This window comes from Euphorbia lathyris, chromosome 5, assembly GCF_963576675.1.
Source record: "Euphorbia lathyris chromosome 5, ddEupLath1.1, whole genome shotgun sequence".
Lineage (NCBI taxonomy): Eukaryota > Viridiplantae > Streptophyta > Magnoliopsida > Malpighiales > Euphorbiaceae > Euphorbia > Euphorbia lathyris.
The window spans coordinates 52,898,398-52,970,486 of record NC_088914.1 but is presented as its reverse complement, the minus strand read 5'-3'; positions in this window follow the sequence as shown (position 1 = coordinate 52,970,486).

Below are 72,089 nucleotides of genomic sequence, written 5' to 3'. Positions count from 1 at the left end.
CAGGTGGATCTTCAAGAGGAAGACATACATGGATGGAAAGGTTAGTACCTACAAAGCTAGGTTGGTAGCGAAAGGATATCGTCAAAAGCAAGGAGTTGACTATAACGAGACTTTCTCTCCTGTAGCCATGTTCAAATCCATCAGAATATTGCTTGCAATTGCCGCTCATTTTGATTATGAAATTTGGCAAATGGATGTGAAAACAGCTTTCCTAAATGGAAACCTGCTTGAGGATGTATACATGATGCAACCTGAAGGTTTCACATCGAAGGATGCGACTAAGGTTTGCAAACTTCAAAGGTCCATTTATGGACTCAAGCAAGCATCTAGAAGCTGGAACAAACGTTTTGATGAAACCATAAAACAATTTGGTTTTGAACAAAACTTTGAAGAGGCTTGTGTTTACAAGAAGAGCTCAGTCGTTTTCTTAGTACTATATGTCGACGATATACTACTCATGGGAAACGATGTTGCAATGTTGCAAACGGTAAAAGTTTGGTTATCTAGTAATTTCTCCATGAAAGACTTGGGAGAAGCAGCTTACGTCTTGGGATTAAGATCTATCGGGATAGATCGAAGAGACTGCTCGGACTATCCCAGTCTACATATATTGACAAAGTCCTAAAGCATTTTGACATGCATGAATAAAAAAGGGGTAACTTACCAATGGTCCATGGTGTCAAGTTATCAAATGATCAATGTCCTAAAACGGACGATGATAAGAAACACATGGCTGTAATTCCTTACTCCAGTGCGGTTGGTTCGATCATGTATGTCATGCTTTGCACTAGACCTGATGTGGCGTTCGCATTGAGTATGACGAGCCGCTATCAAGGGAATCCAGGATTTGATCACTGGATTGCTGTCAAGAACATACTTAAGTACCTTAGAAGGACTAAAGATATGTTCCTCGTATATGGACATGGAGAATTGAAAATTGAAGGATATTCAGATGCTAGCCATCTGACTGATGAAAATGATTACAGATCCCAATCAGGATACCAGTTTATCTTGAATGGAGGTTCAGTTAGTTGAAAAAGTTCCAAGCAAGGAAGCATTGCTTTCTCGTCAACTGAATCAGAGTACATCGCAGTTGCAGAAGCGGCAAAAGAGGCAGTTTGGATTAGGAAGTTCATAACAGAACGAGGAGTGGTACCCGACATTGTAAATCCCATTACTTTGTACTGTGATAACAATGGAGTCATTGCACAAGCAAAGGAACCACGGTCTCATAATGCATCCAAGCATTACCTCAAGCGATATCATCTCATTAGGGAGATTATATCCAGGGGAGATGTGAGAATAGAAAAGGTGCCTACTGAGGACAATGTTGCAGATCCCTTGACCAAGCCATTACCACAAAGAGCTCATGATAGACATCTTGGTTCTTCTGGTATTAGTTACAAGAACAATTGGCTTTAGTCCAAGTGGGAGAATGTTGGAGTTTAGTGTCTTAAAGACAATTGTTTTAGGATATAAATATTAATGAATAAATTGTTTATTTAGTCATTTGTTTAATCAGATATATAGCATTAATATGTAACTATATATAAGGCACAAATCTTTCATAAAGAAAGTAATCCTAAGTTTGTTTAATAATTATAAAGTGTTCATACAAGCATGAAGTGAGACTGTACTTTATAACAAGATCAATAAACTTAAAATCAACCCAAGTCAAGTGATATGTTATAGGGGTTGGCATATCACTGTTGAGACTTGCATGTAACAGTGTTTTCTGTTGAGACAGAAAGCTGATCTCACAAGCTTTAGATATAGAGATATTTAGACAGTTACATAGATTCGGTGAAGGAGTTCATTAGGATTGGGACTCGACTTGAGATAACAGTATGGATTAATTTATCTAAATGTGTCAACTTTTCATCTCATTGGTATTAGTAGGTATAACTAATCCTCAAACTTAAACATTCATTAATTAGTGATTCTGGATCATAGAGTGTGATACTTAGATTCTGTGCGAGCACGATCCATTACAGTGGGAGCCTGGGGTGTGTAAGAGCAGGGTTGGGTATCACACAAAGTGGTTGCAGAATAGTTAATGTCAGATTAAGCATTCATCGCTCCTGATAAATGGGAGATATATCCAAATGGCCGCTTGTGGTGAATTAACTGAAATCCTTGCAAGGTGATAGAGTTAAAAGTAGAAATAGAAATTTCACTTAACTTGTCTTTCAGAGTGAATTCAACCTATACAAGTAAAACAGACTCTTCGTTATATGTAACCTTGACATGTTCCATGGTTATAAAGAATTGACCAACAGGATATAGTTGATGAAGGATCGTATTGCTCTGGGGGAATATCATAGGTTCTGCTAGTAACAGCTCGCGATGGTATTCCGTATATATGTGTTGAAATAATCGTGATGATTTAATTTCAAAGGATATATACGGCTAGTAGCAATAAAGGACCTAATGGGTCGCATATGGGACATGGAACCAGAGGACGAAAATGTAATTAGCCAAACACTACACATGGGCCGAAATTTATATAGTAATTAGGGATAAATTAATTTGATTAATAGTTATAATTGGATTATAGTTATAAATTAAATTAATGGATTTTGTGATAATGTTAATTAGAGATTTTAATGGGAATGAAACTCTAATTAATTATCCCTAACAATAATTAGATTATTAATTTGATTAATAATATTATCTAGATATAATTAGTTATTATTTAGATAATAATAAAGTGTTTATTTAATTATCTAATTAGCAATCCTAATCCGAATGAGACTCTGATTATTTAATTATCTAACACAACTGGGATTAGGGTTTAGAGAAGTCTATAAATAGACTCCCTAACCCCAGAATTTCGACACACACAAAAGAAGAGGAAGAGGAAGAGGAAGGGGAAGAGGAAGAGGAAAAGGAATCGTTCCGTCTTCGCCTCGGCTAATTTACATTCTTTCTAACTCTCTCTTTGATCTCATATCGATTCCGTTAGAGACAATCATTGCGATTGTTTATTATTAAGGTTGATTACTAATCGGTTATTGTTTTCTGTGTTGAACAAACCATTCGTGGATCTCGGATTTGATAAAAGAAGTTGTGGGCACTTCGTTTGCAACTGTAGATAGAACTTCAGAAAATGTATTTCCTTCTATCCCTCCTTATATGAAATAACGGTTAACAGATCTTGGAAAAAGGAAATAGATAAAATAGATAAAATTATATTATTCCGCTATGCCTAGGCTTGTCTATTTTCCTACAGAGGCGGGGTCTAAGGGAATGTAAAATAAACATATTAAAGACCTCATTCTCCGTTTTATACATAAGTTCGTCTGCTACACTATCACTAGTAAAAGTGACAGTGATAAGGTAGCATATGCCGAGCTATTATTACTTTATTGCTTATAGGAGGGCCTCACTGCTAATTTTCCAAGGATTATTTTCTACATCATGAATGAGGTGGCTAAAAAACAACGATCGAGCTTGGGTTTCCATCACTTTGTGACTTTGTCAAACACTTTGGTTTCGCAGAAAGGCTTAAAACCGTTGTTCGTACTGAACCTATTATAATGGATTTTCCTTTTATGCAGAGAGCTTATATCCTCTCAAAGGAGTGGATCCTATACACGGAATAAGGAGACCTCATAGGAATCAACAGGCGACGATCCAAGATAAGGGGAAAAAGAACATCTGCCGACACATCGAGCTCCACAGCTCTATAACCCCAAAACTCACTTAGCATGGATGCCTTTATGGCACATTTTGAGGGTTTGGAGGCCTCCAATGTAAGGATCGAGGCATCAATGCTCGAATTAAGGAGCAAAATGCCTGGATTGAAATGGGAATGGCCCAATCCCTCTCCCTCCACCAACGAAATAGTGAAGGCATCATAAGTCTCACACATGACTTGTAAGGTATGAGGGTGGAGGCGGTCGAGCAATGCCTAAGGTTGGACAAGTTCATCAACTATTATGTCCAACAATACAGATAGGATTGGCATGATTGAGGGAGTATTTCTATTCTTCTCGTTTTCACTTATTTTCCACTTTACTTTCATGCATTTTTGGAAGTAAATACATGTTTAAAGTGCGAGGAGGGGTAAGGATATAACATATCTATAAATTTCTAAATTTTATTGCTTTCTAGTGTAATTTTATAGCCTTTTAGTATAGTTTCCTACTTTCTAACATAATCTTTTACTATTTTATTGCTTTTCTAGTTGTTGTATCGCAAAAACTCACATTTCCATGCTTTCGAATTTCAGTTTTGGCCTATAAACTTGTCAATGGATCAAAGTGACCTTAAGTCGATTCTTTAAACCATTTGCAATTGATAATAGGGCAAAATTTCATTTATTGACAGTCTATCATCCTAACAAATGCTTAGTGAGTAAAGGTTGAAACTTAGGAACTTTGAACATGAACTTAAGGCTTTGAGAAGTAAAACCAATATACATCATCAACATTGATCGCTTTGTAAGTAAAAATTCAAACACGAAACAAAAAGCCATGTCTAATAAGGATTTGAACCACTCACAAGGGCATAAAAAGCAGAATGAGATATGCTCAACACTTCTTTTTGAGAGTCCTACAAGCATTTTAGTCAAAATTATCTCATTCCGCACCTAATAATCAAAACCACAAACGTCTAGTTTAGACTTGAAAGGATATCAGACATGAGGTTTTAGCCCTTTGAGTTACTCAAACATATTCTTTGACTTGACCAAAGACCCTTTTACATAGCGATAGTAAACCCTTTTGAAGCCAATCATCCATTCCATTTCTTTGTTTTAAGGGTAAATTACACCCATGGCCATTGAACTTTACCTATTTTCACATTATGGCCACTGAACTTCATTTTTTCCTGGTATAGCCATTAAACTTTACACTTTATTACACCGGTGGTCACTGTGACCGTTGACCACCATTTGTGACCGTTCACTCACTCTTTTAACATATTATATCTTTCCTCCTTTCTCTCTCAAAGATTTTATACCAATTTTACCATTCTCTTCTTTCTTCTCCTTCTCCATCTTCATAGATCATTTCTCTCTCTAAAAAAAGTACATCTCTCTAACTATCATTTCTCTTTAACACCATCAACAAGTAATTCAAAACAACCAAAGCAACAATAATTACAAAGAGAATTAATATTTTGTTAATGTCCTGAGATTTTTTGGTAATGTTCTGAGATTTGTCCATGGAAGGGGTAGAAAAAATTTCCCATGGGATTTGCTAATGAAACCCTTTTCGAGTCACCTCCAGCATGAAGCAAAAGTATATGCTTCTTGGCCAGAAATCTAACCACTGGTAGGATAGAATCTTCATTTATAGATCCTGCACGTGGCATACAAGATCCAGAAGTGTCGTTTTCTACGTTTGCCATTTTCAGCAATGATACTACCTCTGAGCCAAGATCGAGTCCAAGAGTCTAATAATGGAGAGCGAGAGCATAAATGTCACAGGGAAATTAAGGCAGGTGGATGCTGATGCCGGGAAAGGAAGAGAAAGAAGAATGAAGGAGTTAGAGAGATAAAATAGTTTTAGAGAGAATTGATCATGGAGATGGAGGAGAAGAAAAAGGAGAAGGATAAAATTGATATTTTAGGCTCTAGAATGAGAGAAGGAGAGAGAGAACCGGTAAAAAGGGAGAGTCAAAGGTAAAAAACGTCGGTCAACAGTGACAGTGGCCACCAGTGTAACAAAGTGTAAAATTCAATGGTCATCCCGGGAAGAATTGAAGTTCAGTGGCCAAAATGTGAAAATCGATATAATTCAGTGGCTATGGGTGTAATTTAACCTTTGTTTTAACCACAATACAAAACTTAACCCTCGTAAATACCCTTCACACCCATGGAAACACGGTACTTGTGTACACTGTTGAAACACATTTCCACAATGATTTTGATTTGACAAAATTATTTAAGTTATATTTAAATTCCCATGATAAATTATTCTAACACATTAAATTTAAATGCTTTCATTTATTTCTTAGTAATGTGTTTGTTCAATGTTGAGTAATTTAATTTATAAGAACTAAAGACATTAAAAGATCGAGGCCCAAAAGCCCACAAGAGAAGATTAAAGCCACACGACCCAACAGGAAGAAACCAAGCCCAGCAGCGAGAAGGATCGAGAAGCCTTCTCAATTGCTTCATGCCGAAGCTGCTGAGTTGAACGGATAGAAGACAGGTCAGCAGTTCACCTAAGTAACTTCGAGAAAAAGTCGTTCCACTTCAGGAAAGTTTCATAAGACACAGGAAGCTGTCAGGAGACTTTACCAAAAGAAGAGGGACAATCTGACGCCTACCGACCAGACGTACCTGGCAACTGAAGAAGGTAGAAGATGCAATGCTATCAATGGCCGAAGGCATTAAGCACTGACCGAGTGAAAGTGACTGTGTTCCATTTCCCTCCAACGGTTATTTCAAAATTTGAAATAACCAGTGCCTCAGATGTCACTATAAATAGGCCTCTCAAATGCTTCATTCGATGCAGATCTTCACCAAGTCGAAATGCTGACCAAATAGCAACTTAAAGTTTCTGTCTTGAAAAGCAAAGAAAATCTTACACTCATTCATACTCTTTGTGTAAAAGCCTATAGTGTTAAATCATCTAAAATGTTCTTCAATTTGTTAGAATAAACACTTTATCAATTCTAGAATTTAGAAGGAGATACTGAGTTGCTCGGTTATAGCACTCAGTAGTAGAGATAGTGTTGAGTAGAAGAATAGAGGAAGGTACTCTTGTATACTCAAGCAACTATTGTAAGAGGTTTGTGCTCTACCTAAAAGAGCTCAGTAGTGGATTCAAAAAGCTCGAAAGGACTCCGAGGACTGGACGTAGGCAAAGAGGCCGAACCAGGATAAGACTGCTGAGTATTATTTTCCTAACCCTTACTCCTTATTTACTTGCTTTGTGTTGTGCCTAGTAAACTGTAAAACGCATTTACTGAGTTGCATGATCTGAGTATTGAGTTCAAGAATAGTTTTAACAGCTATCTCCTGGCTCTCGATAGAAGCAGTTTTAATTATCAGTTAACTAAACTTGCCTCTGATCTTATTCAGCACCACTGTGCTAAAAGACTTAGTGAAAGTCTTAAACGAAAAGAAGTCAGCCTTAACGTGAATTTTTTTAAATAGTTTCTAACCCCCCTTGGAACTAACTTTGTCATGTTACACGGGACCAACATACACAAAATAGTTGTAGCGTGTAAAAATCTCAGAAACCGCCTCAAGTGACTCATACAAAATCACAGCAAATTTGTTGTCATCTATCATAGCTCGGGGAGCTACACACCATAGGTCGACAAGCTACTCACCAAAAATGAAAAATATTCCTTCTCAAAACAAGGCAACTTGATGAGCTACATGAGTAGTTCGACGAGCTAGGCATCCAAAGTCAGAAATACGGCAAAAGCTAAAAAGAAAAATAGAGAAAAAATCAAAAGAAAAAAAAAACAGAAAATAGCTTATGCACGAAAAAGAAAATCAAGTGCATTTCTGACAAAAAAGAGGAAAAATCTCACTCTACCCATCATCCATTATTCATCACTCAAATAGCACACTACTCTAAATTGTGCACAAGGATACATGTGGCTCCATAAAACACACATTATTCCCTCATCCATACCCCACTTAAACCCACATTACAACCCTTGTAAAAGACATTATTGATTGGGTCTATAATTAGATTAGCAAGTGGTGGAGATTAAGCAATTAAGCACTCATAAGCATCACATATTACATTGCTTGTAACGAATGCAAAAACACTTTACCATGAGCGAAAAGAATTGGAAAAGGCTATACAAAAACAAAAAATAAAGACTTGAGAGATCAGCTTGTGAGATTCTAGCATTGGTTCAAGCTCTTAATGAAGGATTTGTTATATGATGTTAATACTTTTGAGAAAATCATAGCCTTTAACCACGTTCTAAGTTTTTAATAATTATTTCACTTTGCATGAGTATGGATGGTAAAATGTCAAGTGAAATTAGTCCTATCATTTAACTACATTGGTTAAATGTTTGAGATTTGATTTTTTTCTTGATCTGGAGACTTGCTTAAGGACAAGCAAGGTTCAAAGTGTGAGGAGGTTGTTATCGCCATATTTCATAGAGTCTAAAGAATAGTTTTAGCCCTATTTATATGTTTTTCTAGCCTAAAAACGCTAGTTTATAGTGCCTTCTGCCTCACATGGCTTGATAAGTGTTTTGGGTCATTTCAATTACAATCGGGCATTAATCAAATCAAAAAGGACAAAAACAACACAGTAGCTCGGTGAGCTACATGAGTAACTCGACGACCTGCTTCACTACTGTTAAGCCCAAAATATACCTAAAATATCATCAATAATTACATCAATATTTCTACGAATTTATGCTATTTATAACTGTTTAGAAAGCTTTTACTCTCGAATATGTTTCTTTCATGCAAGGTACATAAATATTTGGTAAAATCCAAATAGGAGTAAAAAGAGCTCAAAAATAGAAGAAAAACCCTACAAAAGGAGTCGAAGACGACGAAAATTAATAACGCCAAGTCGAGGACACGAACGAGAGCGAAGAAGTGAAAAATGCTCCGTGCCGCGACCGCGGCCCCCAAATTCACGGTCGCAACACGCGTCCCTCAGCCTCTCCTTCCCTTCGTCTGAAGTACAATTGATGCTCCCCCATTCTCGGTACGAGCAGGAGATTTTAGAAGCCTAGTTACACACTTTCGTTTTCGACGAAACGCGATCGTTCGGGTGGATAAAGACGTCCTTTCGCAGCAGACACGATCCTTCACAATGGACACGACACTTCAATCACGACTCTTCAACATCTATAAATAAAGAGTTGATTTGAGAGTTGAATGAATAATGAGAGATGTAGAAGAGAAGATTAGTGCAGAGTTATGCAGAAACTCTGACTCAGAAATGAGTCAGAGATTAGAAGTTCATTTCTGTTAAAAGCAATATGATGTACACACATTGTTTATTCAATAATAACAAGTTCAGTAGCATTTAGACATTGTTCCAGTTTAGTTTACATTTTGGTAGTGGACCGACCCAGTCTCTATTACGAAGATTCAGCGAGAAGATTGAGTAGATGATTCGCCCCTGAGCCTGACAAACTCTAACGAAACCCAAGGAAAGGATTGACAACCCGTTCACTTGCACGCCGTCGAAGAATTCAATGCTCCATGTTCTCTGTAAACTTGTATCAATTTATATTTCATCTAATAAAGTCCGTTCTATTCGATAGATTTTTATGCAACACTTATGGTAACCAATCCACTAAAGTGACTGCTGGTGTTTTCATTAAAACGTAGTTTAATTCAAAATCTTTACAAGGAAACTTTGTTGAACACTTAGGCAAATTATTATCTCGGTAGAGTTTTAATTTGGTTAAGGGCAATTATCCCGGATAAGGGTTTTGTCGCGTCCAAAGCCAATTAATTAGAGGTTCCGTCATTTATTTCATCTTTATAATTCGTACAAAGTTTAAAGTTGTTTTCTTTGCTTAAAGCAAACAAATATACTTGTTTACTTTTTTAAAGTACTAAAACGTTCATGTTTTGCAAATTCATTTTTAATCAGATACTTTCTAACGTCTTCACATTCTAAGCTAATTCTCATTCTAGCAATTTCAAAACCAAAACCGATTAAAACGATTTTCCCATATTATAAACCTAAAAGTAAATTTAACCGATTCAAAATAAGTTTTTGTTGAAAAATGTTCCCTGTGGGATCGATATCTTTTATTACTACAAGCGTATACCGTGCACTTGCGGAAATCGCTCAACAAGTTTTTGGCGCCGTTGCCGGGGAACGCCAAATTTTTGACAAAAATTTATGTTTTTCGTGTTATTTCGAACCTTGGTTTATAATATATTTATGTATTTATTTATTTTATAGTTTTTATTATTCATTGAGGATGGTCACTAGGACTAAATCCTCGTTGTTATTTAACGTTTGCAATTAAATGTTTGCAGATAAAAAATTCAAGTTTTTTCAAAGATAACCTGGAGATTTGATTATCAATGAAAATCACCGAAGGAGTCTACAGAAAAGAAATTCAGTATACAGATACATCCGAGAGGAAAGCAAATTTGCGAAATAGGATGTCAGACGTGACATATGACTTTTCCGGAAAAATTTACCTTTTCCCCAAACACATTTACCTCTTTTCTATACACTTAGTCCTTCACCAAAACATCATATCTCTTTGTTAAGAAGATATAACTTCCTACACTAAGCCCAAATAATTTCCTTTTTATCTTTTCCTTAAAACACCTACATTTATCTCTCTAAGAAACAGCCGATCAACTCTTCTCAGACAGATGAGCAAGTAGGATGAAATTATCTTATCCGCCGGGAAGGAATTGTATACTTTTAATATAGTTTTGAAAGTTTCGGTTCATGTGCGTAGTTCCAGTTCGTGCACAAAACTAGAAGTTCGGGCATTCAACCGCAATCAATAGATCCTTAAATTGAGAAAACGTAAAAAAAAAAACACATCTTGTTCCAGGTCAGTTAAATGGATAGGACCATTATTTGAAACCGGTCTAAGTAATCGATTATGTCCATGATTTTGATTCTCCTTGAGAATTCTTAAGGATTATCACATTTTCTTTAGTTTTTAGTTTTTCATATTTTTAATTCTTACATGTTATTTTAGTTCAGTTTATACATTAGTCTTTAGTTTAGTAATAATGGTGAGATTAGAAATAAAAATTTTGTGATCATTGAACGATATTGAATTAAAAGTTACACAAAATTTAAGTTTCATAATTAAAATCTCTACTGTGACTTTTGTTTGATGTTTTGAAAATTTCTGAACTTACTGAGAATGTGAATTCTCAGTAGAGAATTCAAGATTTTCAAAATTTCAAGGGAAAGGAAGAGAAAAAAAATTTTCTGAACTTACCGAGAATCGAAATTCTCTGCCGAGAATTTAAAATTCTCGGTAACTTCAGCGAAGCAAAAAAAAAAAAAAAAATTTTTTCGCAACCGCGGATCGCGTCGCGACACCTATTCATCTCTATCAGACAAAATCTGATTTCTTCTCAGTTATCACACATTTAAAAAAAAAAGAGACAAAGTTATAGAAACTTTTTCTTCTTTTTAAAACCATGACTTCCGAGCATCAATCTTCCAAGAAGATTACTGCTGCACGCAATAAGCGTCCTGATTTATCAGAATGCTATGGCGCACCGTTTTTCATTTAACACATAATGAAGAACGCAGATTTTATAAAACCATTTGTTGTATATAATTTGTATTCGGTTTGTTTTTGTGTTTGTTCTTTCTGTAACTAGTATTTATGTCTTCTATTTGTTATAAAACTATCAAGTTTGATTCTTTGATTCTTTTTGCTTAAATATACATTAACCATATAGGTTATACGAATACATCCGAATCTCAGTTTAAATGAAATAGTATAATTTTTAACATGCATCTGTAATTATTTTTAATGAATCTGTATTCATTTCAGGAATGTTTCTTTACAATCTAACTTTTCATATATATTACATACTAATACGATAATTCTAACTATTGAACAAGTTCATGAACCTTCATTCTATATGATAATTCTGACTTTTGTTCTGTACATATGTTTTTCAATTTTGATAAACATATCCACTTTTGATTCTTTGGTTATTTTTTATTAGGATATGTTAAACTATGCAAATTATTTGACTGAATCTATATATATGTTGATATGGAACAATATAAACTTCACCATGATTTTGTCTATAATAATAACATGAATCTGCCAATAATTTTACTATGTATCAGTTTCAATGCTTCAGAATTAATATGCATAAGTGATTAATAAATTTGATTTGTTTAATTGTTCATTTGTTTGTTTTTGTATATAGGATCGTTTTTTTATTTTTTATTTTTCTCTTCTTTCTTGTATATATGTTCTTGTTTGATTTATCTACACATGTGTTATGCAATAAAACTTCATTTCATTTCATATATCAAATTTTTCATTCTGATTTATGTCTGTTCAGATTTTCCCCTGATAGCACCTGAATCTGTATGAATCATTTTAATGCTAATACGTTATTATCATTATTAACTATTGAACATAATAATAAATTTTCATTTTCATGCAATCATTGAGTTTAATTTTAATTATGAAATTATGAACTTATATCGTGTTGATTATTGCATATATCAGTATGAACTTATTAAAATAAAATATACAATTTTTCATATGAATCTGTATCAATTAGAATAAGGTTAATGTTTAGGGTTAAATGTTTCTTTATCTGAATGTTTAGTTAATTTGAATAAAGATCATGTTTAAGTTTTAAGCATGAATAAATATCTATATGAACTTACGTTCATTATCTTTTAGAAGATTAATTTACCTTATGTGAATTAATGAACATTGATTTTACGTTAACTCTGTTTAAGACATTTATTTGTTTCATTACTTCTTACTATGACACATTAATTTCTCTTAATTTTCACAATTAATAAGGATAAACCCTTGGTTTTCCTTGCATTTAATGTTTTTCAATTAAATTCTTAAGTGCAGGTACAGTTTATATTAAGTTCAGGAGACAATTAATCAATTAAATCACACAAACCTAGTCAAAATGCACCTAAACAGACGTCTATGACCAATTCTCGGCCGAGAATTATTAATTCTTGGCAATTACAGCAAAAAACTGGCCGAAATCAGAGTGACAAATTCTCTGAATTTCGCGTGTCGCGACCGCGGCTCGGCAATTCTCGGTCGCGACACGCGACCGTAGGCGGGATTTGGCTCCAATTTGAACAAATTTTTACATTTTTCTATTCTTAACCCCTAAATTCATACCTCTATTAGCCTATCCCTTATACACACATTCCATAAACTCTATTTCAAACACATTTTCTTTTTCACAACTCAAGTCCACACCATATCACCTTTACTTTTTACCAATTTTTACTTCTCCAAAATACATCTTTCCCAAACACAACATCCATAACCTAACCCTTTTTACACACAATGCCTAAACATCAGCAGGTTACTCACAAGGTTTCCTATACATCTAATAATTGTTTACATGTTAAATAAGGATCCATTCAATATTATTTCAGATGGGAACGGGTAGTGGTACAAGCACTTTTATGGGCATGGTGCATAGTGAAACAGACGTTATTGTATTTGTTACTCTTTCCTATTCTAAGAGAATGAGAGGATTACATTTAGGACTTCGGTTCCAATTTATGAAGATAGGGATGACGAGATGAGTATTTGGTTTGGATATCGTACCAAACAATTTATTGTTAAGCCATCAATTTTCCGACTAATCCGGTTTGGACATATTTTGCCTAGATTTAATAAATTTATGAAGATCAGGATTCGAAATCCGGTTTTGTTTATTGTGGATTACATCTTCAAGGATTTCGTAGTAGAAAGGCTTGGACTACTTTTTGATCATTTTTAACCATGCTTCCATTTCAACCAATAAGCACGTTGCTATGCGTACTTTGATTACGAGTCTTGTTTTGGATGCTACGAGTATATGGATTAGTTTTCAATCACTTACTCCTAATTATTGTTCGATATTGGATTTTGCCGCAATTTTACACATCCACGGTGGTTAGCCACTGTTGGCTAGTTTTGCAAGTTCGATGTTGGTACTCCAAGTTCACATGGTAATGATATTCAGAAGGATGATCATGCGCACACACATTTTGGTGGGCATGAGGATGAAAAGGATGAAGCAGGTGAGGAAGCGGAGCATGTTGATGCCTCCACACAAGCACAAGGACATGTTGGTGATGAGTACAGTGTTGATCAAGTTCATTTGCAAACAAATTTTGAACCATATGAATGCCCCAAACCGTCAAATGAATTTGCGGTTAGATGATATTGTTGAAACCAATCAAGAAATGAGTTCCAGAATTTCCGCGGTGGTTGCCAATATCCCTAATTTAAAGAGCGAACACACGTCCATGACGCCAGTTATTATAATTTTTCCGTCGTCACATCATTATGAACACACCATCTCCACCGGGTTCCCTTCACAAGAATAAGTTTTATCTTATCTTTTCTCCACTCATTTATCTCTTATGTTATGTTTTTTATTACAATTTCAATTTCTATTTCTGTTGGATAAAATCCATTTCCTATTTCTATATTTCGTACAATTTTTCGTATTTTATCAATTTTTGCACCAATGAGGACATGGTCCAATTTAAGTGTGGGAGGAGATATTGCATATATCATTTTATTTTTAGTACGAATAAATGCAACACTTGTTTTATGTAAATGCAACATATATTGCAACACAATTTATTCAACATTATTTTTCATAACTTTACATTTTTATATGTTTAAAATATTTTAACTTATGATTATTTTTAGGTTATCATTATCGTTAGAAAGAATATTTCTATACGTATACGGGTAATATTTTTCAAAACTTTTCACAAATCTCCGATACGATTTTAAGTATAAAAATTGTCTCGAGTGAATGTATTTTAAATAAAAAATTCTTTATTCAATCTCTATTTTTATATCATGAAATCATGATACAATAAATCTTATTTTAATTTTCAATTAGGTTTATAGGCATTAAATTGAACTAACAATTTTAGCTCGGTTTTATTTCGTCTTACATTAACACCAATTGAAGTTTTTAAGGAAACTTTAGCCATAATACATGTTGAATTTTAAGTCAATATAGGATGAATGTGCTATTTTTCTTTTTCCCAAGTTACAATTTTATAATTCATATTAATCAATCAATTAGTTAAATTCTTAACTTTTGGCCACGATTGAGACCAACCTTATCACAATCGAGGTATGAAAGGGAAGAAAATTAAGTACCGTTTACTTTTGGCCACGGTTGCGACCACCCTTATCACAATCGAGGTATGGAAGGAACGTTAAAAGCAAAAAAATAAAAATAAAAATTAAGCGTGTATAAGTTTAAAGTAACGACTGCGTCCACCCATGGCATGGTCGGTACCTCTTAAGCAAACACTAAGTAAAGTAAAAAATACGTATAAGGTTACGGTTGAAACCACCCTTATTTCGGGCGTAACCAAGCAAATAAATTACAATCAAGTACTTATTAATTTTAATATATCTCATATATTAGTTTAGGTTTGGGAAAGGAAATTTTGTGCTTTGAAATGCCTTGAGACGAAAGACTCAATAACATGCGTGCTTATTTCGTCCCGAATGCTTCAATTCAAAATTGGAAATACAAGACGAATGATATATCATATTTATACTAAGTTAGTTTGATATTTTGCGTATAAATTTGCCATGCGAAGTAAGTCTTTTCGGCTTAACTAATTTAAAAGGTAATGCCAAGATATATGTTTTATTTTCATAAAGAGATTAGTTAGAGAATAAATTCAGTGAAATTTTGCTCGGGACTAGCAAAAGATTAAGTGTGGAGATTTGTTAAGCCCAAAATATACCTAAAATATCATCAATAATTACATCAATATTGCTATGAATTTATGCTATTTATAACTGTTTAGAAAGCTTTTACTCTCGAATATGTTTCTTTCATGCAAGGTACATAAATATTTGGTAAAATCCAAATAGGAGTAAAAAGAGCTCAAAAATAGAAGAAAAACCCTACAAAAGGAGTCGAAGACGATGAAAATTAATAACGCTAAGTCGAGGACACGAACGAGAGCGAAGAAGTGAAAAATGCTCCGTGCCGCGACCGCGGCCCCCAAATTCACGGTCGCGACACGCGTCCCTCAGCCTCTCCTTCCCTTCGTCTGAAGTACAATTGATGCTCCCCCATTCTCGGTACGAGCAGGAGATTTTAGAAGCCTAGTTACACACTTTCGTTTTCGACGAAACGCGATCGTTCGGGTGGATAAAGACGTCCTTTCGCAGCAGACACGATCCTTCACAACAGACACGACACTTCAATCACGACTCTTCAACATCTATAAATAAAGAGTTGATTTGAGAGTTGAATGAATAATGAGAGATGTAGAAGAGAAGATTAGTGTAGAGTTATGCAGAAACTCTGACTCAGAAATGAGTCAGAGATTAGAAGTTCATTTCTATTAAAAGCAATATGATGTACACACATTGTTTATTCAATAATAACAAGTTCAGTAGCATTTAGACATTGTTCCAGTTTAGTTTATATTTTGGTAGTGGACCGACCCAGTCTCTATTACGAAGATTCAGCGAGAAGATTGAGTAGAGGATTCGCCCCTGAGCCTGACAAACTCTAACGAAACCCAAGGAAAGGATTGACAACCCGTTCACTTGCACGCCGTCGAATAATTCAATGCTCCATGTTCTCTGTAAACTTGTATCAATTTATATTTCATCTAATAAAGTTTGTTCTATTCGATAGATTTTTATGCAGCACTTATGGTAACCAATCCACTAAAGTGACTGCTGGTGTTTTCATTAAAACGTAGTTTAATTCAAAATCTTTACAAGGAAACTTTGTTGAACACTTAGGCAAATTATTATCTCGGTAGAGTTTTAATTTGGTTAAGGGCAATTATCCCGGATAAGGGTTTTGTCGCGTTCAAAGCCAATTAATTAGAGGTTCCGTCATTTATTTCATCTTTATAATTTGTACAAAGTTTAAAGTTGTTTTCTTTGCTTAAAGCAAACAAATATACTTGTTTACTTTTTTAAAGTACTAAAACGTTCCTGTTTTGCAAATTCATTTTTAATCAGATACTTTCTAACGTCTTCACATTCTAATCTAATTCTCATTCTAGCAATTTCAAAACCAAAACCGATTAAAACGATTTTCCCATATTATAAACCTAAAAGTAAATTTAACCGATTCAAAATAAGTTTTTGTTGAAAAATGTTCCCTGTGGGATCGATATCTTTTATTACTACAAGCGTATACCGTGCACTTGCGGAAATCGCTCAACAACTACCCCGATAAGGAGCATCTGTTAAGAGTCAAACAAGGATTTAGAGTCAACCTTGGAAAAAGCTTTGAAAAACTAGAGTAGCTCGATGAGCTACTCCAATTGCTCGGTGAGCTACGGCAAAATAAAGTCCGATCTTGATAACATCCAAATATTATCCTTGGGGCAAAATCATAAAAATCCATAAATAAAATGTCCTATTGGCATATAGTACAGTCGCGGTGCATCATCCACCAAGTTAGAGGAGTAGCGTATGACAAAAGTCACTTGCAAAGGAGACCTTGCCACGTAGATATGTCACTTGCAAAGGGGACCTTGCCACGTTGTCTAATATGATATCAAATGAGTGTTAATATAAAAACAATATCATCTTAAAATGAGTAACATGATAATGAATTTTTTAAATAATGTCATCTAATAATCTAAATAGTCACATAAGACTAATTTTCTTGACAACTTATTTGATAAAAACATCATGTGATATTCTATCCAATAACATGTATAAATAAATATATTGTCATCTCAGTATTTATATTTTGACAGAAAATAATAAATAAATTGTCATACGAATACGTTACAATGACAGATTTTAACATAACATATGTCATATCATATTTATAAAAATCAGTGTTTCACTCACTTCAGTTACGGTTTAGATAAAAGAGTTGTCATTCAAATATAAATAATGTGCAATAATTTTCACCTAGTCAGTGACTGACCAAGTGAATTTGGTCAGTCACCGTTAGATTGAAACTTATTAAAATCTTATGGTGGAAATTAAAATTATCGTAAGGTTTAGATTCACACCTCCTAGATCTAATGGTGACTGACCAAATTCACCTGGTCAGTCACTGACCAGGTGAAAACCACCGAAATAATGTGTCAGTTGCTATTAATAATTCTATCATCGTAATATAAGAAAGATGACAGAATGCAAATAAAAACACGTGTCATGTGAAGCAATTAGAGATGATAGAAAGCGACTGTTGTCTGAAGTACCATCAGACGATAGCGAACTCCGTAACAGTTTCAATTTCTTCGAAAGGACGAGTTTGAACCGTGGTTTGAAGCAATTATCGATGTAATGATTAGAGTTTTCAAGTAGGTACAATTATCTTCTAGGTAAATAGAGTCATGTCAATTCTTTTTTAGATAGATAAGTGTCGATTTTATTGTTAATTTTGTTTTGGTAATCGAATGAGGGCCTAAAACCCGAGAACAAAGCAAAAACAACACACAAACAATTAACCTATTCTAAGCGAGTGTCGACCTAGCCGATCCTCTCGGAGAATAGCCTAGAGGCCTACAGGAGGCACATCACACTCATGATGACCCATAGGAAACGATCCTGCGAAGTTCGCCATCTAGTCAGCAGCCTGATTCCCTTCTCGAAGCGAATGCTCCAATTTCAGCTCCTAGTCCCGATTTTTGTAATCCTGACACTGAATAAGAAGCCAAGCAAGCGGGTGGTGTCGGTCAGTTTCTTCCTTCATTATTGCCAAGACTGTCAGAGAGTCTAGCTCCATGTGTACCTTTTTATACCCTGTTTCCCAAGCTAATTCCAGACCAAAGAACAAACCCCATAATTCGGCTAAAACTGCCGTACACACACCAAGATTTACCAGAAAACCCCATCTCCAATGACCGTGCTCATCCCTAATTAACCCCCTGCGGATGCTAAGCCTGGATTTCCTTTACTTGCATCGTTAGTGTTTACTTTAACCTAAGTCGACTCCGGTAAATTCCATCGAACCCAAGCAATTTTCTGTCTGACAGCTTCACCTGTTCCGATCCGTTTCTGCGCTTATATCACTTCCCTGGTACGAGCAATCATGAATTTTGTTTAATCTCTTATCCCCTCCTCTTCGCCAAACACTTACCGACTTCTCCATTTCTAAAGCCACCATAGACACATTGTAAATAACAACGACCATGGGGTCCTGCACATTTCCTCATTGCTCTTAAGGTTCTGCCAGAGCCATTCGTTGCACGTGGAGCCTATAAACCATGCCTGTCGGGACCACGGTATTAATTTCTTCCACACTTCCGCTGCTCGTGGGCAATCACGCAGGACATGAATCTGATCTTCCGATTTATTACAATTGAAGCAAAGGCCACAATCAGTGAGATGTCTAGCTTCTCTGTTTGCGTTGCACATCAGGCCATTATGTATGACAATCCATAAAAAATAATAAACTCGCTCGGGAATCCCCAAACACTGTATCACCCCCCAAAGATCATCCGAGTAACACTCCGCTGCTTGCATTGCTATGGAGCTTACTCCGATTTTCTGGTCTCTAATTAGCATGAAACCCGTGGCTGTGGTATAGGTTCCTGTTCGTGATAGCCTCTAGCACCAATCATCTTCATTAATCGTTCTAGGGAGAAGGACAACTGAAGCAATTTCCGTCAAAGCATCCTCATGAAGAATTTCGCCAATAGTCTCTCATGGTGTGTTGCGACCACCTGCCAGGTATGTCGATTAATGCTTCATCCCTTAATTTGCTTTCTCTGCACCAAATATCTTCCCAAAAACGAGTTGTTCGCCCATCCTGAACTGCCTTGCCAATTCCCTCTGTCAGCGGGCTCGCTCCATGAACTATACTCCTCCAGGTTATCGATTGGGAATTCTTAGCCTTAAAGATTTCCATACCCGATCGATTAGCTCCATATTTCGCTGTCAAAATCCTGACCCATAGAGCCCCGAGTTGAGTTAGAATTCTCCATGAAAGCTTAGCAACCATAGCCAGATTAGCTTCTTTCGTGCTTCTGATTCCTAAGCCTCCTCTTTTTTTTAGGCAGACATACCTTATTCCAATTAACAATGTGAATTCTTCTTTGCACTAAAGACGACCCCCAAAGGAAATCTCTATTACACCTGTCCAACTTAAGCCAAATTCCAGTATGAAGTAGTACTATTTGCATCGAGTATGTGGGAATGGAAGAAGTGACTGATTTAATCAGTGTAATTCTGCAAGCTAGTGAGAGACACTTTGATTTCCAACCCGTCATTCTTACCATGACTTTGTTTACAATGTGTCTGTATGTCTTTTTGTTTACCCTAGTATGTAACAGAGGCATGCCAAGATACGTTCCCAAGTTCTTTATCTTTTCAAATCCTAAAACATCATAGATGGCCCTTTGGGATGATAAGGAAACATTAGACGGAAAGAAAACTCTGGATTTAGGAAGACTGATTCTCTGGCCTGAGCAATCACAGAAGAAGTTCATCACATTTTTCACAATAGTAGCCTGGGTGGGGAAGGCTTCCGCAAAAAGCACAATGTCATCGGTAAAGAACATGTGCGATAGTGTAGGGCCCTTCCTAGATAACTTCACAAGAATCTAGTTTTTACAGACAATGACATCCTCAATTAGGTGACTTAGCCTCTCAAGACAAAGAACAAAAAGATACGGGGAAAGCAGATCTCCCTGGCAAAGACCCCTGGTGGGTAGAAATTTAGAGAGGCACTCTCCGTTCCATAGGACCTGCATAGATGAGACAGCCACACAGTTCATAATTAACATAATCCAATGATCCCCCAGGCCTAGTATTTCCAGAGTTTCACAGAGGAAGCACCAGCTAATACGGTCATATGCTTTTTCAAGATCTTATTTTAAGATCATACTTCCTTTGCGCCATTTTTTATGTCTCAAAGTGTGTATTGCTTCTTGGACCATAATAACATTGTCTAAGATGTTCCTCCCTGGGATAAAACTGCTTTGTGTTGGGCTTACTAGCTTCCTCATGAGTGGTTTTAACCGATTCACTATACATTTTGTAACGGCCTTGTAGAGTACATTACATAAACTAATAGGCCGAATTTGTGTGATATATTCCGGATGTGCAACCTTTGGTATTATGGTGATGAGTGTTTCGCTTAGTCTAGGGTCAATCATTCCTGTATTCAAAGCTTGCAAAATATAATCACATACCTGGTCTCCTACGCTGGTCCATAATTTCTGATAGAAGATTGTCTGATATCCGTCAGGACCCGGTGCTTTAAGGGGGGCCATCTCGAAGATTGCCTTTTTAACCTCACATACTTCAAAACCGATGTTCAGCTTCGCCATGTATCTATCGACAATTGTTGGGAAGCTCGCATTGTGTATAACGGTGCTCTCTGACTCATAGGTTCTGAATACATACCCTAGAAATATTCGGTCACGAGTACTTTCACCATTATCGGCTGCCAAATCCAGCTTCCGTTAGTACCCCGCAGCCCCTTTATTTTATTCTTCCGTCTTCTTATCATTGTGGAAAGGTGAAAAAAAGATGTGTTACAATCACCGACATTAAGCCAGTTAATACGGGATTTCTGCATCCAAAACACTTCCTCCTATAACAGGACCTCATCCAGATCAGCTTGGAGCTTCTGTTCAAGCCGGAGTAGCCCACCAGTAACTCTGTTTGCTAAAGCTTCTTGGACTCCATTCAACCTGCCAAATATACGTTTTTTCCTGTACGTCAGATTACCAAACACCATCTGGTTCCAATCTCTCATGCATGGGACCAACTCAGCCAACCCCTATTGTATTCCGGTGTGTTTAGACCAAGTTGCATCAAAGAACTCTCCAAATTTATCGTGTAAAAGCCATACCACCGAGAAGCAAAATGGTCATGTCACCACATCGTTTGCAGGATTATCAAGGTTGAGGAGGATCAGACAGTGATCCAAGCAGTTTCTTTGGAGGTGTCTGACAAACGCTTCAGGATAACAGCTGCGCCATGTCGAATTGCAAAGCGCGTGATCCAACCGATAAGCTACTTTTGTTCTAACTGAGGATCCTTTGTACCAAGTGAATTGTGGTCCTTAGAACCCAAGATCAATCAGTCCTACTTGATTAATCCAATTTGAAAAAAGCGACGTACGATCCAGGATTCGATTCGACCCCCCTGCTTTTCCTCGGCTATTCGGATGGAGTTGTAATCATCGATAGTGACCCACAGGGCTCTAATATCCTCCTGCGACCTTAATATGTCTCGCATAAATTGTCTTTTAAAAGCCATATGCGGTCAAACATATACAAACGTAGCCTCAAAACTCTTACTCTGAGTATTGGCTCCTGTGTAGCAAATTTTTGTGTGGATAAATTGTTGATTAGTAACAAGTATAGTCAATTGAAGTTTATCTCTCTGCCAGAAAACCCATATTCCGCCACTATAACATTCTGCTTCCACAATCTCAATGTCAGTGAACTTAAACTTGTGACACAAGTCCCACGCCCTCTCTCCCTGCTGATGGGGCTCCAGTAAAACAAAGATATCCGGATCATAAATTAATAGGAGATGCCGGGTGCTCCTCAAAAACTCAGTGCCACCTGCACCAAAGCAATTCCAAGTGATAACTTCCATTAGTACTAATTCAGAATAAGTACAAACCAGGCCTAGCAAGGCGAAACTCTAGGAAGAAGACGACTTTTGCCCGCCTAAAACCCCCCTGACATTGTTCTCCATTGTAGCTCCAAACACCATAGTCTGATCAGTAGTAAAGATAGGCAATTGCACATTCTCCTGGGGGCGTATCTGCTCTACTTCTCTTGGATATGTTCGTTACTGCTACCTCAGCGTCAAGAGCCTCTATGGGTTCCTGAGCATCAATACGAAGTTCACTGAACATATTGTGGTTTGTAATGTCTCTTAGTGCTCGAGAAGCTGGTGCTCCTTTTACGTTGTTTGCTCGGATTCCTCCACTACTGGGCTTACTCGGGTGTGATTGGTATCTATTTCCCATGTTGGCTACTTCTTTCCCTTTTCCATTGTAACTATCCTGATTAGTGCTATTCAGTGTCAGTCTTGGCGTGGCTGTTGGCGCGGGGGGAGGGGCAGCTGCTACAATCTCAGCCTCCAGTTTTTGTTGTCTACTGTTGTATTGTCTTTTAGGAACCATCATCCAGGGTCCATATTCAGCTTCTGAATCTTTAGTATTTTCCTTCTGTGGCATTGCTTCTTCGTTTCCTTGTACCATTGATGTATTCTTTGTAGAATTAATAGTCTATATGTGCTCCTGCGGTATACCGGTGGTTGTAATCTTTGGGTAAATGCAAGTAGTCCTCGAGTGCCCATATCGACCACATCCTGTGCAAGCTATGTGTAATCCTTCATACTCAATCCGGCAGCTACAGCCATTAACCTCAAATTCAGCCACTAGCGGTTTCAAGAGGTCTATCTCAACACAAACGCGAGCAAAACATCCCCTGGTCACTTTTATCGTATTCTTATCAAATTTAACGGCTTTTCCAAAGGAGTTCGCTACCGCCATCATAATATCCGCATTGTAAAGTTGAACAGGCAAATCCGGAAAGCGAACCCATACCATTGTGGAAGCTATTGTGGCTGTTTTTGCTCTAAATTCTGGTGTCCACGTCCTGACTGATAGATAGTGCCCCTGCACTATCCATGGACCATCTCTTATTACTCTTTCCATGTCGTTCTGATCTTTAAATTGTACCAGATGAAATCCATACCCTATATCCATTAGGTCGACGTCCCCGTTCGGTTTCCAGAGCTCTATGGTTCTCTTCTGCAGTGCGATGTACCCCAAGTTCCTTCCAAGAACCTTGACGATAAGTGCATCTTTCCACGGGGTGGCCCATTCATCCAGCGCTGTCTCAATGATGGTGAAACTGGGTTTGAGCGGGTTTTCCAGAGATACAGAAACAGTACCTTCTGCTACCAGGTCTTTATAAATGTGGCTTGGTTCAGTCGTATTCTTACCAATTAGTGAGTCCCGATAAGAGGTGGCGCCTTCCGCCTCCATTGCATTAGCTCCATCATTGATATCCGGTGGCTTGGCTGAGAAGTCAGCCATTGAAACCGAAGACAGCAGGGGCGGTTCTAGGGCAGAGCAGCAGGCGGTAAGTGGCCAACTTTGATTTTATTCTTATTGAAAATATGATTCCCTCATTCTATATAAATGGTCAAACTCCTTAGAATATTATATATATAAACGTTATTATGGCCTAATGTTATCTATCTATATACTAAATCTGTAAAAAGGATTGCTGATGTGTCAAATTTTAAGAGTACTTTTGTTGACGTGTCATTTTTCTAATCTCTGTCAATCTCACATTTCACCTCCTTTTACACGGTTCACTTTCTCCAAATTATCTAGCTTTTTCAGCCCTCATTTTCAACTGCTTCTCTCTCCCTCAACCGCTTCCCACCATGGCGTTTTAATTCCTCTGCTCTCATTCGCGTCTCCAGTCCGGCTTTCGCTGCTGCTCTCAGTATGTCCTGTTTCCTGAGGTGTCGTGTTCTGAGCATCTTAATAAGTTTTTTCAAATTAACTTTCAAGAATTTTGATTTTTTTTGGTTTTGTGGCAGCGGTGAATTGCAGCGGTGCTGAGGGTTTTGTGGCAAACACTCATTCTCTCCTTTGTGTACATAAGTTTAATTTTATGCAGCAGTATCCACCGTAATTGCTGTTGAAAGTGGATCTCTTAAGGTAAAAAATTTCTTTTGGTTTCTCTAATTTTGACTCTCTCGATTTCTATCTTTCTCGGTTTCCCTAATTGCAATCTGTTTCTGTAGGAATTGTGGGTTTAGTGGAATTCCTTAATTTGGCAAAATTGGTTCTGTTATTATAAGCATGTTCGTCCTTTTTTTTATGGGTGTTCTATCAATTGTATCTGTTTCCATAGGAATTGTGGGTTTTGTGAAATTCCTTAATTTGGCAAAATTTGTTATGTTATTATAAGCATGTACGGCCATTTTTGTGTGTGTGTGTTCTATCAATTGTATGTTAAAAGATATTGAAATCAATATGCATATAAACATGGTTTTGTGTGTTAAAAGATTTTGATGTATCTGTTTCCATAGCAAGCAAATCTGTTATTATCTTTCTGTTATTATAATCATGGTTTTTAATATGCATAATAATGTTAGTTTCAGACTTCTTCAAAATTGCATTTGGGTTTTTCTTTTACTTCTTGCAGCGAGAACTGATCAAGGATTTTTTCGTTGCTGGGAACCTTAATTGGTAGTTCGAGCTGGAGCTGTGGCTCTTTCAAAATTATTTTCATGCTCTATAATAGGAAGTTACGTACTATCAAAATGCTCAAAGATTAAGAGGCTCTTATGTTATTAAATTACAAAATTCAAGAACTTTTATATCGAATTTTAAAATTTAAGAATCATAAAGAAAATAAAGCAGTATGATTACGTTTAGCTTTAGCAGCAGCACTTTGAGAAGAGAGAATTTTTTGAATATCATCTTCCTTGCTCGAATCCTGTTCCTGACTTTGAATATCATCTTCATAGCTTCTCATATTATAATTTGCCATTTCTGCTATAGAATTTTATTTTTTGTCTGACTAAGTTTTTGCTTTCAACATGCCTTCATGCTACTCTTATTTATTGACAAATATTCAGGGAAAGTCAGATTCAAGAGACTAACCATGATCAAGAAGGCTAATCATGGTTTAGTACTTCATTAATTCAATAACACTATATCGATTAAGCTTTTAAGGTAAATTATAAGAATAGATCTTATATGGCTTTTCACATTTGTGAAGAGGAATACATATATAGTTTAAAACTTTGTAAAATTGTCCAAATTTATATAGGCTTAAGGTTTTTGGGGAAGCACCAATTTAGACTAAACGTTCAAAATAGCACCAATATAAGCTTAACGTTTACAACATAATATCAATTTAAGCTTAACGTTTACAATATAGCACCAATTTAGGAATCACGTACAAAATAGCAACAATATAGGTTTAATGTTTACAAAATAATACGAATTTTACACTAATGTATATATTTTGTAAAAGTTAATCTTAAATTCGTATTATTTTGGATTATTTTCCTTTGGTGAAGGTTTCCCTGTTCCTCTTCTTTATGGATGGTTTTTTTTTTAATTTATGGTTCTTATCCTAATCAGATCTTACACAATATGATTCTCTCAAACTTAGAATTGCTGCTCAGAACAGAGTTGTAAGTCCTATTGCTATTCCTTCAACCAGAGCTATTCCTAACTGAGAAAGATGAGAAGTTGAGCAAGCAGAAGAGAAACAACAGGAACTACTTGGTTTTATTGGTACTTGATTCTGTGAGCTTTTATCATTAGTAGAATTGCTGCTCAGAACAGAGCTGTAAGTCCTATTGCAAATGATGGTTCAAGATTTTTTTATTCAATTGTTTTGATTTTCGGGATATTTTGGTTAAGATCCGTGTTCTCAACTTCGAGTCTCTAGGAAGAGTTATTTGTAATTTTCATTTGTAATTTTGTTTTTAGTTATTTTCATTATTTTTGTTTTGAAGAGTTTTTATTTTTCATATTTTCCTGTGTTTTCGAAAAGCAAACATATTTTTCATTGGATCGATTCAGTGTTTCCATGTATGGGTGCCCTCAATTTCTATATTTTGTGGCTGTTTTGACCTATTTTTTTATGGTTCAACTTTACCTCAATAGGATTGCCTTTACTTTGTCATACAAATTCTGATGGTTGTGAAGATCTAAAAGGTAGTTCAGTCTAATAGTGATAGTCTTTCTTTGGTTGCAAATGATGAGCAAATTGAACACCCATTACCATTGGATCTTGGTGGACAAGTCTTTTCAAACTCATGTCCTCAACCTATCCATGGTGGAGTTCCCTTTGGAGCATCTAAAGAAAAGAACGTGCTTCCATTTTATCAGGCATATAAAGCATTATTTTGTGTGAATGCTCACAATAGACTTGAGGTTTGTATTATGCTCAGGGTTGTTTTGAATTTTTTAAGCTTTAAATTGCTGATCTTATTAGTGCTTGCTTAATGATTTCCGTATTCTGTTTCATACTATACTATAGGCATACTGCAAAATTGAGGGGTACCAACAGACATTCACATTAGTGGAATTGCTGCTCAGAACAGAGCTGTAAGTCCTATTGCAAATGATGGTTCAAATGATGGGTTAATTGAAATAGGTTTATGTGTGTGTTAGTTTCTTCGATTCTGCACTGTAGCTATGGCAGAACCTGATGTAATTATTTAATTTGTAAGTCCTTGATTGTCGGTTAATTCGAAGTTAGAGTCCATCAATTTTATTGGCATCAGATTTTTTTTGACATTAATTTGTTTGTCATAATTGTGCAGATTTGGACAATTAGAGGTACAAATTTAGTGTTTGTTGAGGTAAAGTCTATACAAACTTTAGTTAGGAGAGGTAGCGGGTTTGAAAAAAAAATGTTTGCCCCTATTTGTATTTCACCATCATTGGAGACAATTTTGCTCTTTAGTTAGGTTTCACATTTTTATTACAGTTCAATGAAATTAATTAAGTAGTTGCTTTTGGTAAATAAGTCTTATCAGATTTGGACAATTTCATAGATTGGGGTAATTACACCCTACGAGGGACAAAGAGCATATATTGTGAACTATATGTCAAGAAATGGTGCTCTTCGCCAGCAACTGTACAAAGAAAAGGTAATCTATTTCAGTATTTGGGTGCAAATTTATGTTCATTCTTTTTTTGCAATTGCTTAATGTTATATTTGCTGCAGGTTGCAAGTGTTGATTCATTTCAAGGGAGAGAAAATGATTATATTATTTTATCTTGTGTTAGGAGTAATGAGCATCAGGTTTGTTTAAAATTAGTGTATTTGTTACTGATTCAAACATGCTGCCGTATTTATGATGTTGATGTTTTTTATTGATTTAAACTTGAGATCATTCTACAATATGCAGGATGGCACAAATGACCAGTCTGTAATCATTCCTCTCGGGCTGATATGATGATATACAAACCGTAGAATCAAAATTCCAGGAAGAAGAGAATGAAAAATAACCAATTGACGACCAAAACAAGTTAGAAAATATAGCATAATAAAACAAGTTACAGTCTCTTTTTCAGTGAGTTTGCTTCCTATATGTTCTTCCATTGAATATTCTTTATTATTTAGTTCATATTGTGTTAATTCGCACATTAGAATGATTGCGTTCATAAATATATTTTAAGAGTAGAGGGGAACAGTTGAGGTTAGAGTTTGGAAATGAATTATGCATGAAGTGTTTATTGCAATTGAAATAGGTTCTATCGAGTGTTCAGCAGATCTCTGCAACAAGTTAAATATTTTCGTGTAGCTATATTCGGGTTTGTGGAACCAAAGATTTTAGTTGACTTATCAAGTTGTTCAATGTTTTATATATTTATTACTTCATCCGTTTCATATTACAGTTTTTTTAGAAAATTATACAGAAATTAAGGATATTAGAAAAAAGACATTGTTGTACCATATTTATTGATTCCAATATTTTACTCTATAATAAGTCTATTATTCTAATTAATTTTCGTAAACCCAAGTATTGTAAATTTTGTTTTATTCAAATATACATAAATTGTGATGGTGATAGTGGATCGACTGTCTAAATACAGTCACTTCGGAATATACATAAATTGTAAATACTAATAATATTGTTATTATTAAATTTTAATTTTTTTTAAATATAGTTAGGAAAACATATTATTCATCATTCATTATACAATATTCACTAGATATATTAAATTTTAATATAGCTAATTCTGAATAGCTACGTAATATCAATAAAAAAAATAAAACGGCCGTGCAAAGCACGGGTGAAATAAGAAAAACTAGTATTGTTTTAATTTGTTAGATTAGAATAAAGTTGAATTTGAGAGAGTTGTTCGCTAAGTTATGAGTAAGTAAGTAGGAAACATTTGTAGTTGAAATTGAAATAAAAAAAAACAGATTGAAATTGAATATCTACTTAGAATATTATATATATATAGGTATAGGCATCCATAATGTGATAATTGATGAAAGAAAGCCCACTAAGAAGATGGCACATTGTAAAAATGAGAAGTTGGTTAAGTCCCATAATTAAATCATCACAAAAGAAGAGACATAATCATACCCATTTTTACCATCCAAATCCAAACCCAAAGCCATGTGATCCGGGGCCACACCCAACAATGGGTCCCAAAAGATAGTGAAGACTTTTGAGAGACAGCTGGCGATTACGATTGCTTTGGTGGAAAGTGAACTGCTAACCACAGAACATAGAAATAGAATTGTTGAAGAAATTATATTCGAGTGTCGGTCAATAAGCGAATACACATACATACAGCTTTGGTGGAAAGTGAACTACTTAGAATTGTCCTCAATTTTTTTCATTGGCCACTAAGCGAATACACATACATACAGCTTCCTTCCAAGTTTACTGCAACTACAGATTACAGTGTACTCGCTCGTGCAAAGCTCTTCCACTAGTCGTCGATAGTGTCGTGTCCTTGCGTGGATACTTCTAAACACAACTCACCTTTTCTTTTCTTTCTCATTTTTAGTGTTTTCTTTTTCTTTTTTTTTTACTCAATTTGAAAAATTGTAAACTAAATTCTGTAAAAAAATAATTTTTTTAACGAGTTTACTTCTTATTTTGTATATGACACATTTTTCTCTCTCATACATTGTTGGCAAAACCAAATACATTAAAATGTATCTCGTATTTTTTTTTTTTTAAAGTAAACTGCTTCTCATTAATCTAAATCACAATTGCAGACAATTACATCTTGAAGTCAAAACGGCTCAGTCATAAAATAAAAATCGCTAGCATTAAAATAAGTATGACGTGCAACAACAAGCGTCACATTGTTCGGTAAACAAAGAATAAAATCGATTGAAAAGTTAGGATTTTCACTGACAATTTTCCTACAATCTAAAATCAAAGTACCAAAATCCGATAAGTTTAATTTATTCAAGTTAATATCATCTGCCACCAACTTAGTATTGGACTCAAACTCCACTTGCATTTTATCCTAGCCATTAACCAAAGTAAGCTTGCTCGAAGAGCCAATACCTATACCATACGAGCCTCGTTTAGTCTTGAAATTGTACTGCTACTCCAAAGTTGGAACTTGCCTTAGTCGTCACGGACTACTGCTCCCACTCCACACGTGCTAGTAGAAAGGAAAGTTGCCCCATCCATGTTGCACTTCAACAACCTGTTCTCGATTTCTACCACTGTGCTCGTCCAGCCTCACCCGCAACCAAAGTGCGTCTGCCTCACACACGACACACCCTCCAACCATGAACCAATCGTCTCACCTGTTGGACACACCGGTCTGCCGGTACACATTGTAGGTTCCAAATGTTGTTGTTGCACTGCCCCCATACGGCGTACAAGACCCAGGTCAGTCTGCTAGAACGATATTCTCCTGCCGTTAGTAGCTCGGACATCATCCACTGCTCCAAATCAAAGGCTTCGGGGCCAGGCCGTCCTACTCCCACAATTTGCTAATATAAACCTGCACAGGGACACATAACAAATAAGTAATACGTGGTCTCTGTTGAAACACCTTTCCATAAGATTTTGATTTGACAAAATCATCCATGATTAAGAGGCAATTAAATTTAAATACTTTGATTTAATTGTACTAATATGTTTGTTCAATATTGAGTGCAAAAATATACATGTAAAGTTAGACAAGTCAAAAGTCAGCACAAGCCAAAAACTGAGTGGAACGGGAACTCAGCATGAAAGAATAGAAGCTGAGTGAAGTGGAACTCAGTCTCAAAAGTTTCCTTCAAAATTGCCAGAACGAATCTGACTAAATTAGAAGACTCCTTTAGAATTGTATAAAGAGAACGGAGCTGACTAAGAAGGAACTCAGCATGGAAGTTGAACATTCGAAGATAACGAATGAAGCTGAGTAACAGTCAGGACAGCATGAAAGATCCGTTTACTAAAGGACAAAGTCTGCCAATCTTCTGCACCAATAATTGAAGCCTCGAAAATACAAAGAAGACTAATTCCAAAGATCATGGGTCAATGGATTATTGGTAAAAGACAACTGACACAAAAAGACAAGTCTGATGCAAGAAGACAAAACCTGACGCCTGAAGAAAATAGAGGAAGGGAATGACGGAACAGACTGAAGCTGACCAGAAGCTGTCTGCTAAAAGAGTCGTTTTGGACTTAACGGCTAAATCATCTCAAATGATCCAATCTTCAGAATTTCATCTATAAAAGGACAATGGTAGTTCTTGGATCATTGGCCCAAGTATCAAAAGAAAAATACAAGAGAGAAAATTCTGAAAGCACTCAAATACAAAAAGATCTTACACCAATTTTTCTATTCTCTGTGTAAATGCTAGATTGATTGTTTTGTAATCATCTAAGGTGTTCTTTAGTTGAAAAAGAACAAGTGTGTGATCAATAGGAATATTGAGAGTGTTGAGCTGAGTACTTGGTTGTAAGTATTCAGTGGTAGAAAAATCTAAGTGTTGGGTTGTAGTACTTAGTAGGAGCTGAGTAGACGAATAGATGACGTACTCTTGCATACTCACTGCCTTGTAAAGGGTTTGTGCTCTACCTTGAAAGAGCTCAGTATTAGATTGAAAATCTCAGGAGGAACTGGGGACTGGACGTAGGCAGAGAGGCCGAACCAGGATAAGTCGTGCTGAGTAACTTCTAAACTCTTTCTCTCAATATATATATATATATATGTTCATATGTTGCATGTTGTATTCACTCAGCTTATAAATTGTTAAAACTGAAACTGAGTAAATCTGAGTGCTAAGTTGGAAGCTGACCTTTCAAGTGTCAATTCTCAACTCTCAAGTCAAGCAGTCTTAGTCAGCATAGAACTAAAACTGTCCGACTAATCAAATGCCCGTGCTGACCAACATGCTGAGTTATCAAACTCTTAAAATAACATTAAGTCAGCATAATTAAAAGCGAAAAAGTTACATTAGTTCCTAACCCCCCCTTGAAACTAATTACTAGGGACCAACAAGTGGTATCAGAGCCTAAGCTCACTACTCAAAGATCTAACAATCTTGAGCTGATCCCTAAAAATGGGTGAGAATAGCACTCGTTTCCTTCCAGGAAACCAAACAACACAGATACTCCCTGAGGGATTATCAATCACTAGACCGCCCCTATTCTTTGGATCTAATTATACATTCTGGAAGAATAGGATGAAGAACTTCATTCAAGCCACAAACATGAGTGCATGGCTTGCAATAGTTCAAGGTCCACATATACCTTATAAAACTGTTGATAATGAGAAAGTTATCAAGAGTGAAACTGAGTGGACAGAGGATGACCTCAGAAAATTACAAAATAATGCTTCGGCTATCAATATGCTTCACTGTGCTCTAGATGCTGCAGAATACAATAAGATTTCAGGTTGTGAGTCAGCACAGGAGATCTGGAAAAAGCTGGAAGTAACTTATGAAGGCACCAGCAAGGTCAAGGAATCCAAAGTGAACCAACACATGCGATTGTATGAGCTGTTCGAGATGACTGACAATGAGGACATCTCAGCAATGAATGCCAGGTTCACCAACATAATAAATGAGCTTAAAAGACTCGGTAAGAATTTCACTAAAGAAGAACAAGTGAAGAAGATCTTACGAAGTCTTCCCAAAAGCTGGCAAGCCAAGAAGACATCTGTAGAGGAAGCTCAGGACCTGACCACATACAAATATGATGAGCTGATCGGTTCCTTGTTAACTCATGAAAATTCCATGAAAAACTTTGAAGCTAAAGAAAAATCTGAGGATAAGAAACAGAAATCACTAGTGATGAAAGCTGACTCCACAGAAGGTGAGTCAACTGATGATGAGGAAATGGCCATATTTACTAGAAAAATGAAAAAGCTGTTCAGAAGAAATGAAAGAAATAGTAAGAGACCATACAAGAGAGGAGACAGATATAAAGCTGAGTCCAGTGACACCAGATACAAAAAGGACAGCTCCAAGCCTGTCACATGTTATGAATGCCATCAAACTGGGCATATTAAGTCAAGCTGTCCTAATCTAAAGAAAGATAAGAATGGAAGCAAAAAGGCAATGGTGGCCACGTGGAGTGACAGTGATGAGTCAACATCATCTGAAGCTGAGCAAAATGAAACAGCCAACATATGTTTCATGGCAGATGATGGAGCTGACCAATCTTAATCTGAGCAAGCCGACCTCTCTGGAGATTCTGAGCAGGAGGAAAACAACAATGAGGTAACATCCTTACTTTTGCTTAGAAACGAAATGGTAAATGCCCTGAGTGACTTATATACACTAACTAAGAAGTGTAACAAAAGGATTAAGGCACTCAGCAGGCGCTGTGACGAGATTGAGGAGGTCAAGCTGAGTGACCTCCTATATCTCCTCCAGGACAACTCAGATTTACATACGAACATGCAAATCTTACATAAGTTTGTCACGGAGGTTCAAACTGAGTCAAAGAAACTTAGAAAGGATGTCACAACTTTACAAAACCAAATAAAAGGTTCAACTAAGAATAAACCACATGCTGAGTACTCAGGTACTGGTCAGCATAAACAGTTTACTCAATGTAGCTGTTGTGGGAAGAAAGGACACACAAAAGCTGTGTGCTGGCATAACAAACAAACTGTCCAATGTGACTTCTGTAGTAAGAAAGGTCATACTACCAAGGTATGCTGGCATGCTCAGCACAACAATGCTGACCACAATCAACATCACCCTAAAAGGGTAACTATGTGTGGCTTTTGTGGTAAAAGTGGCCATACTACAAAAGTATGTCGTCATAAGTTAAAATATGACTTTGCACCTGTTTACACTAACAAGAAAGGACCCAAAAGGAATTGGGTACCTAAAAACGAATAGTTTAAAATGCAGGTCAGCTTGACATGCGTGGAGAAATCAAAACTCTGGTATATAGACAGCGCATGCTCAAGACACATGACAGGTGATGAAACTCAGTTCATCACATTAGAGCTTAAACGAGGAGGTAGTGTAAGCCTTGGAGACAACAAGAAGTGCAAGATAGTTGGCTCAGGAACTATCAGAGGTAACCCTAAAATTGAGTTAGTCTCCTTAGTTAAAGGTCTCAAGTATAATCTTCTAAGCGTAGCTCAGCTTTGCAAGAGTGGAAGGAAGGTTATATTTGATGATACTAACTGTCAAATACTCGAGGGAAAAACAAATGATTTGATTTTAACAGCCCCTCGAGTAGAAAATGTTTACATGTTGAGTTTGGAAAAGGAATTTTCAAAAAGTATATGCTTGGTGTCAAAAGAGGACAACTCTCGGCTATGGCATAGGAGACTTGGGCATGTCAGCATGGACCTCCTTGCCAAACTAGCTAGAAAGCAATTAGTTGAGGGATTACCCAAATTAAAGTATGAAAAAGATCAACTTTGTAATGCTTGTCAGCAAGGTAAACAAATTAAAAAGTCATTTCATAGCAAAAAGGTTGTCTCAACCAAAAGACCATTGGAATTACTACATTTGGATCTTTTCGGACCTATCCAGCCACTCAGCATGGGAGGTAAGAAATTTTCCTTGGTTATTGTAGATGATTTCTCTAGGTATACTTGGGTCATCTTGCTGAGTAGCAAGGATGAGACATTTGAGATGTTTACCACATTAGTCAAAAGGCTTGAAAATGACAAAGACCTAAGAGTAGCTCACATTAGAAGTGATAATGGTGGAGAATTCAAAAACCAATTGTTTGATGAATTCTGTGAAAGTAATGGTATTGACCACAATTTCTCTGCCCCTAGAACTCCTCAACAGAATGGAGTTGTTGAAAGGAAGAATAGGACAATTGTAGAAATTGCTAGGACAATGCTGAGTGAAAATAGGCTTCCAAAGTATTTTTGGGGAGAAGCTGTCAATACAGCATGTTATATATTGAATAGGGCATTGGTAAGACCTATATTAAAGAAAACCCCTTATGAACTTTGGAAAGGACGAAAGCCCAATATTGGATACTTTCGTGCCTTTGGGTGTAAATGTTTTATACTCAACACTAAGGATAATCTGGCAAAGTTTGATGCCAATGCTGACGAAGCGATCTTTTTGGGATACTCAACAAACAGTAAAGCATATAGAATCTATAATAAAAGGACCCAGGTAGTAGAAGAGTCAGTCCATGTAGATTTCGATGAAACTGACCCTGCAGGAAGAACAACTCAACACACAGAGGAAGAACCCAACTCAACTCCTGCTGACCAGAATGGACATGCTGAGTCATCAGTTGCTCTGTCTACAACTGAAGCTGAGTACGTTGCTGCCGGAAGCTGTGTAGCTCAAGTCCTATGGATAAAGCAACAGCTTGTGGATTATGGAGTAAGAACTGAGACAATAGAGATCAAATGTGACAACAAAAGTGCCATTGATCTATCCAAGAATCCTATTCAACACAGCAGGATGAAGCATGTCAGCATAAGGCATCACTTCATCAGAGATCACGTACTAAAGGGTGAGATCAAGCTGACTTATGTACCAACAAATGAAGAGCTTGCAGATATCTTCACCAAGCCTTTGGCTCGTGAACAATTTAACATACTAAGGGAAGCTATCTGTATGTCTAATCCACTTCAATAATTCTAAATATTTGAATGAATGTTGAGTGAGTGTCATGCTGACTGATATCAATCTAGTAACTACTGCACATTGAGCTTAATAGTCTATGCTGAGTAGATGCAAGTGCTGAGTAAATATTCTGTGCTGAGTAGATAGACATATTGAGTAATCACCTTATGCCGAGTGAATGTACATGTTGTGTGATGAACGTATGTTGAGTTACTAAGAGATAGGAAATCCATCTACGTAGAATTAAATACTCAGTATTATAAACGACTCATATTCTGGCAAACTGAGTAAATGCCCACTTGCACCGATAAACAATGACACGTGTAACAAATCATACCTAGGAAAACGCAAGTAATAATGAATACCCATGCGCCGAACCTGTCATAAATGGCAGAATCTTTGTTGATTAAAGTCCCAAGATGAAAACGGCTAGTTCATTAATGACTCAAAACTCTATAAGTAGTGGAAGGATCCCCACTCATTACTCTTTACGCTTACGATCTTCTGAAATCGAATTCTCCTCTCTCTCTAAATCTAAAAAAAAACCTTCATCGGTAACAATGGCTTCCAGCAAGAACGAAATCCCTAACCTCACCACTCAGCCTGGCCGAACCTCAGGCAAACCCACTCAAGCTGACCCCGCTGGTTCTTCGAGGCAAATCGAAAGGAATATGATCAAGGTCCATAAAAAGGTCAACAACTTGGAAGTATTGAAATGTAGATGGTTCTCTCCAGGTTTCGTCACTTCAGAGAAACCGTTCTGCGACTGGATCGAGAAGAACAAATGGACCGGTCTCTTCTCACTCGCCGGAAAAACATACCCCAGGCTGGTCAGAGAATTTTACTCTAACATGCTTGTTGATGAGGATGATGCTGACTATTTGGAGACTACAGTAAAAGGTCAGAAAATCACCATAACCCCTGCCTATCTAGCTACTTTGCTTGATTTACCAGACGAAGGAATAGAATTTAGGACAACAAAAGAGAAAGTACCAAAGGAGAAGCTTGACAAGATCAAGGGGTTCTGTAAACCCAAGAACCATAAAGGTGAAATACCCAGCACGTGTATGGGGCAAGACCAGAAGATGGCTCACTACATGCTGACCAACTTCATCTTCCCCAAACTCAACTCAGCCTCATCTGCCTCCAATTTTGAACAGTGCTTCATATGGCACATGTTGACCTACACTCCACTCAACATGCCCGTTTTTCTGGTTGGGGCTCTTCAACGCAGTGGAAAGAAGCTCAGGCTGGGTTCTCTGATCACTAAGATCATTGAGGACAAACAGATTGAGACAATCAATGAAACTGACACTTTGGGAAGTGAGATCACAGCAGCTCTGCTGGTTGGACTGTTGTACAATCAACCGTTGAAGGGATATGAAGAAGTTGTTGATGATGAAGCTGAGCTAGACATTGAGCCTGAAAATGAGCCTGAGAAAGAAGTGGAGGTTCCTGCTGAGTCACCTAAGAAAAAGAAGACGAAGAAGAGAAAGGCCATTGAAACATGCTCCAAAGACATCCATGCTGTCCCAAAGAAAGTGAGACTAGTGTCTCAAGAAAAGGTTAAAGCTGACAAAGTTAAGGAAAAAGATGAGTCGGCAGAGAAGAGAAAGAGGCTAGAAGAGCCTGAGGATGAAGAAGAGGGAACTCCAGAATCCCCCTTGATGAAAAGGAAGAAGGTTAATTCCTTAAAGACAGTTGAAGCTGATCCCCTAGATTGGGTTGTATCGTCCAAAGGTCATGGAACTGACCTAGAAAAGGAAGCTGAGAAAGAAACTGAGCAACAAGCTGAGAAAACAAATGATGAAGTAGAAAGGGAAGCTGAGAAAGAAACTCATATTGAGGAAAATGTCCATACTGAGCATGAAGAACATGCTGATGTTGAGCAACCTCAGGGTGATGTGGAGCAAAGAGCTGAGGAAGAATAAAACGTTGCTGTTGAGGACCATGCTGAGCAGCATGAGCATCCAACCATGGTAGAGGAGACAGTTGATACTGATGAGGAAAACATTGATGCCGACCCTTCTCCTCCCAAGGAACAAAAGTTCAAGCGGCTTAAGAAGAAAGCCCATAAAACTCAAGTCATTGATCTTCTTGCAGATTCTCCTCTTCCAGAACAATTCACTGGCATGTCTGAGCTACAGTTCGCATACTTTGCAAACGACCCTGAGTCTCCCTCAAAGGAAAAACAAGCCTCTGTTACTCAGGATGAGGAACAAGCCAAAACCCTTGAAGATCCAAATCCAACTGTTCAAGAAGGAACAAATACTGCCTCAACTTCACCCACTCAGGATGAGCAGGTCAACATGACTAACCAAACTCCACCTCCAACTCAGCATGTTAACAACTCAGCTCCTGAAGGTAATCTGCATCAAAGTCCAGTCACCAATCAAGGTGATCAATCTGGCAAAGAGCAAACTCCTCCACCATCAAGCTCAATTCCAGCCTCTGAGACAAATGCGGCTCAATTCACCTACTTGAATACCACTGAGTCAGGCCGACGCATCATTGCCTCTGCTCAGTCCTTGCTTCAAGAATTGAACCCTCCTCAAGCTGATGCTGCTAGATCTTCTGATACTGAGTCCTCTCAACTGCCTGGAATTACTCAGCTTCTCAATGAGCTAAAAGGACTCAAGGATCTAGTAAGTGTTATGACCACCATTCAAACTCAGCAACCAAGGCAAGACCAAATAACAAAGTTGACTGAATTGGTTCTCACGATGGTGAACCATCTGAACTCGCTTGAAGGCAAAATCTAACAACCCTCAGAAGTTAATCCAGGGTATGTCACTTCCGCTGAACTTCAAGGATATTTTGCTAAGTTAACTGCAGATCTGACCAAATCAAGCGCACCTGGCAATGCTGAGTCTGCCACCTCAGCTGAACTTCAAGAATGCTTTACCAAGCTTAATGCTGAGCTGACTAGTACGCGTGACTTAGTATCTTCCTCCTCTCAGTGTACAATTGACCAACTGAGTGAAGCAGTCAGCCTACTCAACCTCAACAAAGCACAGATGGATGTTGATCCAGTCTCTAATAGTGAACTCTTGAGCTTTTCCCAGGCGATTATGAAGGCGATGCGCATCAACAATGCCCAGCGCATATTTTATGACTCTGCCTTGCTCAAAATGTACCACCAATCTTTTGGTCAGCTCACCAGCTCACTCACCTGGCTTAGCAAATCTCATGAATGCCTAATTAGCATGATTAGCAGTTCTCTTCGGGTTCCTCGCCATGTCCAAGATGACAGTGTCCCTATAATTGATGGCTTGCGAGAAAGTACTAAGAGGCTCCAGCGTTACTCAACTCACCTCTCTGCTCATACTCGCACTGACACATGTTGGTCCCTTGTAAGATTGCAAGTATAGTTCCAAAGGGGGGGTTAGGAACTATTTAAACTTTTTCTCAATTAGGGCAGACTTCTTTTTCTAAAGAAAAAGGTTTCAACAGCAGCGCTGAGTAAACAGCAAGATACTGGCTTAGTCAACTAGTGACTAGGTCAGTTTCTTAGCTTGAGTCAGGAGATAGCACTTAGAGTCTATTCCTGAGCTCAGATGTTTAGCGCGCACAACTCAACTTGACCTCTTTACTTGGTCAGTTTTTGGTTGTTTTAAGCAAGCAATATAAATAAGGAGTTAAGGGTAAGTAATACGTTACTCGGCAGATTTATCCAGGTTCGGCTTCTTCTAAGCCTACGTCCTATCCCCGGAACACGTTCCGAGATTTCAAATCCTCTACTGAGCTCTTTAAAGGTAGAGCCTCAAACCTTTTACAATATCAGCAATTGAGTATGACAAGAGTACCTTCCTCTATACTTCTATCCAATCCTAATCTCTCGCTGAGTACTTAAAACCGAGTACTCAGGCTCTCCTTTCTATCTCTAGAAATGATAAGTGTTTTGTCCTAATACAAAGATGTGCTAAGACACTTTAGACGATTTAACAATCACTCTAGACTTTTACACAGATATGAGAATTTGTAGTGTAAGATTTGCTTTGCTTCTTGCTTGCAGAACTTGTGTAGAAATTTGGTCAGCGTAACTGCTTGATCAAGTTCTGTATCTTGTGAAGCTTATGATGGCACTATTTATAGAGACGTCTGGGCGTCGGTCATTTCGAATTTCGAAATAACCATTGGAGGGAAACAACTATATGTCGTTGTCATCCTGACTTGCTCAGAGCTCTCGGCCAATCACAATCGTGTATCTTCTGTCCTCGATCAGCTCAGCAGATGGTCTCTCCTTTTATGGTAAGGTCAACTGGACAGCATACTGTGTCGTCTGAACTTTGCCAAAAGAGGAAACACTTTGTCTGGAAGTTTTCCTTCGTCAGCTGCTGTCTTATACGTTTGTCGAGACTACTCAGCAGCTTCATCTTGAAGTTGTTCCCGAAGGTCTTCTAGATCCTTCCGTTTGCTGAGTTGCGTTTTGTTCAAAACGGCAACGTCTTGACATACACGGGCCGAGTGTACTGAGTTGTTTGACTTGGGCCTTGGCTTCCGTAATGGGCTTGGGCCATTTAATCCTTATGTCTTATAACAGTTTTAACTCAACATTGAACAAACACATTAGTAGAATAAATTTAAAGCATTTAAACTTGGTGTGTTTAGAATATGTATTTTAATTATACTTAAACAATTTTGTCAAATCAAAATTATGTGGAAAGGTGTTTCAACAAACTCCCCCATTTTGATGTTGGCAAAACTATTCAGCAAGGAACTCAGTATGAGCTCCCCCATGATAGTTGACCTAGTATATTTAAGCAAACTCCCCCGTAAGGGTTGAGCTACTGACTTAAAACATTTAAAGGTTTAAATGAGTAAGTTAAAGATCAGTTTTCAAATATAGGTCAGCTATTTCAACATATTCTATTTACTCAGCATTAAGCGGAAGGTTTAATCATATAGAGCGCGCTGAGTAATTTATTGTTCAATGAGTTCTTATCAGAATGTTTTATAATCACATAGTTCAATGTCAAACATGTTATCAGCATTTGATTTAGTCAAATAATTTTACAAGTGTTAAACATGACTGATTTAATTGAAGATACTTAATAACTCAGTAATTAGCAACATATATATCATAACTTAGGATTTGAAGATGATGAAGATAAGGATATGATATATTGATGGAAGTCATTCATTACACAGCAACACATAAAAAGATAAGGCAACAAAAGGTTAAAACTGTATACTGAGCTAGCCTATCTATTTCTTTTTCTTGTGTTGTGAAGACTGACTTCGCTCATACTGACGTCGCTCATGCTGAGCTCTAGCTGCTTGCACTTTCTCCCCCGTTTTGTCAACTTCAGGGAGCTTGAATGCATCGGTTAACACAGCGCGAGTCAGTTCCTGAGAAAGCTCATTTAGCTTCTCAGCGCTTTCATTTACGCCATCAAAAATGGCAACTCCATCTGTTGATACTTCAGCGGGAATTCGAAGATCAGCAGCACTGAGCATATTTACACTGAAAGCTTGAGCTTTGGCTTGCCAGATAAGAGCTTCAGAGAGGCCAGCAAAGATTTGGTGGAATGTCTTCAAGAGAGCTGAGTCATAATGATGACGTTGGATATTGTTATGACGGATGTGGTTGAAAGATTGTTGTGCGAGGGACATCAATTCATTTTGCTTCAACGCGTCAGTATCCATCTCTTGCTTATTTAGATTAAGCAGTCTTATAGCCTCACCGATTTGCTCTACTGAGCACTGACTGTATGACACCATTTGCTCGTTGGTCTTCAGTTGCTCAGTGTGAAGCTGAGCAAAGAGCATTTTGAGTTCAGAGGAAGCGGCGTAGTCAGTGTTCACAGCGGACAACTTCTGGACTTGGTGATGGAGAGAGTTCAGATGTTGAACTGTTGTCAGCTGTATTTCTGGGCTTGGAAAGATAAGACGACATTCAGCAAATCTTTAAGTCCCTTAACTTCATTGAGAAGCTGAGTGACTTGAGAGAGCTGGGTAGTCTCGAGAATAGTAGAACCAGCAGCAGGAGGAGTGGAATGTTGAAGTTCCCGGATTAATGCTTGCACTGAGTCGATGATCTTTTTGCCAGACTCAGTGGCATTCAGATGGACATCAGTATGACCAAAGGAAGTGGAGTGAAGGGAGTACCCTGGTCAGTGACTGGAAGAGTATGCTCAATCTGCACTTGAGTTGGAGGAATTGGTGGTTGATCAGTAGAGAGTTTAGTTGTGGAAGTAATAACCTGAACACTGTCTGTGCTGACGGCAGAAGGATGAGGAGTCAGCACCATGCTTGAGTAAACAGCATGAACAGTGGACGGTTCAACCTGACTGGTTGATGTTGCTGATGCATTGGGGTCGGCATGTTCCTGTTGAGAAGAAACAGAGGCTTGTTTTTCCAATGGCGCCGATGTAGTGGAAGTGGATTGGCGATTGAAAAACTTAAGTTGGACAGTAGAAGGGTCCTTAGTTGTCTTAGAGAGGACAATGTCAGGAAGAGTTGGAAGTTGCACAGGAAGTTCAAGGACTGGTTTTTCACTGGCCTTGACCAACTTTTGCCTTCTACGAGGTGGAGTGTCAGTAGGAGCAGGTTCTTCTGAGTGAGTAGGAGAGGATTCCTGTTGCTCAGTATTAGGTTGGTTAGCTTGCTCGTCAACTTGCTCAACTTCTACAGCCAACTCAGTGTCGACATGCACATCTCCACCAGCTAATCCAGTGTTAGCATCCTCAGCTTCATATTCGCTGGCAGTTTCCTCAGAATCCTCAGCGCCATCCTGACCGCTGGCTTCTTCTTCTTCTTCGTCCTCAGTACTATCTCCATCAAGTTCTTCCTCAACTTGAGAGATGAAGTGATCATCTAGTTGGACCTCAGGCTCCTCAGACTCAGCACATGTACCTTGACACTGGGTGAAGTGAGAGTCACCCGGTACTATGAAGTCGGTCGGTATAGCTTCCAGAGGAGTCAAAGTTGAAGTTTTATGCTTCTTTTGAGGTTGCTCAGCAGCTTCCTTAGTTCCAGGCTCACCTTGCCTGGTTCTTTTCTCAGCTGTCTTGCCAGCTGACTTCTACTTCTTTGCTGGAGACTCAGCGTTTGGAGTAGGAGTTGTTGAAACACCTTTCCACAGGATTTTGATTTGACAAAATTATTTAAGTACAATTAAATATTCTATAACACACTAAGTTTAAATGCTTTGATTTATTGTTACTAATGTGTGTGTTCAATGTTGAGTTTATAATTGTTACAAGACATAAAGATCATAAGGCCCAAGCCCTATATGAAAGTCAAAGCCCAAGTCAAACAAGGCCAAGATCACTCAGCCCACGTATTACAAAACGCTGCCGTTGAGTATTGAAACGCAGCTCAGCAGTGAAGGATCCAGAAGATCCACGTAGATAACTTCGGTAAGAAGCTGCTGAGCTGTCTCGACAAAACGTACAAGACAGCCGCTGACCACAAAGCAGCTTCCAGACCAAGTATTTCCTCTTTTGGTAAAGAACAGAAGACGCAGGAAGCTTTCTGTTTGACATTACCAAATTTGGAGGAACATACTGCCACACTGACCGAAGAACAGAAGATGCTAGAATCTGATTGGCTAAGAGAACTTCTGAACAGACTGAGTGAAAACGACATGAAGCCGTTTCCCTCCAACGGTTATTTCGAAATTCGAAATAACCAGAAGCTCTCACAGCTCTCTATAAATAGAGCATTCAGAATCCTTATTCAACACAGAACTTTGAGCAAAAGCCGTTACGCTGACCAAATGTATACAAAAGTTCTGCATCCAAAAGCAAAGCAAATCTTACACTACAATTTTCACATCTGTGTAAAAGTCTAGAGTGATTGATCCTCAATCATCTAAGGTTATCTAGCAATTGTTGTTTAGGACAAATCTTAATCATTTCTAGAATTAGAAAGGAGAAGCTGAGTACTCGGTTTTAGTACTTAGTGAATTAGAGTAGAAGTGAGTAGAGGTATAGAGGAAGGTACTCTTGTTATACTCAGCTTCTGATTTGTAAAGGGTTTTTGAGTCTCTACCTTTAAAGAGCTCAGTAGTGAATTGGAAATCTCGGAACGTGTTTCGGGGACAGGACGTAGGCTTAGAAGAAGCCGAACCTGGATAACTCCGCTGAGTGAAGTATCTCTAACCCTTAACTCCTTAATACATTGCTTGCTTAAAACAAACTAAAACTGACCAAGTAAAAGAGGTCAAGCTGAGTTGTGCGCTGCAAACGACTTAGTTCAGGAATAGACTCTAAGTGCTATTTCCTGACTTAAGCAACGAAACTGACCTAGTCACCAGCTGACTAAGCTAGTGTCTTGCTGATTGCTCAGTGCCGCTGTCATATACTTTCTTCTTAAGAAAAAGAAGTTTGCCCTAATTATTTAAAAAGGGTAAAATAGTTCCTAACCCCCCCTTGGAACTATCTTTGCAACCTTACAAGGGACCAACAAGTGGTATCAGAGCCTAAAAGCTCATTACTAAAGGTTTAACAACCTTGAGTTGATCCATACCATGGGTGAAAACAGCACTCGGTTTCTCCCTGGAAACCAGACAACTCAGATATTACCTGAGGGGCTATCCATTACTAGGCCTCCCCTATTCTTCGGGTCAAACTATACCTTTTGGAAGAATAGGATGAAGAACTTCATTCAAGCTACAAACATGAGTGCCTGGCTATCTATAGTCCAAGGCCCGTTTGTACCTGTGAAAGTTGTTGCTGGCCAGTCAGTTGTTAAAGCTGAGGTTGAATGGACAGAGGATGATCTCAAGAAGCTACAAAATCATGCTTCGGCTATAAATATGCTTCACTGTGCGCTGGATGCTGCAGAGTACAACAAAATATCAGGTTGTGAGTCAGCACAAGAGATCTGGAAGAAGCTGGAGGTCACCTACGAAGGAACCAACAAGGTGAAGGAGTCCAAGGTCAACCAGCAGATGAGATTGTATGAGCTGTTCGAAATGAACAATGATGAGGGGATTTCTGAAATGAATGCAAGATTCACCAACATCATAAATGAGCTCAAAAGACTTGGAAAAATCTTCACTGAGGAAGAACAAGTCAAGAAGATACTCAGAAGTCTTCCTAAAGACTGGCAAGCCAATAAGACAGCCGTTGAAGAAGCTCAGGATTTAACCACCTACAAATATGATGAACTTATCGGCTCACTACTGACTCATGAGATATCTATGAAGAATTTCGAGGTGAAAGAAAAATCCGAAGACAAGAAGCAGAAGTCACTTGTCATGAAAGCTGATTCAACTGATGATGGCTCAACTGACGATGAGGAGATGGCAATGTTCACAAGAAAAATGAAGAGACTGTTCAAAAGAAATGACAAATACTCCAAGAAGCCTTATAGAAAATTTGATAAATATAAGGCTGACTCAAGTGACAGCAAATTCAAGAAGGACAGCTCAAAGCCCATTACATGTTTTGAGTGCCATCAAACCGGCCACATCAAGTCAAGCTGCCCAACGCTGAGGAAAGACAAAAAGAATGGCAAAAAGGCAATGGTGGCAACATGGAGTTACAGTGATGATTCTTCATCAACTGAAGCTGAGGCCACAGAGTCAGCGAAGATATGCTTCATGGCTGATGAAATTGCTGAGCCATGCATTTCTGAGCATGCTGACCAATCTGATGAGTCAGATTATAAAGAGCAATCTAATGAGGTAATCTCACTCTCTCAACTCAGAAATGAAATGGGTAATGCCCTGAGTGATCTCTATACACTTGTCAAAAAGTGTAACAAGAAGATTAAAGCACTCAGCCGGCGCTGTGATGAAGTAGAAGAGGTCAAACTGAGTGACCTCAGATACCTTCTTCAGGACAACTCAGTTTTGCATGAAAATATGAAAATCATTCATGAGTCTGTCTCTGAAGTCCAGTCAGTTTCAAAGAAACTGAGGAAGGATGTCACAACCATTCAGAACCAATTAAATGTTCCAAACAAAAACAATTTTCCTCTGAGAACTCAGTACCAAGGTACTCAGCAGAGACGAAATCCCCAGCGAAGAGTCCAGTGTGACTTTTATGGGAAGTTAGGACACACCACTAAGGTGTGTTGGCACGCTCAGCACTGGGGTGCTGACAAGTCAGTAAAGAATCCTAAACAGAAGGTCAGTTGTGACTTCTGTGGAAAAAGTGGCCATACTATCAATATATGTCGCCACAAAATAAAATATGATGCTTTACCTGTTGAACCTAACAAGTCAGGACCCAAAAAGAATTGGGTACCTAAAGGAAACTGATCACAATGCAGGTAAGCCTGAGATGTGCCGAGAAGTAAAAAATGTGGTATATTGACAGCGCATACTCAAGGCATATGACGGGTGATGAAACTCAGTTCATCACGTTTGAACGTAAACGAGGAGGAAGCGTAAGTTTTGGAGACAACAGAAAGGGTAAGATAGTAGGATCAGGCACCGTTGGAGGTAATCCCACTATTGAATCTGTCTCCCTAGTCAGCGGACTCAAATATAACTTACTCAGCGTAGCTCAGCTATGTGATAATGGGAGAAAAGTTATATTTGATGATACTGGATGTAAAATATATGAGGGAAAAACAAATGAGTTAATTTTAACTGCCCCTCGGATAGATAATGTCTTCATGCTGAACCTACAAAAGAAGTTTTCAAAAACTGTATGCTTAGTCACAAAGGAAGAAAATTCCTGGCTATGGCACAGGAGACTTGGTCATGTAAGCATGGACCTCCTGGCCAAATTAGCAAGAAAGCAATTGGTTGAGGGACTGCCTGAACTTAAATTTCAAAAAGATCAACCATGCCACGCTTGCCAAGCTGGAAAACAAACCAAACAATCTTTTCATAGTAAAAACATTGTCTCAACTAAACGTCCGTTAGAGTTACTACACTTGGATCTCTTTGGTCCAGTCCAGCCGCTGAGTCTGGGTGGAAGAAGTTTTTCCTTGGTCATTGTAGATGACTTCTCTCGGTATACGTGGGTTATCTTGCTGACCAGCAAGGATGAGACCTTTGAGACATTTTCAAATTTGGTTAGAAAAATTGAAAATGAAAAAGACCTAAAATTAGCTCATATCCGTAGTGATAACGGTGGAGAATTCAAAAACCAAAAGTTTGTTGAATTCTGTGAAGCCAGCGGCATTGACCACAATTTTTCTGCTCCTAGAACACCTCAGCAAAATGGGGTTGTAGAAAGGAAGAACAGGACTCTGGTTGAAATAGCCAGGACAATGTTGGATGAGCATAGGCTTCCAAAGTATTTTTGGGGAGAAGTTGTTAACACAGCATGCTATATTCTCAACAGGGCTCTAGTTAGACCTATACTTAAGAAAACCCCTTATGAACTTTGGAAAGGACGAAAGCCCAACATTGGATACTTTCGTGCCTTTGGCTGTAGATGTTTCATTTTAAATACCAAAGATAGCTTAGCCAAATTTGATTCAAAAGCTGATGAGGCTATCTTTCTAGGCTACTCAACAAACAGCAAAGCATACAGAGTTTTTAATAAGAGAACCCAAGTATTATAAGAGTCTATACATGTGCAATTCGATGAAACTGACCCTGCAGGAAGATACCAGCCGCTGACAGAAGATGAACCAAACTCAGCACCTGCTGATCAAGAACTAGCTACTGAGTCCTTCACAAAGCGGCTGACCAAGAGTAAGAGTGAACCTAAGATTGTTTTCACTGACCAATCTACTTCTGCAGAGAATGTTGAAATACAAATAGAACAAGACACAAATCTACCCAAGGAGATAAGAGTCCCAAGAGGGCATTCAGAAAATGCAATTCTTGACTCAGCTGGAAATACCCTGATGATAAGGAATCAACTCAGGAAGTATCTCGGCAATGTAGCCTTTGTCTCAGTTCAGGAGCCGAAGAACTTTGCTGAAGCTGAGCATGACGAATTCTGGATGAATGCCATGCAAGAGGAACTGGACCAATTCAGAAGGAATAATGTATGGGAGCTAGTGCCACATCCAAGAAGCCAGAAGACCATTGGAACCAGATGGGTCTTCAGGAACAAGCTGGATGAACAAGGAAACGTAGTCAGAAACAAAGCACGACTTGTAGCTCAGGGCTACAGTCAGCAAGAAGGTATTGACTATGGTGAGACCTTTGCCCCAGTGGCAAGGCTAGAAGCAATTAGGATTTTATGTGCATATGCATCTTATATGAATTTTAAATTGTTTCAAATGGATGTTAAGAGTGCATTTCTTAATGGAGTAATAAACGAGGAGGTCTATGTCAATCAGCCTCCAGGGTTTGAGGATCCTAAGTTCCCAAACCATGTTTATAAACTCAAAAAGGCTCTGTATGGCCTCAAGCAAGCACCGCGTGCTTGGTATGAGAGGCTGACCAACTTCTTACTGACTAGAAACTATGTCAGGGGTCAAGCTGATACAACCTTATTCATTAAGAGAAAGGGTAAAGATACCATGCTGGCTCAAATATATGTAGATGACATTATATTTGGTGCTACTAATGAATCTATGTGCAAGGAATTTGGCAAGCAAATGTAGACTGAGTTCGAGATGTCAATGATGGGAGAACTCAACTTCTTCCTTGGACTTCAAATTAAACAAGGAAAGAATGGCATATTCATCAGTCAAGCTAAATATGCCAAGGAGATATTGAAGAAATATGAACTAGAACATTGTAAGCCAATATCCACTCCTATGGGCACTGACACTGTCCTCTGTGTTGACGAAAATGGTAAGTCAGTAGATAGCAAGTTGTACCGAGGTATGATTGGCTCTCTACTTTACTTAACAGCAAGTAGGCCGGACATTCAGTTCTCAGTATGTTATTGTGCTAGATATCAGGCTAACCCTAAGGAATCCCATTACATTGCTGTAAAAAGGATCCTTAGATATTTGCAAAGCTCAGTAAATGCAGGCTTGTGGTATCCAAATACTCATGACTCTACACTCATCGGATACACTGACGCTGACTATGGACGAGACAAGCTGGAAAGAAAAAGCACCTCTGGAGGATGCCATTTCCTAGGAAGCTGTCTTGTATCTTGGTTCAGCAAGAAGCAGGCGTCAGTAGCCCTGTCCACCACTGAAGCTGAGTACATTGCTGCTGGAAGCTGTGTTGCTCAAGTCCTATGGATTAAGCAACAGCTTAAAGACTATGGTGTACAAACAAAGACAATTGAAGTTAAATGCGACAACAAAAGCGCAATTGACCTCTCAAAGAACCCAATCCAGCACAGCAGGATGAAGCATGTCAGCATAAGACATCACTTCATCAGAGATCATGTACTCAAGGAAGAAATCAAGCTGACCTATATGCCAACAGATGAGCAGCTCGCTGATATCTTTACAAAGCCTCTAGCACGAGAGCAATTCAGCATACTGAGAGAAGCCATTGGTATGTTTAATCCACTGTCTTAAATTCCTAAGTAAAAATGTGATATAATGCATGCTGAATGAATGTTAACATGCTGAGTGTTTTAAAGAATATCTGTCAAAATCACATGCACAGTAACTAATGCACACTGAGTAAGTTATCTCAGACAGAGTAACTAATTACTCCCACTATCCGTTGCACAAAACTGACCACTCAGAATATAAAATGTTTGTACCAACAAATGCTGAGTAAAGGTAATCATTAGCATTCAATGCAAACGCACGCGTAATGCCACATGTACAACGCATGCGCCGAATATGTCATAAAGTGTCATAAATGTCAGGGTTTCTGCCGATTGGACAACCCAAGGGCAAAACCGACCTAAATTCAAACGGAAACCTTAATTAAAAAATCTATAAATAGTGGGTATTTCCCCACTACCTTCTCTCTGGGTATCTTAGACCTTCATTGACTCAAAACAACCGTTCTGTGACTGGATAAAGAACAACGGCTGTACTGAGTTGTTCTCCCTACGATTCCCCACCTACCCTGACCTGGTTATGGAATTCTACCATAACCTCAAAGCTGACGTAAAGGACCATGACTACTTAGTCACTGAAGTCAGGGGAAAGACCATTTTCATCAACCCAACGTATTTGGAATCCTTACTCAGCCTCAAGACTGAGGGTGCTGAGTTAAGAAGAAATGGTGATCAGGAGGACATCTACTATGATGAAACCTTCTGTAAGCCTGCTGGGTACATTGGAGAAGTATCCAGCTCGTCCATGGGTCAGCATCAGAAGATGGCCCACTTTCTTCTGGTCCAACTGATCTACCAGAAGGTCAACTGCACCAGCTCAGCCTCCCACTTCGAGATGTGCTTTATCTGGCACATGCTGACCTACAAACCGATAAACATGCTAGTGTTTCTAATAGCTGGATTCCTGCATAGCACGAACAATCTAAGGCTAGGTTCGCTGATCACAAAGATTCTAGTTGACCACAAGGTTGACTTACAAGGAGAAACCTGTGTGAAAGGATCTGAGATCACAGCAGCATCACTGCGTGCTCTCAAATTCAACCAACCTTTGAAGAAGGGAAAATTTATTGAGCAGCCAGAGGAGCAAGCTGAGGAAGTGCTACCTGCTGAGGTGATTGTTCCAGCAAAAGGAAAACGGACTAAAGCTCCAGCCATAAGAAAAAGGAAGCCCACTGGTACTCCATATAAGGAAGCTGAGCCTAAGTCCAAAAAGACCAAATCAGTTACTGAGTCAAACCAAGACAAAACTCAGTCAGCTGAAAAGCACAGCAGGCAAGATGAGCCTGCAACTGAGGATACAACTGATCCTCCTCAGAAGAAGTAGAAGACTTCTACTCTTTCACCCATCAACGTCCTTCCACTTGACTTCGTAGTCACTTCGGACTCACATTATGCTCAGCATCATGCTGAAGAAACTGAGCAACAGGAAGATGAGGTGGACCTAGACGAACATTTCGTCACTCAGCTCGAGGAAGAGCTTGAGAATGAAGACACTGAGGATGAAGGACATGCATAGGAGCAAGAGAAGGAAGCTGACTCTGAAAGGACAGCTAGTGACCATGATCAAGCTGACCAAGCTCACACTGAGTCAGCTAATGGAGTTGAACAACATCACGAGCCAATTAACCAGCACACTGCTGATCAGAATGTAGACGACTCTCCATCTCAAGCTGATGTAAATCAAGCTGACCCTCCTCCTGTACAAAAGACCAGAAGAAGACTGGTAAAGGCCAGCATCTTAGACCAACCAGTCAGCACACCAGTGCACGATCCATCCAAGGTCAAGATGACCTTCTTCCGGAAGCCAATTCCTTCTGCACCATCTCCTCAACCTTCACAAGCAGCAGAAAAACAAGCCTCTGTTTCTACTCAGGAACAAGCCGAACAAAATCTCGAAGAAAACACAGCACCAGTCAGCTCTGAACCCATCCAACTTGACTGTTCCACTGAGGTTGAACCTGCTAACCCAACAACTATCCAATCAACACTTGCGCAGAACCCAACAATAACCCCAGTCCCTGACCCAGCAACCTCTTCTCTATCTGGTCAAACTACCATCTCTCAGGCCACAATCAATGTTACTGAGTCCAGTCAAAGAATCATTGACTCAGTGCAGGCTCTGATTAGAGATATTCAGCATTTAACTCCTCCTGCTGCTGCCATTTCCCATATAGAAACTACTCAGCCTTCTCAAGTAACTCAACTTCTCAATGAAGTTAAGGAACTCAAGGACCTGCTGAGTATTCTACTATCTTCACAAACATAGCAAGCTAGGCAGGATTCGATTGCTAAGTTGGCTGAGATCCAGCTGACAACAGTATAGTGTCTCACTTTTTTATCTTCCCAGATCCAGAACCTGTCAGCTGCGAACCCAAATCTCGCCACTTCCTCTGAGTTAAAGATGCTGTTTGCTCAGCTCCATACTGAACAAAATAAGACTAATGCACAGCTTGCAAACACATCTCAATGCTCAATGGAGCAACTCAGTGAGGCAGTTCGTCTACTTAATCTCCACAAGGAAGAAATGGACACCAACCAGCTCAAACAGGATCAAATACTGACCAATTCCCAGAAGATATTCGACCATGTTAGACACACGAATCTTCAGCGTGAGCACTATGATACTTCACTTCTCAAAACCTTCCACAACTCCTTTGCTGCGCTGACAGACACAATTACATGACTGGGAAAAGGACAAGCTTATGTACTCAGTATGCTCAGTGCTGCTGATATCCGTATTAGTCCTGAGGTCCTCAGCAACGGTGCTCCTATCTTTGATGGCATGGACGAAAGTGCTGATCGTTTGAAGACCTTCTCTGCTGAGCTCTCCAGAGCTGTTTTTTTGGATTCCTTCAAGTTGCCTCCACCCGGTGCTGGCAAAACGAGGGAGAAGAAAGATCAGTGCAGAACTTAAGCTGAAGACAGTAAGCAAAAGAAGAAGAAATAGATAAAAAAAAAAACTTAGTTAAATCAAAAGCTAAGTTTACACTTAGCTTATTTCTTCCTTCTTGTAACATGTATTATGTATGCTGACTATCCTATGTTATTTAATACAATACCTGCATGCATTGTCGACTCAACTTGTGTTATTTATCCTTTCATGCTAAGTATTATGAATGCATCTTCTAAGTACAAATTGAACTCAGTAAACGAGTAAAATACCTGCTGAATGTATGCTGCGTAAAAATTAATGTTTGAACTTGTCTAAAATCAACCATTGAACAAATTAATTACTCAGCGCTCTCTTACTAAACTACACTTCCGCTAAAACTGAGTAAAATAGAATATATCCCACAAGCTGGCCTATACTTGAAAACTGATCTTAGACTTATTCAATTAAACCTTAAAATGTTTAGAATAAAACTAAGTCAGTAGCTCAACCCTGATGGGGGAGTTTACTTAGTCAAATAGGTCAACTATCATGGGGGAGCTCAATGCTGAGTTCCTTGCTGAATAGTTTTGCCAACATCAAAATGGGGGAGTTTGTTGAAACACCTTTCCACAGGATTTTGATTTGACAAAATTATTTAAGTACAATTAAATATTCTATAACACACTAAGTTTAAATGCTTTGATTTATTGTTACTAATGTGTGTGTTCAATGTTGAGTTTATAATTGTTACAAGACATAAAGATCATAAGGCCCAAGCCTTATATGAAAGTCAAAGCCCAAGTCAAACAAGGCCAAGATCACTCAGCCCGCGTATTACAAAACGTTGCCGTTGAGTATTGAAACGCAGCTCAGCAGTGAAGGATCCAGAAGATCCACGTAGATAACTTCGGTAAGAAGCTGCTGAGCTGTCTCGACAAAACGTACAAGACAGCCGCTGACCACAAAGCAGCTTCCAGACTAAGTATTTCCTCTTTTGGTAAAGAACAGAAGACGCAGGAAGCTGTCTGTTTAACATTACCAAATTTGGAGGAACATACTGCCACACTGACCGAAGAACAGAAGATGCTAGAATCTGATTGGCTAAGAGAACTGCTGAACAGACTGAGTGAAAACGACATGAAGCCGTTTCCCTCCAACGGTTATTTTGAAATTCAAAATAACCAGAAGCTCTCACAGCTCTCTATAAATAGAGCATTCAGAATCCTTATTCAACACAGAACTTTGAGCAAAAGCCGTTACGCTGACCAAACGTATACAAAAGTTCTGCATCCAAAAGCAAAGCAAATCTTACACGACAATTTCCACATCTGTGTAAAAGTCTAGAGTGATTGATCCTCAATCATCTAAGGTGTTCTAGCAATTGTTGTTTAGGACAAATCTTAATCATTTCTAGAATTAGAAAGGAGAAGCTGAGTACTCGGTTTTAGTACTTAGTGAATTAGAGTAGAAGTGAGTAGAGGTATAGAGGAAGGTACTCTTGTTATACTCAGCTTCTGATTTGTAAAGGGTTTTTGAGTCTCTACCTTTAAAGAGCTCAGTAGTGAATTGGAAATCTCGGAACGTGTTTCGGGGACAGGACGTAGGCTTAGAAGAAGCCGAACCTGGATAACTCCGCTGAGTGAAGTATCTCTAACCCTTAACTCCTTAATACATTGCTTGCTTAAAACAAACTAAAACTGACCAAGTAAAAGAGGTCAAGCTGAGTTGCGCGCTGCAAACGACTTAGTTCAGGAATAGACTCTAAGTGCTATTTCCTGACTTAAGCAACGAAACTGACCTAGTCACCAGCTGACTAAGCCAGTGTCTTGCTGATTGCTCAGTGCCGCTGTCATATACTTTCTTCTTAAGAAAAAGAAGTTTGCCCTAATTATTTAAAAAGGGTAAAATAGTTCCTAACCCCCCCTTGGAACTATCTTTGCAACCTTACAAGGGACCAACAGGCGTCTCGGCAGTTTTTCTCTTGTGGGAAGCTGGGGCCTTAGTTCTTTGCCCTTTCTTTGGCTCAGCAGTTTCCTCAGCTTGGCCAGCATCAGCATCAGCAGCAGCAGCAGCTTTACCTTTCTTCAAAGGCTGTCCAAACTTCAGCGCCCTCAACGAGGATGCTGTTATCTCAGATCCTCGGTAAGATTCCTCACCTTGGAAGCCAATCTTGTGGTCAATGAGGATCCTAATTATGAGTGACCCAAGTCTCAGCGTACCCATGCTGTGTAGGAACCCAACAACTAAGAAGACCGGCATGTTGATGGGGGTGTACGTCAGCATGTGCCATATGAAGCACTATTCAAAGTTTGTTGCTGATGTAGTGCAGTTGATCTTCGGGTAAATAAAATAACTCAGCAGGTAGTGAGCCATTTTTTGGTGCTGACCCATCGAAGAAGCTGAGACTTCTCCTGAGTAGCCATCAGGTTTGCAAAAACTGTGTACATAGTTTGTCTTGTCCTGATCTCCCGATTTTCTCAGCCTTGCTCCCTCAGTTTTCAGTTGGAGAAGGTTTCCTATGTATAGAGGGTTGATGAAGATGGTTTTGCCTCTTACTTCAGTGCATAGGTAGTCGGTGGAGTCACTGGCAACCTTGAGGTTGTGGTAAAACTCCCTCACTAGGTCAGGATAAGTTTCATCCCTGACTGAGAACAGCCCAGTCCATTCATTCTTGGAAATCCATTCGGCAAATGGTTGTTCATTCTGTACGAAGTGCTCCGAGACCCATCTGGAGGGTTCAACCTTCCATTCGCGTACGTTCTCAAATACTTTGGAGTAGGTTCGGATTTTCACGGTTTTTCCTTGACCAGAGTTCTGGCCAGTTTTTCCCTTACTCGGCGTAGAGGGATTTTGAGTAGGTTGATCGGAGTTAGTCTTTTGGTGGCCGGCACCGGAGACGTTGAAGGATAACTTAGTCATTCTTCGAAGATGAGAAAATTAGAGGAATTTGAGAGAGAAGAAGTTCAAGGTAGTTTCTTTGCCTTTAGAATTGATTAAGCGTAAAGAATAAAAGATGGGGAAATTCCCATAATTTATAGACGGTGTGGATCTTAATCGAATCCATGTGTCAGTTTTGCCTTGGGATTGTGTACCGACAAAGATCCTGGCATTTATGACACATACGACGAATACGTCATCCTAGGGCTATACGCGTGCTTTGCATTTATGCTAACGGATCTAACACTCAGTGTTTAGAATGTCAAGCGTTTGATATTCTGAGTGGTCAGTAATACATTTACGGATGATTTTAAAGTTTAAGTTTAAAACTAATTTACTCAGTGTGCAAGTTACTCAGTATTTGATGCTCAGTCAGTTTCGATGAGTTACTCAGCAAACAATCAATCATTCAGCATAGTAATTCACTCAGCATTCATATTCATTTAGCACAAGAATTTACTAAAGAGGATTAAACATACCAATTGCTTCTCTCAGTATGCTGAACTGCTCACGGGCCAGTGGCTTCGTGAAGATATCCGCAAGCTGTTCGTCCGTTGGGACAAAGGTCAACTTGATCTCACCCTTGAGTACATGGTCTCGAATGAAGTGATGTCTGATGCTGACATGCTTCATTCTGCTGTGTTGAATTGGGTTCTTGGAAAGATCAATTGCACTTTTGTTGTCACATTTGACTTCAATTGTCTTCGTTTGAACACCATAGTCTTCAAGCTGTTGCTTAATCCATAGGACTTGAGCAACACAATGACCAGCAGCAATGTACTGAGCTTCAGTGGTAGACAAGGCTACTGACGCCTGCTTTTTGCTGAACCAGGATACAAGACAGCTTCCTAAGAAGTGGCATCCTCCAGAGGTGCTTTTTCGTTCCAGCTTATCTCATCCATAGTCAACGTCAGTGTATCCGATGAGTGTAAAATCATGAGTATTTGGATACCACAAACCTGCATTCACTGAGCTTTGCAAGTATCTAAGGATTCTTTTTACAGCAATGTAATGAGATTCCTTAGGGTTAGATTGATATCTAGCACAGTAGCATACTGAAAACTGAATGTCCGGTCTACTGGCTGTTAAGTAAAGTAGAGAGCCTATCATACCTCGATATAATTTGCTGTCTGCTGACTTACCATTCTCGTCAGTGCAGAGGACAGTGTCAGTGCCCATAGGAGTGGATATTGGCTTGCAATTCTCCAAGTCATATTTCTTTAATATTTCCTTGGCATATTTGGCTTGACTGATGAAGATGCCATTCTTTCCTTGTTTAATTTGAAGACCGAGGAAGAAGTTGAGTTCTCCCATCATGGACATTTCAAACTCAGTCTGCATTTGTTTGCTAAACTCCTTGCACATTGATTCGTTAGTTGCACCAAATATTATATCATCAACATAAATTTGGGCCAGCATGGTATCTTTACCCTTTTTCTTAATGAATAAGGTTGTATCAGCTTTACCCCTGATGTAATTTCTAGTCAGCAGAAAACTGGTCAGCCTTTCATACCAAGCACGTGGTGCTTGCTTGAGGCCGTACAGAGCCTTTTTGAGTTTGTAAACATGGTTTGGGAACTTAGGGTCCTCAAAAACTGGAGGTTGATTTACATAAACCTCCTCGTTTATAACTCCATTAAGAAATGCACTTTTGACATCCATTTGGAATAATTTAAAATTCATGTAAGATGCATATGCACATAGAATTCTAATTGCCTCTAGCCTTGCCACTGGGGCAAAGGTCTCACCGTAGTCAATACATTCTTGCTGACTGTAGCCCTGAGCTACAAGCCTTGCCTTATTCCTGACTACGTTTCCTTGTTCATCCATCTTGTTCCTGAAGACCCATCTTGTTCCGATGGTCTTTTGACTCTTTGGATGAGGTACTAGCTCCCATACATTGTTTCTTCTGAATTGATCGAGCTCCTCTTGCATTGCGTTCATCCAGAATTCATCGTACTCAGCTTCAACGAAATTCTTCGGTTCTTGTACTGAGACGAAGGCAACATTGCTAAGGTACTTCCTGAGTTGATTCCTCGTCATCAGGGTATTCCCAGCAGAATCAAGGATCGCACTCTCTGAGTGCCCTCTTGGGATCCTTATCTCTTTAGGTAGATTTATGTCTTGTGCTGTTTCTGTTTCAACAATCTCTGCAGAAGTAGATGGGTCAGTAAAAGTAATCTTGGGTTCACTCTTACTCTTGGTCAGCCTTTTCGTGAATGACTCAATAGCTGGTTCTGGGTCAGCGATGGTTACTGAGTGTGGATCATCTTCGGTCAGCGGCTGGTATCTACCTGCAGGGTCAGTTTCGTCGAAATCTACATGTATAGACTCTTCTAAAACTTGAGTTCGTTTATTAAAAACTCTGTATGATTTGCTGTTTGTTGAGTAGCCCAAAAAGATAGCCTCATCAGCTTTTGAATCAAACTTTGCTAAGCTATCTTTGGTATTTAAAATAAAACATCTACAGCCAAAGGCACGAAAGTATCCAATATTGGGCTTTCGTCCTTTCCAAAGTTCATAGGGGGTTTTCTTGAGTATAGGTCTAACTAGAGCCCTATTAACAATATAACATGCTGTGTTAACAGCTTCTCCCCAAAAATACTTTGGAAGCCTATGCTCATCCAGCATTGTCCTGGCTATTTCAACCAGAGTTCTGTTCTTCCTTTCCACAACCCCATTTTGCTGAGGTGTTCTAGGAGCAGAAAAATTGTGGTCAATGCCGCTGGCTTCACAGAATTCAACAAACTTTTGGTTCTTGAATTCTCCACCGTTATCACTACGGATATGAGCTAATTTTAGGTCTTTTTCATTTTCAATTTTTCTAACCAAATTTGAAAATGTCTCAAAGGTCTCATCCTTGCTGGTCAGCAAGATAACCCACGTATACCGAGAGAAGTCATCTACAATGACCAAGGAAAATCTTCTTCCACCCAGACTCAGCGGTTGGACTGGACCAAAGAGATCCAAGTGTAGCAACTCTAACGGACGTTTAGTTGAGACAATATTTTTGCTATGAAAAGGTTGCTTGGTTTGTTTTCCAGCTTGGCAAGCGTGGCATAACTGATCTTTTTGAAATTTAAGTTCAGGCAGTCCCTCAACCAATTGCTTTCTTGCTAGTTTGGCCAGGAGGTCCATGCTTACATGACCAAGTCTCCTGTGCCATAGCCAGGAATTTTCTTCCTTTGATACTAAGCACACAGTTTTTGAAAACTTTTTCTCTAAGTCTAGCATAAAGACATTATCTATCCGAGGGGCAGTTAAAATTAACTCATTTGTTTTACCCTCGTATATTTTACATCCAGTAGCATCAAATATAACTTTTCTCCCATTGTCACATAGCTGAGCTACGCTGAGTAAGTTATATTTGAGTCCGTTGACTAGGGAGACAAATTCAATAGTAGGATTACCTCCGATGGTTCCTGACCCTACTATCTTACCCTTCTTGTTGTCTCCAAAACTTACACTCCCTCCTCGTTTACGCTCAAACGTGATGAACTGAGTTTCATCACCCGTCATATGCCTTGAGCATGCGCTGTCAATATACCACATCTTTGACTTCTCAGCACATCTCAGGCTTACCTACATTGTAACTAGTTACTTTTAGGTACCCAATTCTTTTTGGGTCCTGACTTGTTAGGTGCAATAGGTATAGCATCATATTTTATTTTATGGTGACATACATGGACAGTATGGCCATTCTTTCCACAGAAGTCACAACTGACCTTCTGTTTAGGATTTTTTTACTGACTTGTCAGCACCCCAGTGCTGAGCGTGCCAGCACACCTTAGTGGTGTGTCCTAACTTCCCACAAAAGTCACATTGGACTTTTCGCTGGGGATTCCATCTCTGCCGAGTACCTTGGTACTGAGTTCTCAGAGGAATGTTATTTTTATTTGGAACCTTTAGTTGGTTCTGGATGGTTGTGACGTCCTTCCTCAGTTTCTTTGAAACTGACTGGACTTCAGAGACATACTCATGCATGATCTTCATGTTATCATGCAGAGTCGAATTGTCCTGAAGAAGGAATCTGAGGTCACTCAGTTTGACCTCTTCCACTTCGTCACAGCGCCTGCTGAGTGCTCTAACTTTCTTATTACACTTCTTGACAAGTGTATAGAGATCACTCAGGGCATTAACCATATCATTTCTGAGCTGGGGAAGAGAAATTACCTCATTTGATTGCTCCTCATCTTCTGATAGGTCAGCATGCTCAGAGACGCATGGCTCAGCAAGTTCGTCAGCCATGAAGCATATCTTCGCTGACTCGGTGGCCTCAGTTTCTGTAGATGAAGACTCATCGATGTCTCTCCAAGTAGCCACCATTGCTTTCTTCCCACTTTTCTTGTCTTTCCTCAGCGTGGGGCAGTTTGACTTAATATGGCCAGTTTGATGGCACTCAAAGCATGTAATGGGCTTTGAGTTGTCCTTTCTGTATTTGCTGTCACTTGAATCAGCCTTATACTTATCAAACTTTCTGTAAGGCTTTTTAGAGTATTTGTCACTCTTCTTGAATAGCCTTTTCATCTTCCTTGTAAACATAGCCATCTCCTCATCGTCAGTTGAACTCCCGTCAGTGGAGTCAGCTTTCATGACAAGTGACTTCTGCTTCTTGTCTTCAGATTTTTCCTTCACCTCAAAGTTTTTCATGGATATCTCATGGGTCAGCAATGAACCGATGAGTTCGTCGTATTTGTAGGTGGTTAAATCCTGAGCTTCCTCAACTGCTGTCTTCTTTGCTTGCCAGTCTTTAGGAAGACTCCTGAGAATCTTTTTGACTTGTTCTTCCTCAGTGAAGATTTTCCCAAGTCTCTTGAGCTCATTAATGATGTTGGTAAACCTTGCATTCATGTCTGAAATGCCCTCATCATTGTTCATCTCGAACAGCTCGTACAGTCTCATCTGCTGATTCACCTTGGATTCTTTTACTTTATTTGTTCCCTCGTAGGTGACTTCCAGCTTTCTCCAGATCTCTTGTGCCGACTCACAACCTGAGATTTTATTATATTCCGCAGCATCGAGCGCACAGTGAAGCATATTGATAGCCGAAGCATGGTTTTCGAGCTTCTTAAGATCATCCTCTGTCCATTTGGCCTCAGCTTTTACAACTGTTTGGCCAGCCACAACCTCGACAGGTACAAATAGGCCTTGGACTATAGATAGCCAGGCACTCATGTTTGTAGCCTGAATGAAGTTCTTCATCCTATTCTTCCAGAAGGTATAGTTTGACCCGAAGAATAGGGGATGCCTAGTAATGGACAGCCCCTCATGCAGTATTTGAGTTGTTTGGTTTCCAGAGAGAAACCGAGTGCTGTTTTCGCCCATGGTAGGGATCAGCTCAAGGTTGTTAGACCTTTTAGAGTGAGCTTTTAAGCTCTGATACCACTTGTTGGTCCCTTGTAAGATTGCAAGTATAGTTCCAAGGGGAGGGGGTAGGAACTATTTAAACTTTTTCTCAATTAGGGCAGACTTCTTTTTCTAAAGAAAAAGGTTTCAACAGCAGCGCTGAGTAAACAGCAAGATACTGGCTTAGTCAACTAGTGACTAGGTCAGTTTCTTAGCTTGAGTCAGGAGATAGCACTTAGAGTCTATTCCTGAGCTCAGATGTTTAGCGCGCACAACTCAACTTGACCTCTTTACTTGGTCAGTTTTTGGTTGTTTTAAGCAAGCAATATAAATAAGGAGTTAAGGGTAAGTAATACGTTACTCAGCAGATTTATCCAGGTTTGGCTTCTTCTAAGCCTACGTTCTGTCCCCGAAACACGTTCCGAGATTTTAAATCCTCTATTGAGCTCTTTAAAGGTAGAGCCTCAAACCCTTTACAATATCAGCAATTGAGTATGACAAGAGTACCTTCCTCTATACTTCTACCCAATCCTAATCTCTCGCTGAGTACTTAAAACCGAGTACTCAGCCTCTCCTTTCTATCTCTGGAAATGATAAGTGTTTTTTCCTAATACAAAGATATGCTAAGACACTTTAGACGATTTAACAATCACTCTAGACTTTTACACAGATATGAGAATTTGTAGTGTAAGATTTGCTTTGCTTCTTGCTTGCAGAACTTGTGTAGAAATTTGGTCAGCGTAACTGCTTGATCAAGTTCTGTATCTTGTGAAGCTTATGATGGCACAATTTATAGAGACGTCTGGGCGTCGGTCATTTCAAATTTCGAAATAACCGTTGGAGGGAAACGGCTATATGTCGTTGTCATCCTGACTTGCTCAGAGCTCTCGGCCAATCACAATCGTGTATCTTCTGTCCTCGGTCAGCTCAGCAGATGGTCTCTCCTTTTATGGTAAGGTCAACTGGACAGCATACTGTGTCGTCTGAACTTTGCCAAAAGAGGAAACACTTTGTCTGGAAGTTTTCCTTCGCCAGCTGCTGTCTTGTATGTTTGTCGAGACTACTCAGCAGCTTCATCTTGAAGTTGTTCCCGAAGGTCTTCTAGATCCTTCCGTTTGCTGAGTTGCGTTTTGTTCAAAACGGCAACGTCTTGACATACGCGGGCCGAGTGTACTGAGTTGTTTGACTTGGGCCTTTGCTTCCGTAATGGGCTTGGGCCATTTAATCCTTATGTCTTATAACAGTTTTAACTCAACATTGAACAAACACATTAGTAGAATAAATTTAAAGCATTTAAACTTGGTGTGTTTAGAATATGTATTTTAATTATACTTAAACAATTTTGTCAAATCAAAATTATGTGGAAAGGTGTTTCAACAACACATTCATTTACAAAACTAGGTCAAATGGAAGGCCCATTTACATATTTAACTCATTTACTCAACCTACTACATATCTAGACTGATTTTGTATGACTTTCCTATAATACCCCTAACCTTTCCCCTTCCCACAACGCGAACGTCGCTCCCCCCTCCTTGGTTACGCAAAAAGTTACACCTCCATTAATGATTTGAAGACTTTTGATCTTCCTATCTTCCTTTAAATTGCACGAAATCTGCACCATTTCGCCAAATCACAATGAATTTCTCTTTTTCCTCTCTTCATCTCTTGATTCTCTAACTTCCTAATCCTAGAAAACGAAGTCATGGTTCATCTTCCCGTTCCTGCTCGTTACTTGGTTTCTTTCTTCTTATTACCATCAAAGAAATGGTTATTCTACGTTATTTCCTTCGTTTTTCCTAGTTTATCATATTGTTATTGTCGCTTTTAAGGGTGAAAGGCGCGAAAAATGTAAGTATCTGTTGTTTTTCTACGTTTTTTCATGAATACACTTCGCGTAGTCGATGATTTCGCGAAGATTTGTGGAGAGAAAGAGCCTGAAACGTGACGATCTACTTCGTGAATCGATCATTTAGCGAAGATCTGTGAAGAGAAAGAGCCTGAAACGTGTGGATCTACTTCGCGAATCTATTAGTTCGCGAAGTCTGCGAGTAGAAAAGTTCATGATTTGACTCGCAGACTTCGCGAAAGCATCGATATGCGACGTAGATCGTTACGTTTCAGACCTCACATACCTTGCGAAAACATCGATTAGTGAAGTAAAATCACCTCTTTCCCTGCACATTTACATTCGCATGCTTCGCTAATCCTCATTTCGCGAAGCCAAAATCATCTTTTTCCCTGCCTAACACGATTAATTTTTTCTGAAGGTGGTTGATTACATAACATCCCTTTCTAGAAGGCAGCGTATTAGGCTGCAGGGGAGATATTTCCTTCTTGTAAATGGAGAAATTTCCCTCGAGATTGGCACATTCACTCCTAAAATGGTTGGTTAGGAGAGATTGTGTCAATCTTGGTGCGCGCCATGGGACACATCCATCCCAAAAGGTTTGGACTTCCATTTTTCATCCCAAAAGGTCTGGACTCATCTGCTTCAAAATTGGTACCGGATTAGTTAGGTTCACTTTGAAGTGATTTGTTAGGAGTTTATTGTGGCAATCTTGTTGTAAATTTTGATAATGTTATGATTTTAATCTTGCTATTGTGGCAATGTTGTTGTAAATTTTGATAATGTTATGATTTTAATGTTAGAATTCGTTGTTGTTTGCCATTTTTTGTTATATACCACTTCACGAATTAGCTTCAAAACACATCCAGTCTTCGCATATGCGAATTAAATTCAAGTAAACCAAACTTTAGCTTCGCAGGCTTCGCATATGCTAATGAAATTCATCAAGTAAACCAAACTTTAGCTTCGCAGGCTTCGCATATGCTAATTAAATTCACCAAGTAAACCCAAACATTAGCTTCGCAGGCTTCGCATAATATGGAATCTGCGAAGTCAGACGGGAGGGGGCGAGACGCGCGTAAATATTGAGGGTATTATGAGAAAGTCACACAAAATCAGTCTAGATATGTAGTAGGTTGAGTAAATGGATTAAATATGTGAATGGACCTCCCATTTGACCCATTTTTGTAATTAACATGGGTAAAATGGGTTAGAGGTAAAAGGATTGCATGGATGGTAATTAAGCGGTGGTAAAGTTGTAACTAGAAAGGAGCTGGAGTAAGGGCAAGTTTGATTTGCAAGGCTTTTTAAAGAGTCGACACGACGTGTCTTAATAGCGACACATCATGTCAATTGATTAAAAAGAGTCAGAAACTTTCCATAAGACTCACAAGGCGTGTGGAAATAGCCACACAGGGTGTGGACTCTTTTGTGTGTTGCCGCTTTGGTCCGGCTTCTTCCACCATTCGTCCTCTTTCGTCTAATCGATTAGATGCCCGCATCATTCACTCTTTCTTGAAAAGAACTTGACCTCAAGTTACTTGTTGAGTATGGATGAAACTCGTAGACCTCGAACGGACTCAAAGTTTCAACTCCAACCAATGCGTTGTCCAAAATGCAAAGCCCATTCCACAAGATTAGGAGAGAGAGTGAATTTTTATAGAGAGAAAGCTCCAAAAAATGTGATTTTGGAAAATAAAAAATATGGTTTCATAGTAAATATCGTTCTGAACAACTTTAATTCTTGAATATATTTATTTTGAGATCGTTAACGGTTATTTTTAGGAGTTATTTAAAGTTGAGTGGCTACCGATGTTAAAAAGTGTAAAGTTCGATGATCATACCATTAAGAATTGAAGTTCAGTAGCCACAATATTAAAATGGGTAAAGTTCAATGGCCATGGATATAAGTTACCTCAAAAAAGAGCAAATTAATTAAAATAAATAAAAAGAATCAAAACAAGCGATTTAGCTAGTAAATAATTGTTTTATAATTAATTTAAATCAGTTTAGGGATCAAATATAGGAAAAAAATCGAAAACCTATTAATAATAAAAATCTAACACTAAAAATAAAATAGAAAAACAATCTATATTAGATTACAAAAAAAATAAATAATAGATAGAATTTATCTCTAAAAAACTTTTACCTAAATTGTGGAATGATAATCATTTGATTGGAAAAATCATAAATAATGAAGCACTTGGCACTCAACTTAGTAAATTTTAATAAATTAGACCAATTTTTTTTATTAAACTTTTAATAAATTAGACCAAATTTTTAAAATTTTGATATAAAATTAATCGTATTCAAATTAGTTTGTCAAAAATTGTCAACTGGAAAGACGAGTTGATACCTGAATTTATTATGAGAGCTACATTATTTACTCTTAATTCAATTTTTTTTTATCAATAAATCGAACTTGGATTATAAACGACGATCAACATCAATACAAGCCGACAAACACACCGGATAACCGGATCTAAAAAACTGAGGACCAACCAAACTAGATCCCCATTTTGCAAGCTCATGGGCGGCCATATTCATAGCACGACCCTCAAAAATAAAATTCGACTAAAAAAAAGAACTAGCAATAGAACGAATCAAATTAACAACAACATCCATATAGCTAACATCCCTAGCCGCCAAAATCGCCTCAACAGCCACTTCACAATCCGACGAAACAACAATCCTCTCGATACCACATTGACTCGCAAACACCAACCCATTTAGTATCGCAAGTAGCTCCGCATGTAACGCCGACCAGCACCATCCCAACGGGCACGTACCACACATCAACACATCTCCTCTAAAATCCCTCGCCAGAAAACTCGCAAAGCCCCAACCGCCATCCGCAAAAAAACGCAGCATCACAATTAAGCTTAATAATCGGATCAACCGGCGCCAACCATAATACCATCCCCTCACGCCTTTGCCTCCTTTGTTTACCTCCCCGATCCGCCACCTCAACCACCACATTATCCACACCCGCCATAAACGCCCTATCCTCAAGGGGTCGCTCACCATGATTGACACGATTATGATCGAACCAAAGCATCCACAATATAGCACAAAACCGAGAAAAATCCACCATCGAAACAACATTACAAACAGCCTCAACCCAATCCAAACACGATTCACCATCAATTTAATAAATTTTGATAGAAAAACCACACAATTACCATCTTCTCCTAGAGAACATACAATATTTCATTAAATGAATTAATGAAACACAATTCAGCCCACAAAAAATACACAAACCTGAAACCGGAAGCTTCATCCGAATAAGATTCTCCGCACAAGGCAAAAACTCCTTACAACATGACCATACCAAATGAATAACCTTCAGCAGCAATTTTAACTTCCATAAATGCTTCCATAAACGACGGGGACCCTTCGACCCACCGGGTATACCACAGAAAACCGCATTCCTTGCAAGAGCTACTTGATAACCCGATTTAACTGTATACTGACCATCTCGAGAGGAAGGCCAATAGAATTTATCAATAGCAAAAGCCCGAAGGGGAAGACTCAAAATAGCTTCGGCATCCTCCTTATAAAAACAATTATTCACTGCCGCCGAATTCCATAACCCCGACCCAGGAATAGTCAAAGAACTCACCAATTCCGAAGATGGAAAATTTCTACATCCCAAAGGACGACCACGCGGAATAATCGGCACCCATCGATCAACAAATATTTTTATCTCACTACCATCCCCCACTCGCCACATTCCACCTTGCAACAAAATCGTACGAACGCTAATTAACGACCTCCACACATAGTTGTCCGATGCCCTACAAGAAACCGAATCCCATCTCAGATCCCGTAAATATTTAGCCCGAAAAACCCGCGAACAGAGAGCATCCCGCAGATCAATAATCCTCCATAACTGTTTCACCAATAGAGCCTGATTAAAGGAAAATAAATGCCTAAACCCCAAGCTACTATCTTCCTTATCAACACACAATTTATTCCACCGAGCCCAACTGAACGTTTATTCCCAACATCACCCCACCAATATCCCGCAATAATCGCTTGCATTTCATCACAAAGTGTTTTCGGAACCAAAAAACAACTCTTAATTCAATTTTAAGCAATGCATGCCTGCCTGTAAATTGCATGGATTGTCATTTTATACATAAAATAATAAGAATTCATCGATATATTAATATGATATTTAAAAAAAATATTATACATATCAACTAAGCTACACATTAGAAAATAATATGATTTTTATAGATTGTTTTGTGGTGTATTATGACTACCATAGGGCATAAAAAATCAAACACGTAGTATATCGCTTTGTTGACATATAAATTATCTTATGCCACGTTAACCTTACAAATTTGTAAGCCCGAATGAGAGTTTACTGAAATCAAGTATGAAATTCAGTAATTTTACTAAAAGAAAATATTAGAGTTTAGAGTTCAGTTGACCTTTATAAAAGTGGGTTACTAAACCCAGCCCCATATTCACACTTCCAGCCCCGGAAAAAGACGTAACCGTCCTTTGAACAAAAACTAAAAATTTGAATCCTTCCCAAAGTCTCTCAAAGTCTGCCAAATACATTTTCATCCGAATCAAAGACAACACGTTCGATGAAAGGCAATCCGTTATCACCGAGAGTAGACGGGAGTGATGTTGTGTCTGAATTCGAGGTATTTTTTCGATTGAACTTCCTTGCATTTCTGTAATTTGAATTGAAAAAAAAATTCTGGTTCGGCACTCGGGCGTGTGAGCATCACGCCCCACCTCATGGTGGGGCGTATGAGTATCACGCCCCACCATATGGTGGGGCGTGATAGCCACACGCCTCACCATGTGGTGGGGCGTGATGTTCATACGCCCCACCATATGGTGGGACGTGATACTGATACGCCCCACCATATGGTGGGACGTGATACTCATACGCCCCACCACATGGTGAGGCGTGATGCTCACACGCCCGAGCATATTTGTGGCTATTTTTCGGGTTTAGACACCGAAACGCTGTAGAAATGTCACATTTTGGAATGTAATGTTCGTTATTTATCATTTACAGGAGGTTTCGTGGGAAGAATTTGACGGAAATGGCATAGATTACAGCTCGCAGTTTTTTCCCAAACAAACGTTTCAAACATATCATGAAGCTGTTAACTGGGCAAAACAGACAGAAATTGGGATCGGGTTCGAGTTAACCACAACGTCGCACAAGACGAGGCGCAAGTCAAAGTGGATATTGGTTAAATGTGCTCGTGGTGTTAAGAATTATAAACGGAAAAAGGATATAGATATGGATGTTATACTACGGCAGAATACAAAAACAAAGTACTGTGGTTGCAAATTCCAGATAAAGGTTATTGAAATCGCTGAATTGGGCGGTTGGGTGGTGAATGGGATTCCTGGAGATAGAGGACAGCACTGTCATCAGTTGGCTGTATATCGTCAAGGCTACAGAAAGATGAGCGGACTAAGCCCGGCTTCCAAAAAACTTGTTCGTGAAATGAGTTCAGCTCAAGCTAAGCCTTATGCGATTTTTGGTGCAATCAAAGAAAAACATCCGGAGGATTGCCCGACACAAAGACATATCTATAATTACAGGGAGAAAATCAGGACTAGGAGCTTTGAGGGTCGGGATGTAATCGGTCAGTTTTATCAGCTTGCTATAGATAAGGACTACATACATTGGACGCAAGCGGTGCCGGGCAGCAATGTCGTGACTCACTTATTTATGGCACATCCAACATCGATCACACTGTTCCGATCTTATTACTTGTTTGTTGGTATGGATTCAACATATAAAACAAACAAGTATAAAATGCCATTCTTTGAAATCATTGGAATGACGCCTTCAAACAAAAACTTCTTGATCGCCTATGCAATCATGAAGGATGAAACTGAGGGTAGTTATATGTGGGTGTTACAAAAATTGAAGCTTTTGCTCCAACCTGATGTGCATCCGACAGCCATTGCTACAGACCGGGAGTTAGGACTGATGAGGCCGGTTCGTGAGGTATTTCCTCATAGTCATCATTTATTGTGCACATGGCATATTAATAAAGATGTGGAGATCGAGTAGGCAAGTTGAGTGGAATGAAGAAGTTTGGTGAAATTTTTAAGAATTCTAAATAGAAACGTATAATTGAAGCCCCGACAGTAGCCGAATATGAGGCGGCAGTGGTAGCCATGAAGAATACTACTGGCAACTGGCCTCATGTGATAGATTACGTGGAGACCACATGGCTAGTGCATAAAGAGAAGTTTTGTCGAGCATGGACGAACAAGGTGTTGCACTTAGGAAACACCACAACCTGTCGAGTGGAGAGTTCACATGCACAGTTGAAACAGTGGTTAAATTCATCTACTGGTGCACTCGATACAGTGTGGGCGAAGGTGCACAAGGACATTGAGGCTCAGATCGAGGCGATCAAGTAAGACATTTATTCTGTTATTTGCTTTAATCTTTTAAAATTTAATACATTAGTTTTGTAATCCTTCACTGTATATAATCAGATACTCACTCGAGGACTCGAGAAGAAGATCTGCGGTGAATCACTATGGAGCATCTTTCGCGTATCTCGACTTACACGTTTCACATTACTGCTTGGCTGTACTAAATGATGAGCTCAAGCGTATGCACGGATTGAGTATGGATGTGGTAAGTGAATGCGGATGCGTGTTGCCCATGACTCATGGCATTCCGTGTGCATGTGAGCTTAAAACATATGTTGACACAGATGAATCGGTCCGTGTTGACCGCATCCATCCTTTTTGGAGATCTCTTACGTTTAAAGGGTTGAGTGACATACCAGTTACTGCTCCAGTATATGCTGACGGGTCTGAGGATCACCGATTTTTTCAATCTCTTGTGGAAAAGGTTGAAAAATTAGATCCTTCAATGGTGCGTAGCATATCGATGATGATTCATGATCAGATAAACCCGGAACAAAGTGGCTTCAAAGAACCTGAGGTCAAAGACACTGTTAGGGGTAGACCAAAGGGAAATTCATCAACAAAACGAAATCCGAGTGCATGGGAGTACAGTCAGGCACCATGAGGTCGAGCACGGTCCTCAGGTTCGAGGAGTAGTCGTAGTCGAGGCCGTTCCTCATCCTCATCTGTGCATAACAGCCAGATGCCGGGTATATTTTATTTCATTTATATATCTGTTGAAGTTAAAGTAAATATATTTTTATTGATAAATTTCATATATTAATATTTTCAGTCGGATTTGATGCGGATATCGTCGGTTACCACCATTTACATCGGGTTCAAGGTCTCATTATACCATTTATTACTGGATTCCATGATGTTGTAGTAGATGGTAACTGTGGATTTCGTGTTTTAGCCGATGCCATCATTTATAACCAAGAGGAGTGAAAGCTGATGAGAGTGCTCATAGAGAATGAGATGCGGACAAACCGTGATCTGTACGGGAACGGATTTGATGCTGCCCTCACACGTATTAAATGGGCAGGAGCGGGTTGTGGTGAGTCCCACTGGATGGTGAGTCCGGATGACTTATTTGCTGCTGCATCTGTATTGAACGCAGTAATTTTCCTCTTTACTACACAACAATTAGGATGTTGCACTATACTGCCGATGCGTTCAGACGATGGAAGACCACCAGAGCGAGAGATTGTGATTTGTCATTTGGGGAGTTATCGTCACTACATACGTCTTTATTTACATCCTGCGTTTCCAGTGCTTCCCATTGCCACCCAATGGCGTTTATTTTGTCATCCGAGTGTTCGTCACTTGGAGAATCTATACGCTGAAAGGAGAGAGGCTTGGACTAGATTATATTAGTTTTATATGTTGTGATTAATAATATTTATTAATTAACTTATATTATTTTTAGGTTTTAAGTACAATTCTGTAGTTACGGGTTTAACGGCCTACTTACGGGTTTAACGGACTATTTACTAGGTTAACGGACTATTTACGGGTTTAACGAACTATTTACGGGGTTAAAAAACTATTTTTTTTACCAATCCAACATGCGGGCGTGTGGCTGTCACGCCTCACCGCGTGGTCGGACGTGATAGACACACGCCTCATCGTGTGGTCGGACGTGACAGCCACCTGCCCGACCTTGCGGTGAGGCGTGAGGCTATCACGCCCAACCACACGGTGAGGCGTGATATCTATACGCCCGCGTGTCAGATTGAAAAAAAAACAGAAATTCCCCTCCCCAAAACCCATAAAAGGGCAATTTCGTCCTTTCAATGGGCTAGGGGTGGGAATTAGGGGCTGGGTTTAACAACACCCTTATAAAATAAAGATTAAAATTCTCTGACTACTTTCTATGGTCATCAATTGATCAAAAATTCGAAAAAGGCAAAAAGTCCAAGGATAGAGGTATGTAAAAAATATTCCCATTTTAACTTATAATAATGTTAATAGAAATTATACAAATAAAACTAAAAATATCAAATTTATAAATCCAATAAAATGAATTAAAAAATATAATAAAATTCAATGTATAAAGTTAATCAAGATTCTGGGGGGACATCGAGCTTGAATTCGGGTTCTAGATTTGGAGCTCTGAATAGTGTAGAAGCTCAAGATCCAGAACAGTTAGAGAAGCTTATTGGGCAAAGCAGACCAGAGACAGATTCTGCAGATACTTCTGACAAAGGGATTGAGAATGTCAAATCTCTCCTCACTTCCAAAGATGATGGCCAGAAGGTTTCTAAGAGTTATGTTACAAATATGAAGGAAAAGAAGAAAGAGGTTAGTATTCCTAAACCTTATGTTGATCAATATGGTGGGAAAATCATAGGGGTTAATAAGATTAGTATGAAAAAGCCTAAAGGCAAGCAGAAAAGCGTTTAGAATTCTAGAAGTTCTATGAATAGTCTGGAGAAGAGGGGTCCGAATGGTACCTCAGGAAGGCTCTTAGGAGCCCCTAATAAATACCTAATGTAAGGTTTGGGTGGTGTCAGTAGTCTTCCTTTCTATGGATTTGTTGGCTTGGAATGTTAGAGGCGCGGCGAGCAAGGCTACCCGGGTCCATGTGAATGATATTATTAAACAATTCAATCCCTCTTGTTTTGTCTTAATGGAAACTAAGATTAGTGGTGTTAAGGCGGATGAGGTGGTTAAGAAGTTTAGAAACTGGAGTTGTATTAGATCGGAAGCTACTGGTCGTGCTGGTGGGATTTGGCTTTTTTGGAAGCCAGATCATATTCATTTTGATATTATTAGTATGGATAAGCAGTTCATTCATACCAAAGTTAACATGCCGGGTAATAATCCTTTCTTTTTTACCTTTGTTTATGCTGATCCTGTCTTGGCTAATAGGAATAGGCTTTGGGAAGTTCTCTATTCTATTAGTATTAATATGATTGATTCTTGGTTTGTGGCTGGAGATTTTAATGATATTGCTGTTATGAGTGACCAGAGAGGGGGGGCTAATCACTATGTGAATCGTTGTCTGAATCATAAGCAAAGTATGGATTTGTGTGGTTTGTCTGATTTGGGAGCTGCTGGTCATAAGTTTACTTGGAAGAGGAATAGTACTTTTGTTCGTCTTGATAAAGTTTATGCCAATGTTTCGGCTCAAGTCAGGTTTCCTGAGGTTTCTGTTCTTAATTTGCCTTTTAGACATTCTGATCATTGTCTATCTTGTTTAGATTGTATAGAGCCCAGTAGTCTAAAGGGAATAGGCCGTTTAGATATCAGGTGGCTTGGGAATCTCATCCTGAGTTTAAAAGTTTTGTGAAAGATAATTGGATTCCTCATTCTGATGTCTTACAAGCCTCAGAAGGTTTTAGAAAGAATGTTATGGGTTGGAATAAGAAGATCTTTGGTCATATTATCAGGAGGAAAAACAAATTGTTGAGAAGAATTGAGGGTATTCAGTGCAGATAGGAGGTGAGATTTGATCACAACTTGGATGGTCTGCTCAGAACTCTTCAGAATGAGCTTGAAGCTGTTTTAAGACAGGAGGAGCTTCTTTGGTTTCAGAAGTCTAGAAAAGCTTGGATTAAAGATGGTGATCGTAATACCATGTTTTTTCATCTTTCTACTATTATTAGGAGGCAGAGGAACAAGATTGATGCTATTAAAGATAGCAGTGGTGATTGGGTCTATGAAAATGAAGATATCCGCAATCTTGCCCTTAACTTTTATAAAGACTTATTCAACGAAGAAACTGTTGATCTAAGTAAAGCTCTGTCTATTACTACTTATCCCAGGATTGAGGAGGCTAATTTTCTGAAAGCTTTCCTTCCCTTTAATAAGAAAGAGATTGACCAAGCTATTTTTAGTATGGGGGCCAATAAAGCCCCTGGGATTGATGGCATTCCTGCTGGTTTTTATCATAAGCATTGGGATACTGTGAAGGAAGGTATCTATAAGTTTATTGAGGGGGTGTTTAGAAATCCTAAAAATATTAGGCTTGTGAATAAGACTCTTCTGGTTCTTGTTCCCAAAGTTGAAAAACCTTCTTCTTTCTTTCAAATGAGACCTATTAGCCTTTGTAATGTTCTCTATAAAATAATAACTAAAATGGTGGCTAGTAGATTCTGTGGTTTTCTTCCAGATATTATCAGTCAGAACCAAGGCAGTTTTGTTCCTGGTAGACAGATGATGGATAATGTTGTTAT